At 40.3% G+C, this 52017-nt stretch overlaps 1 protein-coding gene across 1 annotated transcript; it reads right to left on the reverse strand.

Moving 5' to 3' along the window:
* Positions 1 to 1604: 1604 nt before the first annotated feature.
* On the reverse strand, positions 1605 to 43414 carry BLOC1S5 (biogenesis of lysosomal organelles complex 1 subunit 5). The gene is made up of 5 exons (XM_075213043.1): positions 43141 to 43414; positions 41662 to 41744; positions 24901 to 25030; positions 19212 to 19270; positions 1605 to 4039 (listed from the first exon to the last, which is right to left on the reverse strand). Exons 1-5 carry the CDS (start codon positions 43247 to 43249, stop codon positions 3866 to 3868), a joined length of 555 nt encoding a protein of 184 aa, XP_075069144.1. The 5' UTR covers positions 43250 to 43414; the 3' UTR covers positions 1605 to 3865.
* Between the last annotated feature and the right edge of the window lie 8603 nt (positions 43415 to 52017).

Genomic DNA, 52017 nt, shown 5'->3' on the forward strand with positions numbered 1-52017 from the left:
CACACATACACACACATATATATATATATATATATATATATATATATATATATATATATATACACACATATATATATATATATATATATATATATATATATATATATATATATATATATATATATATATATATACACACATATATATATATATATATATATATACACACACACACACACACACACACACACATATATATATATATATTTATATATATATATACACACACATTATATATATATATATATATATATATATATATATATACACACACACACACATACACATATATATATATATATATTATACTCTATACTGCGCATACACCAGCCCCCACAGTAGTTATACGCCTGTTTGCAAGGGTAGGTGCTTGAACCATACCAACTTAACACTACAACACGAACGTATTTTCATGCTTACACATACACGCTATTAAATGCATACAAACAGTTACACTTGTACACAGATGAACACAATAGCACACATACAAATACACAAAATATTAGACACTCAGAAATAGCTCTAGTATGGTACAGTAAACATGTGTAAGTAAAGAAGCACTGTTGGTGCAGTATGAATAAATAACTGTGCAAGGAGAGAACTTCCTCTGGGACTGCTCTCCCTTATGCAGAGAAAAAAATTGTTCTACATTACATCATTCCATGCTTAACCTTGATTCACGCAGTCTCTTTTCTTTGCATTCAGCAATATATTATTTGCACAGCTTACATTTTATGTATAGTGATGTAGATGTTGTTTATAGCAACATGCATTTTAGATTTAGTGGTCCTTCAACAGTAAACCAAGTACTTCTGGTCCTATATCAATCATAGATTGCTCCTGAGACTGTTAAAATATTGGAAGCTAAACCATATTCTAATAGACCTATTTACAATTATGTTAAATTTGTAGCTGAAGAAGCAAATCCATTGACGTAACTACCCATAAAATGGTCGATTTTGCTTAAGAACACAAAAATCTAAGTAGGCTGAAAGTTTGAATATCATACACATACGTTTCCACTCTTCTGCATGATTGCATTTGTCTTGTGAAAATAAAATAAGGTAGAAGTGCAGAAAGAAGCAGCACAAAACCCCTTTAATGTCCCTGATGTAGAAAACATGGAATTACGTCATCCTGTGAAAGGCCCATTGTACTGCTTCCAACAAGTAACACATCTTTGGGGAAGGTCTGTTATAGTCATAGCCACTTTCTTTTCCACCCATCAGGTACAAATATCTCAGATGCAGTGACCAGCATTCCAACACGTTTTAGCGATGGCGAACTCCTTTTTCAGGCCAGTAACGCAGCAATGATTGATGATACTTCAGACCGACAGTAGCGGATAGGGAAGCTTGGCTGCAGTTCAGTGTTATTGTAAGAAATCTCAAATATTTATTCCATCTCCTGCACTCACTGTAATCACATTTTCACCATGTTGCCAGGAAGGGAGCTTTGACATGAAGCCATAAATTGACACAGGCTTCCATTGTTGCACTTATGCTATTGACAACACTGAAATAATATGAAATAGTTATATATTTTCCTACCTGCACAAGGACGACTAAAATGTCATTATAAATGCAAGACTCTTAAAAACATCCTTTCATTATTGCATTTAATATGTTTATTTCAAACGGACTGCTCAAAATGGTTTCCACAGATTGATTTTACACAGATTAAAATACAGTGAAGACTGACATTGCATGTATAAAGCTGAAATATAGCCCTGGTGGAAGAAGCAGAGCATGGTGTCAAAAAGTAACAATTGCATACATAAAACACAAGTATAAATGGAGCATTAAAGGATGCTTGCTAAAAGAAAAGTTAAAAGTCTAACATTAAAGTGTACAGTATTCAAAGTGGATCGGTTCGATACTGCAATAGAAAATGATAGGACCATTTTAAACTAAATCTTATTAGTTCAATGGCCATCTACACTTGTGTACAGACTACAATATGTAGCTCCTCACTTGCCTCTGCTAACCTTTTCTTTTCATTTCACCTTAAATTGCCTATTACCCATTGTACAAAGGTTTCTGTATGCCTGCCAGCGTTTGAGCTGCTATAACTTTCATGCATGCATGGCTGTGTAAAGGCAGCGCTTGCTTTGTTATAGAACAGGTGAGTTAGAGGAAGATGTGAGATAAGAGACATCCAGCAATAACCAAGGTAAGAGAGCCCACTTGAAATAACTCTACATAACAAATCCTATTTATAGATTCGTCTTTGGAACATGGGATGTGTTACTTGGAAAATGAAAAGAAAATATTATTTATATTAAGCTACTATATGGAGGCGACATACACTTGTAAAGATTAGACAGACATGTTTTTGTCAGTACTGGTTGTATTAGGGCTGTTGAATACATAGCCAGTAGCACACAGGGCTGCCAAGTATAAAATGATTTTGTATTAACTAAACCATTATTACAGGGTCTGGCTTAACCATCAATGTTAAAAAGTACCCACTATTCTTTGGTTACTCATGTCCCTGAGCGATAAAACATTAAAGACACTTTGTCAGCTGAACCAACAATCATGAGAACAAACCTTATTAATTCACTAAGAATGTCTCATGAATATATGGCCATCAAGTACCTCAGTAATGTTACTGGAACATTGGTGCAATGTACTGTATGTATGCATCATACTTGAGTATTTATGTGAACAGAAGATCCTACTTGAGTATTTAACATTACTTAATTTCATACTACACACTTATATATTATTAATGGTAATATGTAAAACTCTCCCACGATTTCCTGACATGACAATATTCATTAATCTTGATATAATATTTTTAATGAACAATTTGTTAAAGTACAACTCTGGCTGTTCTACCTTTACAGTATAACCCTATGCAACACCTTAAACATGTCTGAAAAATACTAATCCAGACAAACCGCACTACATGATTCATTACCAGTTTTTACAGAACTGGACCAATCGTATGACTGGTATTCAATTTCATCAGTTCATTGAGGACCGTACATTAACAAGATGTGAGAACGTCTAGAATATCAAGAAATAGGGTTGATAAAAAACAGTATTGTGCATCATGGCTCATCAATTGTATTTAGCATTACATGAGGCAGAATATAAAGAAACATCAGGAAGGAAGATAGGATAGCACAAGCCAGCCCACAAGTGGCACAAAAAGTTAGCTCAGCTCCATCTATAAGTGAAATTTAAATCAACCTTAGTTCATCACATAAACCTGGAAGCCTTGCAGGGGATATACAGATCTTTGCACAGCAGTGTCCAGAAGTGCCTTAACTGATCTAAAAATGAAGCATTGCACTACACCTACACCAATAGCCCTACTTTATACTTGGTGGACCACCCCAATCTGAAAAAATATAAAAATGTTATATATAGCAGTGACAACCACTTGTTCATTAACAGTACAAGCCAAACTATAATATACAAAAATTACTGCAGACTGATCAAGACGATCGTTTTTCTTTTCTACTTGTTTTTTGCTGTACCTCGTTATGTTATTGCTGAACTATTTAAAAAGGTAAAATGGAAAATATTGCTGTTGAGTGCACAGTGATTGATTACAAAAAGGCCCTTGGATGTAATACCTACCCAGGGCAACATTAAACAAGTATGTGACCAATAGGTCAAAAATGGTGCAATTTCGAAGAAGAGTACTGTGTATCTGTGAACATGGTTCTGGCCCCAAAGCACAGAGGCCTGTGATGCACCTCTAATTCTATATCTTATCTTAAGATTATCCTCAGGCACCTGATAAATGAGATAATGGAAGCTACTACCATTCTCTTTTGTAACATTTAGATGAATGGCAAGCAGATAAATACAGATCCAAAAGGCAGATTTGATGATTTATAGGAAAGTTCTTAGAAAGAGACAGTTTTGGAGAGCACTCTGTTCATCAGTGCATGTTGTTCCTTTAGGCGCAGCACTGCTTTACTGTGCTCTTCATCGACTGCCAGACGTCTCTCTTCTTGCTCCTTCATGAATGCACCCCACTGGGAACGAAGCTTCTCATTCCTAGCATTTACTTCACCACCCTGTAAAAAATAATGATATAAAAACCATATGACAATTATTTATGCTTTTCTGTACTTGTTTTAGGAATTGTTTTTAGGAGAAATAGATAAACTTTTATGCTTTCTAGTTCTATGTGTCGGTCTGCGTCTATATATAATGGATACATTGTTCCCACTTACTTGGGTAACCAGTTCAGTAAAGGAAAGCAAGCAGGTAATAAGTGGCCACATGGAATGGGATGACAGAAATGACCTGTATGTATGGTTTACCATATGTAAATCAATAATTGCTGAAAACATTTTTACATATGTACCTTTTTTTGAAAATCAGCTTTTTAAGTTAATTATATGTTTGTGGAAGACGAACAAAACACTAAACAATGTAATAATTGTTTGAGCATAAATATTAAAATATTTTCACATGTTTAATAGGCATATAATTTAATCTCACTAAAATGTGATAGAAAATTGCAGATTCCATTCTACCTGTAGCTGTATGTTAATTTACAACTTGGAGATGGTGGAAATATATGCTTGATGTTTTACTGTAGCCTGTGTGGAATTTTTGCACCTATGAGGTTGACATAGTCTCCTTTCTGTCTACAAAAGCAGTTATTTGTGCCAAGAACCAGTTCCACATGGTCCCTGGTTACTGCAGAGATAGTAGGACAAATTATTTCAGTGCCCATTCTGAGAAGGCATATGTATAAAGAAAGGGGACACACCTCTAGTATACAATGGGTACATGCTGGTAAAACTGTGGTATATGAATGTGTGGGACACTGGTAGGTAGAATAATTTGGGTACATGGCTCATGTATATATTGAGTCAGCACGGGCTGGTTCAGTATAATTTGTTTGGCACAAACGGATCTAACAGTGTAGGCCCAAGTTAGGTTGTGGTACAATATCTATGGGCACATGGGTAGTATGTCATGTGGCAGGCACAGGATAGTAAGCAATACGAAGGAGCGCATGTCTGACATTATGTGTGGTAAAGCTGGCATAAAATGCTGCTCATTTTACTTAGCTACACCTACTTATATGTATAGACCCCAAGCGTTTTTTTTTTGTAATGCATATACTATTTCATGTTATAAAATTTCTAGGCCTTGCTTCAAACTTTGGAGTTATTTTCCACGTTTACTAAAGTCAGTCTGGGCATACTTTTATTAGTTAGGCCGGCGGTTCCCAAAGTGTGCGCTGCGGCTCCCAGGGGTACCGCGGCGCTGTCACTGGGGTGCCGCGAGCCAGCCATAGGAAAAAAGAAAGAGCACATAAACTTACCAATCCGTCAGGCGCCGGGACCCAGCAGCCTCCTCTGGGAGAGGAGGCTGCTGGGTCCCGGCACCCGACGGATTGGTAAGTTTATGTGCTCTTTCTTTTTTCCTATGGCTGGCTCGCGGCAAAGGAGTGAGAGGGAGCGTGACAGCGGGGCAGACAGCGGGACAGACAGCGGGACAGAGGAGTGTGACAGACAGCGGGACAGACAGAGGGACAGAGGAGTGTGACAGCGGGCAGACACAGGGACAGGAGTGTGACAGCGGGCAGACAGAGGAGTGTGACAGCGGGGCAGAGAAAGGGGCAGACAGCGGGACAGAGGAGTGTGACAGCGGGCAGACAGCGGGGCAGTCAGAGGGACAGAGGAGTGTGACAGCGGGGCAGAGGAGGGGGGACATCGTGAGAGGGGCAGTGGAGGTTGACACAGCTTGAGAGGGGCAGAGGAGGGGGACAGCGTGAGAGGGGCAGAGGAGGGGGACAGCGTGAGAGAGGGCAGAGGAGGGGGGGACATCGTGAGAGAGGGCAGAGGAGGGGGGGACATCGTGAGAGAGGGCAGAGAAGGGGGGGACATCGTGAGAGAGGGCAGAGAAGGGGGGGACATCGTGAGAGAGGGCAGAGAAGGGGGGGACATCGTGAGAGAGGGCAGAGAAGGGGGGGACATCGTGAGAGAGGGCAGAGAAGGGGGGGACATCGTGAGAGAGGGCAGAGAAGGGGGGGACATCGTGAGAGAGGGCAGAGAAGGGGAGGGACATCGTGAGAGAGGGCAGAGAAGGGGAGGGACATCGTGAGAGAGGGCAGAGAAGGGGGGGGACATCGTGAGAGAGGGCAGAGAAGGGGGGGACATCGTGAGAGAGGGCAGAGAAGGGGGGGGGACATCGTGAGAGAGGGCAGAGGAGGGGGGACATCGTGAGAGAGGGCAGAGGAGGGGGGACATCGTGAGAGAGGGCAGAGGAGGAGGGACATCGTGAGAGAGGGCAGAGGAGGAGGGACATCGTGAGAGAGGGCAGAGGAGGAGGGACATCGTGAGAGAGGGCAGAGGAGGGGGGACATCATGAGAAAGGGCAGAGGAGGGGGACATCATGAGAGAGGGCAGAGGAGGGGGACAGCGTGACAGAGAGCAGAGGAGGGGTGACAGAGGGGGCAGTGTGTCTGGATGCAGAGGCGGCAGTGTGTCTGGATGCAGAGGGGGCAGAGTGTCTGGATGCAGAGGGGGCATTTTTGCATACAACTAAATAAGTATTTCTGTCCTGACCTAAATACTTATTATATTTTTTTGACCCAACTACTTCTAAAACAGGACTGCTCAATAATTATTTTGGAGGGGTGCCTTGAAAAAATTTGGAGACTCTAAGGGTGCCGCGAACTGCAAAAGTTTGGGAACCACTGAGTTAGGCATTAAGCTTACTAGTGGGGAGAGCTGGGGACACAATGCAAGCCATTGCCCCTTTCAAGCCCCCCTATTTCACTGATCCCATTACCAACTAGAGTGTTGGTACTTGTATGCTGCAGGGTGGTTTAGAGTGAATTAGCCCTCTGTACTAATAGAACTAGTTTGTCAGTCTTCAGCACACAATTCTTATTAATGCAGAAGTGGATAAAGAGCTACCTTTACTCATCTAAAATAATACCCTATTGGATAAAAATATTAATTTTAAACTAAATCATATGGAAAATGCATAAGAATCTTTAATAATTAATTGCACAAGGATGGACACTTTAGGAGAATATAGAGCAGTGATGGGCAATAGGCAGTCCTAAAGCTGCTAGCATTCATCTGCAGCACCCAGCTAGTTCACGCTTAATTGTCAGATTTGTTTGCTATACCTTGTAACGCTTGTTTAAAATGCCTGCTAATAGCTTATTAAAAATAGGAGTGAATTATTTAATTAAATGTATTGTTTTAACTTATTACTGACAATAAAATGTAATGTGCGGCCCCTGAAGTCTATCAGGTTATCTAACGCTGATATAGAGTATGATCATCTCCAAAATATGCCCAAGGACAAAAATATTTACAAGTGTCATAGGAACATTATCAATTAAGTATTTTGGGAAATGAGATATTTGACTTGGGACATTAGTACAGATATTTATACTCTATCCACAGTCTATTTATCTTGTTTAAGGTTTAGAATGAATTACAAAAGCATCCCTTGATAGACAGACCTCAGAAAATGGTAATAGCTAGTGTGATATTTAAAGTGTTGTGCTTATTTGTGTTCCCTGGAAGTTCTGTGTAGTCCGAGTGGTAGGTCTGTGGTTAGCCACATGTATATGCACACACCACCTGTTTTACAGATATATATGTGTAGGTGAATTATGAAGGTGTGCAATGCACAACATACAGCAGTACTCATTGTGTGGATATTAATCAAAAACAATATTAAACTTTTCTGAAATCTTTTTGTCAAGTTTGGGATTCTTCAGAATGACACACATCTGGTTCATCTAAACCCTAACCAGTTCAGCTATTTTAAATGGGTGATCTGGGAGCCCTTACTTCTCTAGGCTAAATATCTTGTTTTCTAATTTCCAACCGATAGACAGAAAATTTAAATATGCTCAAATAATACAGATGGCAGTAATACAGATGTTTAAAATATATCACGTTTAACATGTACAAATTATAGTCTGCAAATTCCACTGAGAGTATAGCTAGAAACACTATTAGCATCGTATGACCCCAGACTAGTCATTTTAACTTGGTATGTTTAAGAGATGAGCATTTAAATTGCTATGCATGCTTAATTTAAAATAAACATCCACTCAACAAATTTTAAATTCTTAATCCAACTGACAAGCATTTGTTGACATTGTTTTCTCCTTTTCTCCTACCTTACAGAAAGAAAACATTTGAATATATGACTCACTATATAGCACTAAATCTATGTTAATGGGATGTAACACGACAGGAGTCCTGGTTGCAATTCAGGATCTATTATTGAAAGTAAGTGTGAGGGCTCAGTTTCCAAACTGTATTTAATGTCAGTTGAAATATCCAGCTTACAAGTAAATAAGTTAGAAACAGGTTCGAATGTGCCTATTGTCCCCCAAGAAGGTTACCAGAAATGTTAATCACAATATTTTTCAAATGTTACTATCAATTGTAGCATATGTTTGTTTTTTTTACTGTTGTAGAGTTCTGCTTTTAGGACATGTATTAACTGTGATTTACCCAAGTGGGTAAATGTGGTAAAGGATAAACAGAAAACTATTATTTTGTTATTATTTATTTTAAAAAGCACATTAACATTTCAATTAGAATAAAGACGAAAATGTGGACTATGTACACCAAACAGTTTTTTCATTTAGGGGCATATTTATTAACGGGGTTTTGCCCCGTTAATTATTATCTGTCATCGCAATAATGACAGATGATTTTTCAAATTAATTTATTAAAAAAATCATCCCAGGACAATGCATGCAAAAGGAGGCTGTCCCGGTGATAACTTTGCTTACCTTTCAACTCTGGTAACCATTGCAAAGTGTGATCGCACAAAGCCACTTTGCGATAGTAACCAGAGGGGAGACCAGATAAGCTGCGGCGAGGGAGCCCTCTACCACAAATCTCTTCCCATAGGATTCAATGACTAAAACCATCATTAGAAATAGGGGACAAGTTCCAAGCTGAGCTTTTTGGAACTCGATAAAACTGACCAGACCGCAGTCCCCATTGACTATTATGGGAACTGCAGTTAATGCGGTAATTTGCCTAATGCAGGAGGTCATAAACTAAAAGTTTACTTAAAAATGCCTAAACCAATGCAGGGAAAAAAAGCAGATTCCGCATGATTTAGGGCTTCAAAAATGGGCCCCTTATACTCACAACTTATTTTACCATGTAAGAAATATCATGAGTTAAGTCATGTCCAAAAGCTTCATGTAGAAGCATATTATAAATAAATGTTTGCCAGCAAAACACTTAAAAATAAAGATGAAACACAAAAATTGGGTTGTCTTTTTTAAAATAATTTTTACTAATTTAGATTTTTGTGTTGCATTGACTACCATTTTTTCTGAGCTTTGGCAAAGGTAATATATTCAAAATGAATGTCTGATCTTGTTTCTAAAACAGCAGAGGCTATGGATGATCCAGTCTTTCCCAGTTATTTTGTGCACTGACCTTTCTAAGCATTTTCCCTATTTTCCTGTAAACAGAAGGGCACTGTATGAACAGGTCCTTTGGGCTTTCACCACTCCAGTCTTGGCCACAGAATGGAGACCACTGTTGACTTTTAGTGGGAGTGTATAGGTCATAGTGGTTTCCCGCTCTTGATGTTAATACAAACAAGTAAAGGTTTAATCTTCTTAGTCTAAAGAATTAAAATATACCCATCATTTAAGGAAAGCAGTTTTGGCAGCTTCATAACGCCCCTAAAAGGTTACAAAAGTAAATTTACTGAGCTGAAAAAAGTAAAAGAGCTTTAAAGTAAATGTTGTGTGTCAAGACTTTTCCAGGGAGTCAAGTATCTGAAATATATGAAGTAGGTAGAATATATTATTTTTGTATTCAAGACTAGATCAGAGTATATCACTGCCACGCTACTTGCTCCTTTCACACAACATCTGTAAAGTTTTACTGTGTTTAATTAAGTAGTTTCCTAACCAGGCACTGTTCAATTCATAATTAACCAAACAGGAGGAGCCTATCGAAAAATAAACAAGCTGTTTTTAAATTACACGGCAATAGGTTTTGAAATTAGTCATTTGCAATAAAATTCTAAAACGATAGTAACAAGGCACTTCACCGCATGAGAACTGCTGTGGGTGCCAGTTTTATGAATGGAGTACCTATATGAGCTCCTAAAGTCCTAATTGGTATTTCAGCTTGTGTAGTTTTACAGAAATCCAAACATCAAGACTGAAATAGGCCTTGGAAGTTTAATCTATGACTTGAGACTCCCAAAATGAATCACCATAATATTGGATATTGGTCACCATGATCCTCTTTCATAAACAGATTTTCTTCCCCTACATGTTTGTGTTTTTCAACATGGCTAATACAGTAAAGTTCGTCGCCCTGAGAACATATATATATAGGTGTTAACATTAGTAATATTTTTAAGTAATTACACCCAGTTCCTGCTCAAGTCTTCCCTAGAGGTCATCTAGCTATGGTGTCATTGTGGATAGACAACCCATAAAACAGAATTTAAACTGAACTATGGATCCCAAAGTTGACACAAAGTTTAAAACGAACCTTGGCTGCAGAAGGTTAAGAACCCCCTAGAAAAGGTCATGCTGCAAGGCTCATTAAACTTTATAATGTTGCACTGCCAATATGTAGTAAGTGTATATGAATTATTGTACTAAAACGCTGAAAATTCAGGATGAGTTTTCGTCAGCTTTTATCATGCATTGCTGTTTTTATGTAAAGCAAGAATAGCATGTAATTATAATATATGCTGTATGTAAGAAGACAGATCCAAACTACCATTTGTTGCAGTATTTTACATTATTTATGTAGCCAACATTTGTCTTTTTTGCATATTCTAACTAGTGATTATCAAACTGTGCAGAGTAGTACTGTAAATTGGTAAGTAACACCATGTACCATACAACAAGACTGCTAGCCAGACAGACACAGAAATGCACAATAAATGATTACCTACAATTAAGGAAAGGTTAGGTAGTGTAATTCATTTGGTCACATATTACAGTAACTATAGGCAAAAAGTAAAAAAAAAATATAACAATATGTAAGAGCACACTTGGAAGCATTTACTGATGTTATCCTGGGCATCAGAATCTTTCTTAACAGCTTCATATTGCTTTTATCACCAAGCACATTGACATTATTAATATGTAACAGTCACATTTCCCTCTGCATCATAAAATGCAGTTCCTCCCAGTAAAGAAACAAGCTTTATATTTGCCAATATTTCTATTTGGCATACTAGGAAATTGGTTTACTTGTTCCTTACTTCAAATTTAGAATTAGGATACTTCTAATGTATTTGGTGCATTGGCACTGTCTAAATGTCTATTTAACTTTCTGGCGGTTCAAAATGCAAAAGTGAGATGGCACCTGAATATGCACAAAAGCAGGTATGCTCAATATGCAAGTCAAACAAGCAAAGCAAATGGGACACTTAAGTGATTCACAAGCTCCCCTTACATACTTCTGCATGAAAAGCCACTCCACATTCAGACTTAATAAAACCACACTTGTAAAGGTTTAAAAGAGCAACAGTTATAAAATTTACCTTTCCATTATGGGATTTTATTTTTAATTCTATAATAAAAGAGACCTTTACATTTTACCAACATGTGAAAAATGCAGCTTACAAAGTAAACAAGAATTAGTAATGCGTGGAGAAATTAAGCCACAGATAGAGCAGTATGGGTTAAAGTGGAATACAAGGACTTGGAAGCATATGTACAGTGTTCCAGTGATGCCCTCTGCTGGCTCTTGTACCAATCAACATTTTGTTCAGGCAGACCTAGGGGGGAGATTTACTAAAGCATTGTTTAGGTTTTTTGTTGATTTCCTGGCGGACTTCACACCGCAAGATTTACTAAAGTCAAAACTGCTGAAAAGTTACGATTTTAAAAAGCACCACATTACAAATCACCATCTCACATTTTTTTGCATGATAATACAATATGTGAGATTTATAAACAGTATTTTACCAAACCACTGAAAAAAATCACTAGAAAAAAGTATGGTTGTTAAGAGGCGAGTTAGCTCAAACTGCTTGAGGTCTGAGCTATCCTGCTTGTAAGAACATAAAAAAAAACCAAAAAACCCCTCCATCCTTAAAAAGCCTAGTGCTACACAACATTGGGCCAATACTCTGAGGCCGTAGCTCTTGGCAAGATAAAAGGCCGTTCCTCACCAGCTGCCTGGCTATTGACTAGATGGGCAACCAGACCTTAATTCAGTTTACATCAGGTGCTCCATTCCATCTGTTTTTTTCTTCTTTGCCCTTTGGATTACATTAGATTATCTCATGATAAATATGTCCAATAAGGAACGTTATTACTGAACTCCTTATGGGAGCAGAACTTATTTTAATTTTAGAAAAGGGGGCACTACTTATTTGATTATTACTACTCTGGCACTCACTGGCCAGGGATGCTGGGAGACTCAGATCTATATGGTTTCAAAAACAAAACAGATTATTGATTACTACATTTCTCTCTGGTCTTTTTTGATATTGCTATGATACAGCATATAGTACAAGTAGCTAATAAGATGCTAAATAACTGATTGAATGCAGTATGTCAATGATTGTTAGTGCACTTTTATTTTAATACATTACAATTACCCAGCTGCAGATTACTTATTTGCTTATATATGTACCCCTGCAACTGTTACTAAATACTCTGCTTATGTTTCTTCCTTCTGTGCTATTTAGCCTTGTATTTATTTTATTACGAAGCGGTTTATTTTTATTGCACAGCCAGGGTTGTCTGCATCACTGGTTTTCTTGGAAAAATATGGACACCTCCAGTAAGTACAGACTATAATGTTAGAGACATGCTTTTCTGGGATAAATTATGATTTTATAATTTGGCAAAAAAGGGCTTAAAATGTCCAAAAGACATTTGTCTGACCTAACCAGCAGACAGTGATTGACAGATTGGTAGACTGGCTCTGTGTTGGTTGATTCATATACAGAGGAAGACCCAGAGGTGTCATAGCAACTCAGTCTCAGCTTTTAGTATTTGATTACATAATTGCATTGTTGGAGCGACTTCAGCTGTATGTAATGGAGAACAGAGATAAAAAAAAAAATCAGATTAACTCTGGAACAGGTAGTGAAAGGGATGGTAGAAATCAGCGAGAAGAAGGCCAAGGCTTAAGAAAACAGGGAAAATAGGGCTAGCAAAGCAGGCCAAGAGGTACAGAGGGTGAAGGAACAGTATAAGGAGCACACAAGAAAGAGGGCCCTGCTCATGAGAGCTTACATCCTAAAGGGAAGGGGGGAAGACACAAAAAGGGTGGTACTAATTAGGGAAGAGAGCCAGGACAAGGAAGTTAGGAGGAGGACTGATAGACTTGAATAAAGAAATGAGTCTTAAGGGCACACTTGAAGCCTTTGAGAGTAGATGCTAACCTGATGGAACATGGAAGATCGTTCCACAGCAGGGTAGCGGCCCGGGCAAAGTCCTGAAGACGAGAGTGAGAGGAGGTGATCAGTGAAGTAGTGAGGTGGCGGTCACGGGCAGAGCGGAGGGGCGGGTAGGAGTGTAGGTAGAAATGAGATTGGAAATGTAGGGAGGGGAAGATTGACTAAGAGCTTTAAAGGTGAGGGTGAGGAGTTTAAATTTAATTCTGTAGGTTATGGGAAGCCAATGTAGTGACTGTTGGAGGGAGACAGCAGATACAGAGTTGCGGGAGAGAAAAATGAAGCGGGCAGCAGCATTAAGGATAGACTTAAGAGGGTCAAGGCGAGAATCAGGTAGGCCAGAGAGAAGGTGGTTACAGTAGTCAAGGCGAGAAATAACAAGCGAGTGAACAAGGGTTTTCGTGGCTTCCGTGGTGAGTAAGGGACGTATCTTAGATATATTCCGAAGGTGGAAGTAGCAGGATTATGAGAGGGACAGAATGTGAGGCTTGAATGAGAGGGAGGAATCAAGGATGACCCCAAGGCATCAAACTTGGGGGACAGAAACGAGGGTAGTGTTATTAACAGAAATAGAGAGGGGTGGAGGTGGGAGAGTCCTGGCAGGGGGAAAGACTATGAGCTCGGTCTTGGAAATATTGAGTTTAAGGAAGCGTTGGGACATCCAAGATGAGATGGCCGAGAGACAGGAGGAGACACGAGACAGAAGGGAAGGAGAGAGGTCAGGGGATGAAAGATAAATTTGGGTATCATCAGCATAGAGGTGGTACTGGAGGCCAAAGGAGCGGATGAGGACACCAAGGGAAGAGGTGTAGAGGGAGAAAAGCAGGGGGCCAAGAACGGAGCCTTGAGGAACGCCAACAGGTAGGGGAAGAGGGGGTGATGTAGAATCATGAGTAGAGACTGAGAAGGAGCGGTTGGTGAGGTAAGAGGAAAACCAGGAGAGGACAGTGTAGATTTGAGAGTTTGCAAAAGGAGTGCGTGGTCAACGGTATCGAGGGCAGCAGAGAGGTCAAGAAGAATAAGAAGGGAGTAGTGTCTATAGGATTTAGCGAGAAGAAGGTCATTAGTGACCTTAGTGAGGGCAGTTTCAGTGGAGTGGGCGAAAACCAGATTGGAGCGGGTCAAGGAGTGAGTGAGAGGAGAGAAAGGAGGTGAGACGGTTGTAGACAACCCGTTCAAGGAGTTTGGAGGCAAAAGGAAGAAGCGAAATAGATCGATAATTAGAGAGAGAGGTGGGATCAAGGAACGGTTTCTTGAGTATGGGGGAGACAAGAGCATGGAGAGGGAGAGGTTGAGGAGGTGTGCAAGGTGGGAGCAGGCTTCAAGAGAGAGGGAGCGGAGGAGGTGGGAGGGGATTGGGTTCTGTGTGCAAGTGGAGGGGGGAGAGGAAGAGAGAAGGGCATAGACTTCATCTGTAGATACCGGCGTGAAGGAAGAGAAGGAGGGTGAGCTAGCAGGAGGGGAGGGGAGAAAGCAGCATCAGATGATGGTGACAAGGGGGACAGAATGGGCATGGAGGGGGGAGAGGGTGGGGTAAGAAGGGACTGCTGGGAGATGTCATGACGTATACACTCAAGTCAGCATGAGTGCGTGACTTTCTCCAAAGCCGTTCTGCACTGCGGGAGCATTTTTGAAGAGAGCGGGTAAGTTTAGTGTGCCATGGTTGCGGCGGGGACCGACGAAGCTTGACGGTGACAGCCGCGGGTGACAGAGTCAAGAGCAGCGGTAAGAGTGCAATTGTAAAAGGAGACAGCCTTATCGGGGCAAGAAAGAGTGGTGATGGGGAGAGGACCGAGCCCAGGGAGGAGGAGAAACTGGTAGGATCAACTGTGTCAAGATTACGCCTGGTGAGAGTAACCTTGGGGGATGGGGACGATGAGAGGGGTGGAGAGATGTTAAAAGAGAGGAGATGGTGGTCCGAGAGAGGAAAAGGAGAATTAATGAGGTCAGAGACAGTACCGAGGTGTAAAAAAAGCAGATCTAGAGAGTGCCAGCTGTGGTGCGAGGGAGAGGAGGTCCATTGAGAGAGACCAAGGGAGGAAGAGAGGGAGAGAAGTTTGGAGGCAGCAGGGTCTGAGGGATTGTCTATAGGGATATTAAAGTCGCCCAAGATGAGGAAGGGAAGGTCAGTGGAGAGAAAGTGAGGGAGCCAGGTGGCAAAGTGATCAAGAAATTGGGAGACAGGACCTGGAGGACAGTATAAAACTGCAACACGGAGGTGAACTGGGTGGAATAGGCGGATAGAGTGTACCTCAAAGGAGGAAAAAGAGAGGGAGGGAAAAGAACAGCAGGAGGAGAGAAGTATGCCGACGCCACCACCTTGCCGTTCCCCAACTGGTCTGGGTGTGTGGGAGAAGGACAAGCCCCCAAAAGAGAGAGCAGCTGGAGAGGTAGTGTCCTCAGGGGATAGCCAGGTTTCAGTGATGGCAAGCAGGTTGAAGGATCTAGAGATAAAGAGATCATGGATAGAGGTCAATTTGTTACAGACTGATCTGGCATTCCAGAGACCACAGGATAGTGGAAGAGAGGGAAGAGGAGAAATGTGGATGAGATTGTTGGGGTTGCTCGTCTGCAAGGGTGAGTATGATATGGAGCGAGGGGAATGACAGGAAGAGAGGGTGGGAATCCATGATAGATGGTCTTTTTTTCTACAATATTGGGGTAGTAACAAAGGTCTTTAAGAGAAATATACCAGACAAGGCCTCGACCACTTAAAATTCTTTCAACTGTGTCCACCACTAGAGCTCCTGTGACAAATAGGGCTAAAACAAGTAAAAATAAAAACAAAACTGTGGATGCCAAATATGCCAAAGCCCAAGATACTTGGGCACTTACAGAAGTGAACTAGAGAAGTCAACTTGGAGAGACACGGAAATATTGATCAGTTATTAGCCCATGAGTTGTGGGTGTTAGAAACATCTTTAAAATCTTCACACTTTACAAACTGTTAAACATATGTATCTGCATCAGGGGACTCCTATGTTTAATCCCTTAAACTCTTGCATTCAGTGGTATCAAAATATTTAAGTGAGGTCACTTAACCCTTATTTTATTATTATTATCATTTGTTAGGCGCCACAAGGTATCCGCAGCGCCGCACACAGTACTAACAGTAGACTATACAGAGTGAAACCATACAGAACAATGAACAAAAAGTACCAATACTTCAGAAACTCCGGCTAGTCATATGCAGTAAAGATGGAGGGGAAGAACAGGTATGGAGACAGGAGGGGAGGGGGCCCTGCTCATACGAGCTTACATCCTAAGGGAGGGTAAACCGACCAGGCACAAGAGGAGCCAGTTGAGGCAAGAGGAGAGAAGGGAGGACGAGCAAAGGGAGGAGATGGGGGTTAAGTAGATGGTTGGTAGGCTTTGAGGAAGAGGTGAGTTTTGAGTGCACGTTTGAAGGAACACAGAGTAGAAGAGAGACGGATGGAACGAGGGAGGTCGTTCCAGAGAAGGGGGGCTGCATGGGAAAAGTTTTGGATTCTGGAGTGGGAAGAGGTGATAAGGGTGGAGGAGAGGCGGCGGTCGTTGGCCGAGCGCAGGGAGCGGGCAGGAGTGTGAATGGAAAGGAGGTTAGAGATATAAGGGGCAGTAGAGTTGGAGAGAGCCTTGTAAGTGGTGGTGAGGAGTTTGACAAGGATTCTGTAGGGTAAGGGGAGCCAGTGTAAGGCAAGGCAGAGAGGGGAGGCAGAGGAGGAGCGGCGTGAGAGGAAGATGAGCCTTGCGGCCGCATTGAAAATAGAGCGGAAGTGGGAGAGATGGGAGTGGGGGAGGCTAGTGAGGAGGAGGTTACAATAATCAAGGTGGGAGATGATGAGTGCGTGGATGATAGTTTTGGTGGCATCCTGAGAGAGAAAAGGACGGATGCGGGCGATGTTGCATAGTTGGAAGCGACAGGCTTGGGCAAGGGAACGAATGTGGGGGGCAAAAGAGAGAGAGGAGTCGAGGGTGACACCCAGGCAGCGAAGTTGGGTGACAGAGGAGATGGTGGTGTTGTTGACGACAATAGAAAGGTCATCGTGGGATGGAAGTCTGGGCGGAGGAAAGACAATGATTTCAGTTTTAGAGATATTGATTTTGAGAAAGCGCTCAACATCCAGGAGGAGATGGCGGAGAGGCAGTCGGATACCCGAGCGAGGAGGGTGGAGGAAAGATCAGGAGAGGAGATATAGAGTTGAATGTCGTCAGCATAAAGGTGATACTGAAGACCGAAGGAGGAGACGAGAGCACCAAGGGAGGAAGTGTAGAGCGAAAAGAGTAGAGGGCCGTGTATTGAGAGGCCAATAATATTTCCAATCTAGCTGAGAGTGTTGTGAACTACGACTTCTGTTATTCCATCTCCATCCCTTTCTATACACCGGGCGGTTTAATTGTAGCATAGTGGTACTACTTTCCTAAGTAAAATGATGCTTTATTGAAATCTTATCATGGGAGATTTTCTGTGAGATTCAATTTCCTACCAGTCTTGGACAGATTCTCATTAGCTGCTGGTTTGTCAGTATGAAGGGTTTTCTGATTTTCTCCCCTTTATTGTATATTGTTTGCTTGTTTATTACTTTGTTTAAGCAATGTGATCTTTATATCAGATTTAACATCTAATCAATTCTGTATTTCAATTAAAGAAAAACTTTTTGCCGCTGGATAGACTAATCACAACGTACTATTAAAGGGTAGCGGAGGTCTGAAGATTTGTTTAATATCTTGATCATATTTACTAAGTTTTAAGGTGATGACATTTGGATAAAATATGCCGAGTTACATGGTGCCCTGTAAGAAAAATGACTGGCAGACTATGGGTCATCTGGATTACCATTCGCAGAAAGCGGAAAATTTATCAAATAATACAGATGATGAACTAATCAGCACACCAAAAGGTATTCTTACATTTTCCTAGGTCATACATTATTATTAATAAAAAAAGATTGAACAATTATTCGCAATGCTGATTCAGAATGATCTGACTTCAGGCCACTCACGAATTAGTTAGCAACAAAAAACAACCTCCCCCTGCACACAAAAAATATAAGCTACAAAACATTTTACAAAACATATAAAGTGCATTATTCAATTATGTATCACTTTACACATCTGTTAGAATATATTAATGATCACTTCCCCAAAGGTGCTTGTGTGTGCATTTTTGTGTCACAAGAATCCTCACTATTGCATTCCTCAAAAAAACCACAAATATATTTATATTTAAGGTAAGACATGTGAGTGTTCATGAGGTGTGCAAATAAACAGTGCACTGCTACAACACAACACCCTCTCACCCTCCAATTTGTACTTCGGTAGACGTATCTCTGAGATCTGTTGTAGTCCCAAGATCAATATAATAGTTATACAATATCTGTTCTCTGTTATTAGTGAAATAACTCAAAAGATGTAGCAAGGATTTTACCATTTCTTATTATTAACCATGCAGATATTGGCAATATTCTAACGCACTTTTTTTCAATTCACCTTTGCCAATCAAACAAAGTGGCTTGTATTCTCATGCCATTAGGAGAGGTAATAACCAAATGCTACCGCTGCAGACTTTGATTGCATGTAGTTGTCACTGCAAAACTAAAATCCTTACAACAATTTTTATGGTAAAACTTGACCCACAGCTTTGTAAACTTTTAGTTAAAAGCCCGCTGTCAATAGCAAAAAAGTCCCTATGTGAAAGCACACAAATGTGATTCTAAGACAAGTTAACGTGTACTAATGTTGAAGATTGAAATTGCACAGAGGTTTCCAGCGTCTCTGCAGGTATCACATGCTTCCTGGTTCTTGGATGTTTTGTCAATCTCAGTGTTGTGATAGAAACGTGCTGTGAGCTATATTTACCTTTGCATTTTCCTGCTCTTGCTGGTGGAGCCTGTGGATGATCTGATTGGCAGTTTCCACTGAAAGAAACAGATTTGAATTGATTAATCAGCTGTTCTGTCCTCACAGGGAAATTGTATCCACATAAGAGCGTGGCAGACAGCGGACTCAGTGTAGTAAAACACGTTAGCAGTATGTTCAGGAAGTGCCCGTGGGTGATAACTATGAAGACCTGGTTCAGCACATTGCACCCTGTTGCTTTAAACAAGCCAAAGCAGGAAAGGATATTAAGGCAGCATCACTTTTTTACTGCTGACAAGCAATGGGAATTTGTAGTTTTCGTGCATACGGAAGGAACAGCTTGTCAAATCACAGATTGCTAACAGATGGACACAAGACTCAAATACTTCCTTTATTTACATATTCTGGAACAGCAGAATAAGCATTATAGGATCTTCAATTGTACTAGGAATATGCCACATTCACTGTGCTTATATGCTGTACAGGCAGACCCATGAGGTGATATTTTTCTGGATAAGCACGAACACACAGAAAATTGCAGACACTTACCCAGCTACTTCACTGGTGTGAAAACTTTGGTAGGTGCCAGATTTAAAACCACAACAGGAGCAAATTTGACATAGCTCAAGAATATTTTGCCAACGCGCGTCACTTTTCCCTTTTGTTGGCAAGAAACAAGCTCAGAGAGAAAGAACTAAACACATAGTTTGCCCTTTTTGACATGTGCAGTATAATTTTGGTTGATTCCAGGAATGCAAGACTATGCAGAAACACTACTTTACAGCACGCTGGGGTTAAACTATGCAATACACAGGAGAGATATGGCATATTGTGGCCTACAGTAGCCAGTGGCTCAGGACACTTGAACAACTTGCTACAACCAAGCAGATTCCCATTTGAATTCCTGATCACCCACATAGGCACAGGCGGTGACGGTCTTAAGCTGGAAAACATTCAACACTCCCCTCAGGAGTAAACAGCTTGCAAGTATTTGCTGACTAATTAAGAGCATGTAGAATATTCTAATAGTTCCACTAGTGAGCTACGGGATGTAACAGTAACATAATTTCATTGGTACCAGCAATATCCTGTGGGAGTAGTGTACAACACACAATAGTGTGCTTAAACCCTTATGGTAAAATGTGACGTTGGAATATGTCATTTGTGATTCCAAAATGTATGTTGAACAATTACATATAACAAGTCCAGAGCAATTAGCATCATCAAAACAAAAATGCATTTTACAACATGGTGTAAAAGAACAGAAATTTACAGTAACTTAAACTCATATTCTAGCACAAGTTAAAATACTAAAGAAAAACTGGTTGCCATTAAATTACATTCATGTAATTTTCACAATTAAATAATTCTGAAGCAATTTTTAACAGGAAAAAAATATATAAAAAAATTAATAAACAGACATCGGCTGATTACATTTCACTATGAACAGTGCATATAGTGCAATCATTATAAAAAATCTGTAGTTAACTAGCACCTTAATAAAAGTATTTCAGCTCAACCAACATCTGTGTGTCCATGTGTAGTGCCATTTCATCATCAATTTATTATATAGCGCCACTAATTCCGCAGCACTGCACAGAGTACTCATTCACATCAATCCCTGCCTCATTGGAGCTTACAATCTAAATCCCTAACGTACACACACACAGACCGAGAGAGACTAAGGGCAATTTAATAGCAGCCAATTAACCGTATGCTTTTGGAATGTGGGAGGAAACCGGAGCACCCAGAGGAAACCCACACAAATTTGTGGTGATGCCAACATGTAACCACCTCTAAACCTCTAATTGTTAAGACCGGCACAGAGTAATGATAAGTGGGGTCCTTTCAAATAGTGTAGGATGGTTGTGGAGCCAAAAGCATCTTTATATGGAACCAACCATGTTCAATATTCTTGTTTATTCATCTTGTAAACTTTTGTATCCATCTCACTAGGAGCACCTTCCCAGAGGTTGAGGTTTAGATCATTCTAGGACTCAAGTGCCAGGTTGATGAACATACTATGTTAAATAAACCTTTAATACAATTTCTAGTTGCCAGAATCATATAATATTTGCTTACTAAGGGAGGAAAAACAAACACATTCTTAATATATTAGCAAATGTAAGTCAAGATTGTATAAAAGCACCTACTTTACTAATGTAGAGCCAATTGCGCATTGACACTGGCAGGACAATTTAAATATAGCAAATGTCTATTTCTTGTTTTAAGCTCCTCAATTAACATAGAAACACAGACTGTAGTATATAGACACAGGGGTTTTATTTTACATTTGCATAAGTGTTTGTTTTAACAGGAGATCTTCCTACATGACCCACTGCTATAAAACTCATAATCCACTCTGGCTGCAGTACTCGGCGCAATCACATACATCAGCAGAAATGTAACATTTAATATGAAAAGGAGATTGAAACATCACAGATTTCTGTAGCAAACCAAAAGGCAACCTGCTTCCATCTGCCAACTAGAGTCGTGGCCAAAAGTTCTGAGAATGAGACAACTTCAGTGATTTTAGACCTTTTTGTCAGTTGTTGCTATCGTATACTGAAATACAATTACAAGCATTTCATAAGTGTCTAAGGCTTTTATTGACAATTACATTAAGTTTACGTAAAGAGTCAATATTTGCTGTGTTGACCCTTCTTTTTGAAGACCTCTGCAATTCCTCCTGGCATGCTGTCAATCAACTTCTGGCCATCATACTGACTGATGGCCGCCCATTCTTGTCTCTTGAGGATTGACCACAAGATCTCGAAGGGATTAAGGTCTGGGGCAGTGGTTCCCAAACTTTTGCAGTTCGAGGCACCCTTAGAGACGCCATACTTTTTCAAGGCACCCCTCCAAAATAATTACAGAGCAGTCCTGTTTTTATAAGTAGTTGGGTCAAAAAAACGTAGTAAGTATTTAGGTCAGGACAGAAATAGTTATTTAGTTGTATGCAAAAATAACACATAAATCCACGGGAATTATTTCTTTCAATTATATTTCTGTCAAAGCATAATTTACAGCTAACCCACACTGTGCCCCCTCTGCATCCACACGCTCTGCCCTGCCCCCTCTGCATCCACACGCTCTGCCCTGCCAACTCTGCATCCTTGCTCTGCCCTGCCTCCTCTGCATCCTCGCTCTGCCCTGCCCCATCTGCATCCTCGCTCTGTCCGCTCCTTCATTCTTTTGCCCCTCCATTGCTGTTTCACCATTTCCCTCCGTTTCTTTACTTACCATACTTGACCTTCTTTCTTCTATTTCTTCTGTCTTATCAATTCAGCGATGCCTGGGACCCAGCATCCTCCTTCCTGCCGCTTGTCACGGAATGTCAGGCGTCATGACGTCACGCCCGACATTCAGTGAAAGGCGAGGAGGGAGGAGGATGCTGGGTCCCGGATGCCGCTGATTTGGCAAGTTTTGTTTTCTCCTCCTGGCCGCGGCACCCCTGGGAGCTGCGGCGCACACATTGGGAACCTAGGGTCTGGGGAGTTTCCTGGCCATGGATCCAATATTTCGATGTTTTGATCCCCGAACCATTTAGTTATCACTTTTGCCTTATTCCATCATGCTGGAAAAGATATTGTTCATCACCAAACTGTTCTTGAATGGTTGGGAAAAGTTGCTTTTTGAGGATGTTTTGGTAATCTTCTTTATTCATGGCTGTGTTCTAAGGCAAAATTGTGAGTGAGCAAACTCCCTTGGCTGAGAAGCAACTCCACACATGAATGGTCTCAGGATGCTTTACTGTTGGCATGACACAGGACTGATGGTAGCGCTCACCTTTCCTTCTCCGGACTTGCGTTTTTCCAGATGCCCCAAACAATCTGAAAGGGGATTCATCAGAGAAAATGACTTTACCCCAGTCCTCAGAAGTCCAATCCCTGTACCTTTTGCAGAATCCGAATCCTGAATATCAGTCTGTCCCTGATGTTTTTCCTGAAGAGAAGTGGCTTCTTTGCTGGCCTTCTTGACACCAGGCCATTCTCCAAAAGTCTTTGCTTCACTGTACATGCAGATGCACTCACACCTGCCTGCTGTCATTCCTGAGCAAGCTCTGCACTGGTGGTGCCCCGATCCCGCAGCCGAATTAACGTTAGAAGACGGTCCTGGCGCTTCCTGGACGTTCTTGGGAGGGCCTGAAGCCTTCCTCACAACTACTGAACCTTTCTCCTTGAAGTTCTTAATGATCCGATAAATGGTTGATTTAGGTGTAATCTTACTAGCAGCAATATCCTTGCCTGTGAAGCCCTTTTTGTGCAAAGCAATGATGACTGCACATGTTTTGTTGCAGATAACCATGGCTAACAGAGGAAGAACAATGATTTCAAGCACCACCCTCCATTTAAAGCTTCCAGTCTGTTATTCTAACTCAATCAGCATGACAGAGTGATCTTCAGCCTTGTCCTCGTCAACACTCTCACCTGTTAACAAGAGAATCACTGACCTGATATCTGGTCCTTTTGTGGCAAAGCTGAAATGCAGTGGAAATTTTGTTTTTGGGATAAAGATCATTGTCATGGCAAAGAGGGACTTTGAAATTAATTGCAATTCATCTGATCACTCTTCATAACATTCTGGAGTATGTGCAAATTGCCATCATAAAAACTGAGGCAGCAGATTTTGTGAAAAATAATATTTGTGTCATTCTCAAAACTTTTGGCCATGACTGTAGATTCATTTTGGCTGTAGTTTTTCAGGCTAGATATGGCCATTCGTTAAGACCGGCTCTAAATCGGTGGTGGTCAATCACAGGGTACAGGTGAAATAGTATCTGGTAGACCGCAACCACAGCTCAGTGTGGATATACAGAAAATTCCATCACTTCACACTTGCCCTAACTTCCACTGTGAATTTACAACTCGCTGTCATTAGGACCTGTGTGGGTCAAGCTATCAACCTATATGAACCAGACTTTACCACATCCTCAGATCACCAAGTCATGAATTACCCCAAGAAAATTGAACATGTAGAGGGGACATTGTAAATTGTGGGTGTGGGGTATCTGTGCAACAAGTTGGCTGGCGGTAGTTGGGAGGGAGTCTCTGGAAGATGGGACGAGGTATCTGTAATAAGTGGTTTGCAAAGTAAGGGGATATTTATCTGCAAGATGCTATTTCTCTGCAGTCTGTGGTTTGCAATGGGAGATAATTCTCTACAAAAATGAATGGCAATCATTTACCCTGCGCAATATATGTCTGGTGATTATTGCATATGTAATTGATTAGAGAACATATGGAGAATGCAGGAGATTTTGGTTTGGTGCAGTGCAAGAGCCACAGGACCTATAGCCTCAATCAATTACACCAGGATTGTCTTCATTTGGGGCTTAGGTCAAATAAATGAATTGATAGAACTTACAAAGACTGTACTAAACATAATCACAAAACCCTGGGCACCAATGCTCTAAATATTTCACCTGGGAAACAAAAATGTTAACGTTAACAAAGTGCTACAGCTCAGAGGATACTAAAAACTGTTGTCAAGAAGCTTCTAAAAGTTGAAAACTCAAATTACCCTGCAGACTAAATGCGCAATGGAAACCTTGTTATTATTGTGCAATAGTGTGTCAATAAAGACCCAGAGAAGAAAAACAAGCACATTACACCAATATTGGTGGATGTTTTTTGCTAATGTAATCTTACATATATTCATGTGACCAGGTATTAAATAATTGACTTACAAGTTTCAAGCACCAAGCCCAGCTTGTTTTGCATTACATCTGCACACCTTGGAAGAATAGGATCGTTGGTTTCAGAAACGCTGTTTTTCACATTTTCAAGAACTCTTATTTCTCTATGTCCTCGTTTTTCCTAAAAACAAAACACCACATAATTTATTTAAATAGACTGAATAATGATACTTGCTGAACTTGTGCTGTCACATGCTCACATTTACATGTTGAAGACAAATTGGAAATACAGATAACTGCCAAAAAGCACAAACAAATACTCTTAACTTAAAGAACAGAATTTGTAAATATCCAGATACCAAAAGTGTCTAATCAACTTGCATGTTGACATCCTGAATTTCAGCAAATAAAAGAGGAACACTATAGAGTACAACATGCTTCAGACTTTACATAGTTGCTTAAATTTGCCTGCCCTTTTTCCCCATAGCATAAAATACATTTGTAGACTTGCTAAATTTAATACACTGCTACATTTGCATTATTTTACATTGAGCAGTTGTTAAAGAGTTGTATCATAAGAAAAAGAGTCAGTTATTATAATGATGTCAAATTACTGCATTTTCATGGACCTTTTCAACACTATGGCATATTGTGTATGTATCACTGTGCTTCTCCTCCCAAGAACCAAAGCTCAATTCCTTTTTTAGATTGTGATTGTCAAACTCATTAGCATGCTGCTACACTAAGGAACAGTGATGGGCAACAGACGGGTCACCGAGCCTTAATCAGAAGCCCCTAGTGCCGTCTTTTTGCCGCTGGCAGTCCTTTTCATTACTTAATGCCCCTTTGTCCCAGTTCTTATTTTCTGCTTTATACACTTAACATGTATCCCCAGTTCATACTCACTAAGGCTAGGTACATACTGAAGAATTTTCCAATCGACATCTTATCTACAATGATTTTACCTTCGACCGAACGACCGATCGCTTAGACTATTAATGTGTACAAACTAGTCACGTTTTAAATGATTAACTAAAGACACAGGTGCAAGATGCATTATCAATTACAAAAGGTGTACTAATATGCAACAAGACATATATAAAATATATAACTATATGAGCTGAAGTGGGAAGAAGACCTTGGCGTGGAACTTGAGGTAGAAGAGTGGGCTAAGATCAGGTCACAAGTCGCTAAGAGCTCCATCTGTGTCCGTACTAAAGAGAACTCGTATAAGCTCTTATATAGATGGTATTTAGTCCCAACCCGCTTGAAAGTCATATATCCTGACTCCTCTAGTCAATGCTGGAGACTCTGTGAGCAGGAAGGCTCATTCCAACATATTTGGTGGTCCTGTCCGAGACTTGTGGAATTCTGGCGGAAAATTCACAATTTAATTGATAGAGTCACCTCAGTAAAACTCCCCCCCTGCCCCTCATACTCACTATTGCATAGGCCTGTACCGGACGTTAACAAATATACAATGGCGCTTATAGGCCATATACTTAATGCAGCTAAATGCGCAATAGCAGCAAATTGGAAACACCCAGAATCCCCATCGCTGCTTGAAACTATCAACAGAATTTGGCAGACCTATAGTTGTGAACACATTAGAAGCATTCTCAATGACCGTCCCAATAAATTTCGTGCGATTTGGGATCCTTGGCTCGCCTCCTGTGGGACAGAACAGCCAAGACCGGATCAGAATGGAGACTAATGTCCACAACGTCAGAAGACGCTCAATATATGGTATGTACCTATAATACATTTAGATGACAAGTCAGGTGTCCCTTCTCCCTCCCCCTCTTACCATACTAACATTTTTTCTTTCCCCTTCCCTTTTCCCTCCCTGTCCCCTGCTCTTTCTTTTCTTTCCCTTTCTCGGTTTTTATTTTTATTGATAAAGTTCACATTGTTTTTCTACTTCGCAATGTACTTGTTGTTTGACCAATGTAACTTAACCTTTACACTGTTTTTGAAAAATTTAAAAATCTCCCTAATAAAATATGTTTTGCAGAAGGACATGTCCCATTGCAGTATGGTTTAAATTATGGAGTGATTTCAAACAGTAAAAGTTTGAAAGAAGTCTTTCATTAAAATAATTTTTTATAGTAAACAGTTGTATAAAATTATAGCGAGAACATTGTGTATAGTTTGTTGTACAGTATTAAAAATAAAATTCTGTTTTGTAACAAATTAATACTTTCCTCTGGTTAACACTTGTATCACATACAGTACTCATGAAACACAGAAAATATTTGTAACCTAAATGGTGCCTCACATCTGCATGCAAAATACAAGGCCCTTGCTTATCACTTAAAGGTTAGGTCCAATTTTCGAACAATGGTATTCTGCAAGTCCTTACTAGCACTTTCTAAATAAAACTTAACGCTACCTACCACATTTATTTTTCCAGTTATATATACTTGAAATAATCTAATCCAATATTAAATTTCTTGCTGGTCATCATAATAACGGCAACAATTATATACTGATGGCCACATGGTTCTTTATGTCGGGAAACTCAGAGTGACAACCCGTACATTTTTTTGAATGGTGCGGTCAGAGAGATGCCAACGCACACTAGTTGCACAAATAGCTATTTACACTAGCAGATTGAATCCCCTCACAGCATGGATGCTGTTAACGGGAAGAGGAATCGGGGTAGCACAAATATAAAGAGCTTTTGCTGGTTAACCTTGACCTGAAATGTAACATTAGTATTAGAAAAATTGATTGTTATGTTATGTGTATACTGCAGTAAGATTGAAGCTTTTGAAAAAATACCTTACTTTTTGGCCGTAAGCTGGGTACACAGTACAGAAAATTTCTCTTGATGCAATATTGTTAACGATTTTACCAACGAGTGAATGTCCCGATCAGCATGCGGTTTCATATGTACACACTATACACGTTTTACCTTCAGATCTGAGCTCTTCATCTGTCATAACCAATGACTGGAAAGATTGTGACTCTGTAAACTCTATGAAAATCTGCCTACACCGCTGGTCGTGAGTGCATACACACTGGAGAATTGGCACAACATCGATTCATTGTTTATAAAATCAAACGATACGATGTGCATTCAAAAAGATAAAACATGATCGTTGAAGTGTACACGCTAATACGATATCGGAACGAACGGTCGTTTATCGTGTGATTGGCACGATAATCGGGTTAAAAACCTGTAGTGTGTACGCAAAATGTGTAATCAGTATATTACCAATACATTATCTTTATTTTACTACAGTGTGATATTATGACCATGTTTTTTTGCATATCCACAAAAGAATAACTAAATCATCACTCTCTTGGAAAACTTTACTAATGCTTCATGTTGAAGGGGGTTATTTACTTGTGGACAACATCTTCTCATTCAATAGTACTCTAACCCTACATTATAGGTTCACCAAATCCAGACATCTACCATGACCTGTTTCCACATGCAGCTTCCATGGGGATTAGCAGTATATCCTGTGGAAACAAAGTTTTTGTGGGAAACTGAAATCGGATTAGGGAGTGTAACTAATGTAGTAGCTAAATGGAAACCATTTGTGTCCAATCCAATCAGATGCTGTATTATGATAGCTTTAATGCACTGTTCTGGAAGAGCTGGAAGCTCAACCTCCTTCATAAAGCAGAAGCAGCTGGAAACAAGTAATGCAAAGTACTAATGGGTAGTGGCACTACTGAATAAGATTGAGTTACAACAGACAATAGCTTTAAATTATGTTTTCTGTGTGAAGTGTCCCCAGAAACGGGCACCAATAAACTGTAATGTCCCCTCAGCCACAACTCCTTCTGCAGACTCCCTGTCTCTTATGTGACATTCAACTGAGATAGAACCAGCGATGCATACCATACTGTAAGGATGTCCAAGCCAAGAAAAAAACATGGGGAACCCTTCTAGATTTCCAGAGTGGTTTGGGACCTTTGACATTTTGTGTGCTAAAAAAAACATTTTCTTCCTGCTCTTGAGAAACTTGTTTTAAGGCAAAAAATTATTGCGTAATCAAGCACACAACCCAAATACACATAAAAAAAAAAATACTTTTGCCCACTAATCAAAATCACTCCCATTTTGCACCATTTTTGGATTCCAAGTTTGATATCATGAAAAATTGTGTAAAAAAATGACGTTTACTGAATATGTTGCCCGATAGATATAAATTTTACAGAGAATTGTATCCATTTATGTTCTACTTCTTTTTTTTGCGCATCCCCTCTATCCATTTTGATCAGAATTTCACTCATTTACCCTTTTTAAGAGTGAACAACATGCGCTTTTTCTCATTAGGTGGATGGCTAAAGGCCACTTTTTTGAAGCTCTCTATCAATCTATTTCAGTGATAGGGTCTACATGAGCGGCCTTGTAACCTAAAAAAGGGAAGTATGTGATCCTTAATCTTAAGCTGGGTACACACTACAGGGTTTTGTCCAATAATCGGCTCAACCAGCCCACATACCGCTCGTTCGAAAGTCGGGTCAGTGTCTGTAGTGACACGATGGTCGAAAGTCTGCCCAAATAGACGATTATCGCCTCATTTGGTTGGTCTTACCGTTTAATTTTTTACGATCAATCAGCTAACGATTATGTAGTGTGTATGCACTCATGCTCATAGAGTTTACAGAGTCAGGCTCTTTTCAGCCGATATTAGCACTGAATGTCAGAGTAAATAAATGTAGAGAGTGCTGTAGAAGGAATAATTCATTTGTTCGTTCCGAGACAGAATATTTTGTTTCAGAGTCACAGAAGCTAACGAAATTCGTTAGGACATGTGGATAGCTATAACAAGGCGATTTTAATCAGTGTGACAGTAGTGAATGAATTAATATTGTGCTGTCATTCTCCGGACTAGAGGACCAGACAAAGGACCAGATGAAGAGCACAGATCTGAAGGTAAATTGTGTCAGTGTGTATGCATGAATAGTCAGACTGATCAGACCTTAAGTCATAGGTATAATCATTTGAGATAGCACTTCGGTCTGAACAATTCTTCAGTGTGTACCGACTTTAGCAATAGATTAAAACAATACACTTCTGGAGGACAGCATGTGGCTTTAGGATCACGTGTTGCCCATCACTAATTGCTATTTACATATAAAACAATTTAAGGACTTTAGTTAATAATCTGCAAGTACTCCCAACTTTTCACTGTTTTCAGTGTCTCATGCCGCAATTTACTAGTTTTCAAAGGGTATGAAAACTACATGATTCCAAGATAAGAATTCCATGTACCTGAAACTGGAAGGCATAAAAGGTTGTAGACATTTTTTTAACTTTTCATTTTTTTTATACAAGGTTAATTTCCCCATAAAAACTGACCCTGTCATCCACACAACAAATGTCATATGGGGCATTTATAAACAAAAAAACAATGCACAGGAAAAAGTGGTCTTGCTTACAGCAACCAATCAAAATTTCCAAATGCAGTTTAGAAAATGACAACAAGCATCTGATTTATTGTTTTGGACAACACCATTTCTTTTTTGTTTTCCTTGGCACTAGTTTTCATAAATGTCCCCATAGAGTGTTATTGTGCTTTAAAAAACAGTAACAAACATTTTCACCTTTCTGACACTAAACTGTCAATAATGATTTGAAACTACACTAGAATGCCTAATAAATCTCTCTACACACATATACAGTACCAGTGGCAAATGACTTGGTGGAGATGGATAAAAAGCAATCAACTAAATAAATAAATAACACTGCACAATCCACAAATCTTAAAATATTGTGTAAAACAATAAAAATTAGGAAATAGTGATGTTACAAAAAAAACCAAAACGGTGTATGTGTAGCCAGACAGTGATTAAGCTTAAAATACTCACAAGAGAGATGGAAGCGCAATCAGATATATTTAAATCACTTATAGACAATGGGATTACATTTCACAAGGCACTTACTGCAAAGCATGTGTTTGAATAAACATCTGAAACCAGAGGAAGAAACCAGAAGTAATGTTTGAAACCACATGGAGATACACCTAGGGAGTTGCGGATCATATAAAACCTCCTGTTTTTCCTTGCACCTATTTGATCGCAAAGGTTGCTAGTGCAATATTGTATCCTACGCATTGTAAAGTCTGATTTTACAGTACTTTAGGGTTAATTTAATAAAATAGTGAGCTGATCAGCCAATCAGATATAAGGTAGATAGTTTTTAACATATTAACCTCTTTCCTGTCAGACATTTTTTCACCCCTGTGCTGAGACTATTTTGCCACTTCTGGGTTCATCATATTCAGACATCAACATCAGTAAGTTTTTGGTGCAGTACACACACAAATCTTATTTGTTTTTTTCAGAAAAGACCATTGGTTTCTTTACAACCCAATGCTAGAATGCACATGGTTTCTGAAAAAACACATTTTTCATTTATTTACTAAAAAGGGATGGGGAAACAATTACAAGGAAATGGATATCATATTTTTCTGAATAGCTGCATTAAGCTTCATTTATATAGTACATTGAAGTTGGACAAACAGTTGAAAAAGAGGGAATTTCACAATAACTGCTGGCCTCCCAATTACTGATCTCCTAACAAGAACTGACCCCATCTGTATGGGTTGACTTAGCATAAAAGGGTACGAACATGCATCTAACACTTACAATGTGATCACAAAATGACCAGACAAGAAATAAAAAGGGGCCTGCTAGTTTGAAAGAGGGGACTCCCCTCTTTCATACAAGGGCATCCTTTTTTCCCCCAGGCAATTCCAATGAGGGTGCCTCGTTTATATCTGAATCAGTGGGAGCGAGACGGGAGCTCTTTTGAAGTTTCCTACTTCTTCTGTCTACTTCAATGTTATATATCAACAGGCAATAACTAAATAGGAGCACACTTGTTTGAAAGAGGGGACTTACCCTTTCAAAGGAGGCTGCCACTAACGGTTTTGTTAGGATTCACTTAATATAAGATACGGACGACAGTAGGCAGTGCACGAAAACTATAACTGTAATGATCAAGACATTAGGACTATGAGACCTCATCTGTATTTAGCTTTTATAATGCCCTTACTTCTACCAAGCTTTGCATGAGCAAGGTGTGAAACTGTGTTTCTCTGCTGGTGCTCTTTTGTTTGTCAGTTCATTGACTTAGGCTTTATCCCTCACTATTTAACCTTTTCCAAACCCATAGACTTTGGCATTTTCCCTCATGACCAATTCTCTCAGTCCAAAAGTGCCTTGTTGTGTTGAGCCTGACTGCTACTGCAGCTAAGTGGTTCTCTCCTGAGAGCAACAAGCACTGTGACATTTTGCTTGTGCCCAAACATGGCCACACTGGGGTAGAGCTGCATGGTGTGATACTTTGCAACACTGAATCACTGCTATGATACTAAGACACACAAAGTGGAAATTAGCAACCTCATGCAAGCAGTCCTTAGCAGGTGATGCCTGCTATGAGTTGTTGGTAGTTAAATCAATCACCTAATGGCAGAAATTCAGAATGTTGTACTGGAGCAATAAACAGCAGTGCCAATTTTTGTCCAGGAGCCTGAAATTGCCACACCCTTGTGTACTGATGGCAACCCTGTAGGATGGGATTCCAGACTCAATATTTACCTTTAGATCGAGCTACAAGCAGCATCGGGCCTCACAGAGCGGATCACAGTGGGATATCTCCCTGCTAGCTGGTCAAACTTTGGCCTGGACCACACCATTCTATGAGACAGACAATCTGTGAAGGAAATCTTTTTGGCCACGTTGAAGCTGATCTTTGAATCTCCGCAACGGTCTCAGATCAAGCAATGTATTCGCTCATTCTCCTATTGTTCAATTGAATTCTGAACTCTTGCACCAGAGACCAGTTGCAATCGCCACTTGCATCCTTTCAGAGAGGATTGGCAGAATCAATAAAAGAAGAGCTTACTTGCCGGGACATTCCCACCTCCCTGGAGGGACTCTTTTCCATTTGCAATAGGCTCGAACACCTGAATTTGGCACCATCAGCAGAAAAAGACTGTTACCTGCCATCACCTGTTAACTCACCAGCCAAAGGTGATCTATTTATTCCATGCCAGCTGAGTGATTTGAGATGTTCATGCAGATAGGGAGGTTCTTTTTACCCAAGGACAAGCGAGCATGCTGCCGAGTGACAAGTGGATATCTTTATTATGGACAACGAGGCCACTGGAAGAAAAAGAGCCCAGAATTTGAAAGATTGGAGCAGTCAGGAAGTGGCTTTACTTATTTTCCTTTGAACAAAGTCTGATGAGCAACAGGTAATTCTTCCTTCAAGTTCCTTTCTGCCATCTAAGCTATCTATAGCCCTCTCTTGAGGGGGTTGCTTTGTAGACAATGAGGCCTTCTTGAACTCCAGAACATTGAAGGGTTTCACAGATTTGGACTTTGCCTACAAAATGGAATTTTCCAAGTTTCTGATGATCGCCAGAAGGCAGTAGAAATGAGGCTGGACGACCCATAACATCAGAGTCCTACATGATAATCCGGGTGGTGATGTGTGTCAATTACATTCCCTGGGAGACCAATTTATTCCGTGATGTCCTTACCCCGAAGAATCCAGATGGAGAAGTGTTAGTTTTCAGCACAGGGTGTATAAAACGTAATCGAAGAAATCTTTGCTACGTCTGTGTCCAAAGAGATAATGGAAATTTCTCAGGCATTGTTATTTCCCCTGTTTTCCATCACCAAACAGGGGACTCCCAAGGACACATGGGCTCCCCAGGCATAACAGTCTTTTGATATTCTGAAACATCTCTTCACTCCAGCACCTATCCTCCAATATCCCGACCCCAGTCACGTCAATACTCTTGGTGTCGACACATCCGAGTGTAGAGAAGGAGCTGTCCTTTCTCAACCTGACGAGAAGGATGTCCTGCACTCCTGCGCCTTCTTTTCAAAAAGGTTCACTTTCAATCCAGTCAACTACAATGTGAGTGGTCGGCCATCTTCATGGCGCTCACTGAGTGAAGGCAACTTTTAAAGAGGCCAATATCCTTTCCTGTTTTGCCTCGCCAACTACAAGAACCTGCAGTATATCCTGGAGGCGATCAGGTTGAATTTGCGGCAGGAATGGTGGGTGCTATTCCTAACAAAGTTTAACTTCATCATAACATGTCAAGGCAGATGCACTCTCCTGTCAGTTCCATAATGAACGATCCCTCCAGGTTTGATTCTTGGAGTGGCCATGTCTTTCAATTTGCTTGGCAGGATTGAGTTCGAAATGAAAGCACTCACCAGGGTGCCTGAGGCATCCAAATGAAGGAAGTTTGTTTCCCTTGGCTGTCAGCGACATGACTCATTGGCACAGCACTCTGGAGTCATGGAAATGATCAAATTTGTCCACCTTGAATTCTGATGACGAACTGAAAGGATGATGACTCCAATCCTGCACTACCTGTGCACGGACCAAGGTGCCATGGACCCTGTCCACCGGATGCCCTTTCGATTCCACAGCGGCCATTGACCTACATCTCCATGGATTTCATCACGAACCTCTCCAGCTCCCAAGACAATATCACCAACCTGGTAGCAGTGAATCGCTTCTCCAAGTCCACTACACATTTTTTCTCCCAGTTCTTTACCAAAGAGGTCTTCCAGCTGCATGGATTTCCCTTGTAGATGGCCTCCAACCGAGGAGATCAGTTTGTGGCTAAGTTTCAGAGGACCTTCTGCACAAGCTGGGAATTTCATTCCACTTGTACTGTTACCACACCCAGCTGAACAGACAGATGGAGGGTGATAACCAATTTTCTATGGTGCTTGAGTTTTCACGGAATAACCTTGTGCAGAAACCCACAATAGTACCCCATTCTGGTTTATCCACCCACCTCGTGGTCATCCAGTCCTCCTTCTGCAGGCAGGCATGTGCAGGATATCTAGGGTCTGTTGGCAATAAAGTGTGCCTCTACACATGTATCATCATCCTGAAAATGAAAACTGGGGCCTAAGTACACCGGTCAGTACTCAATGAGCGGGAAGAGAAGTCCGGCTACCATCTTCCTTCCAGATCTAAAGAGTGTTTCAGGTCTTCCTTCTAAAATACATCATCAAGTTGATTATTCATTCCTGCAGATCTGGGAGAAATGTGCAGTTTTTGGTGACTGGAATGGCTGCAGTCTTGAGGAATGTTTTTCGATTAAGTCAACTGCTTGCCAAATTCTTCAAGCTGCATCCCGCTATGCTTATAAGATCACATCCAGAGTCCGCTCCGAGAACAGGGGTGGGGGCCCTGTGAGTAGAAGATGCAATACCATCTACGGAGAACAGGTGGTATTGCATCATCAACGCTGACAACTGCAACACTTCAGACTCAGAACTTTTGTGAATGATCAAGATAATCATAACTAAGAGATATCAACTTTATACAGCCTTTATAAACCCCATATGCCTACAAAGCTTTGCATGATTGAAGTACCAGTAAAGAAACACAAATCCAAACTTTAAAGAGCCTTGTTTTGATTGTCTGTTCATCGACTTCAGCTTCGCCCTTCACGGCCCACCCTCTCACCACTACATGGCAGCCAGGTGTGGTGTGCCCGATAGCTACCCCAGCCAAGTTGTTCATTCCAGGGAACAACCAGTACCGTGACAGGTTCTCCGAGCCAGACAGAGAGATAGTGGCTCCTCCCCTAAACCCTTGCATTATTAGTGCTCGTTGACTAAGGGGACACGTGTGCATGCACTTTGTGATATCCCTACATGCGATCTTATAATGCACTGCAGCACTAGGAAAAAAAACACTGATCAATATGTGACTCTTCCAACACTGTAGTTTCTATAGTAGAAATGATAAAATGCACATTTTGAAAGGGACTATACTAGCTTTTGTACATTGAGATACAGAAACCCAAAATAAAACATTCAGTATGTGCACACTGAAATACATGTACAGTTTTGTTAGAGTTCTAAAGACTGTTACATATGTATACATTACCTTTTTGCATATTGCAGTTATTTGTATTTTATATAATTATTTATTCCTTTAGCTGGAGAAATACCTTAGTCATAGTTACCTTCATATATAAGCTGCAAGGAACATATGGGCACACGAGCAGCTATGAATAAAGGTAAATCATCAATTCAGATTTATAAAAGCGGCATTCATTATAACATTGTTCTCACACTCCAGAGTCCAGCACATTGCAGAAGATGAGTTCTGCAGGCCTGGAAAATGCTTCAAAAGAATCTCTACTACAAAGAATATGAGCATTTTAATAAACCCTTAGTGGAATGAAACACAGACACAGCTGAACACTGGAATATTAGATCACAACTGCACCTCACACAAGCGGCTCAAAGGACATCTGTTTTGAACATGTGTGTCTGCTTTGCATGACCCGCCTTTCTGAGGTGAAGAACGCTAAAAGCCACATATAGAAAAAGACATTCTAACAAGATAAAAACAGGATAGTAAATCTGTCAGTAGTATATTAAAAATAATTGTCTACTACCATCTAGTGGTGTAACTCAATTGCTACAGCCTTGGTTAGCTTTTAATAGGTTCATTTCAAAATACTGGCTTGTGAAGAATTAGCTCAAGCACAGCAGTAGGCAAAGTTTTTTCCTTTAGTTCAGGAGATGGGCAGGAACAGGACACGACTTGCATGTCCCTTAAATTATGCTTGTCTCTCTGGGACAAATGCTGGTCCAGATACAAGCTTACCACCTCTAATTTGCCCCTAACACTGCTTTGGAACAACCCCCACTTTCCCCCCAGGACTTCCTCCCCGCATTTTAAGCAATCCTCAGGGTGTCAGGGGAGAGCCGGGATATGGGTGGTTTTCTAACTGGTAATAGAAAAACAGCGTTAGGCTGAAGATATTGTATATTTTGGGGACTATATGCTTTTGGAACTTTACGTACAGTGGTCCACTATCTGTTGGTAACTAAACTGCATTTTTTGAATGAATAACACGTTGACTCCGGATCATTTTTGGATGTAAAATTTGAAACATTGAAAACATTTGAGGCTTTAGTTGTATGGAACATTTGATTAAATGGTGATAGAAGGATTAAATAACAACCATCTTTCCTGAAAAATTCACCTATATTTTTAAATAGGATAGGACTTAACATTCAAAAGGTGCATATTGTATATCTAGGATACATGTTAATAGGGCATGGTTTTCTGAGATTGCATTTTTTATATGTATTTTAATTTCTCAATAAATGAGCTGATTTGTGAATTATCCGCAGTACACATTTTTTGTTTATGTGGTTCAGAGTTCATTGCTGCAAACTTTATTTTTCCCCTACCTGACGAGAGCACTCCATCTAACCAGCTGATCTTCCATACTCTGGTAGCTAATCATTGGAAAAACCCCACTCCCCCCTCCATGCTTATGCAATGGCCAAGTCAATCACCTGACCTGAATCCGATTGAGCATGCATTTCACTTGATGAAGACAAAACTGAAGGGAAAATGCCCCAAGAACAAGCAGGAACTGAAGACATTTGCAGTAGAGCCCTGGCAGAGCATCACCAGGGATGAAACACAGCGTCTGGTGATGTCTATGCGTTTCAGACTTCAGGCTGTAATTGACTGCAAAGGATTTGCAACAAAGTATTAAAAAGTGAAAGTTTGATGTAGGATTGTTTCGTTTGTCCCATTACATTTGGTCCCTTAAAAAGTGGCAGGCACATATAGAAACCGTTGTAATTCCCACACCGTTCACCTGATTTGGATGTAAATACCCTCAAATTAAAGCTGAAAGTCTGCAGTTAAAGCACATCTTGTTAGTTTCATTTCAAATCCATTGTGGTGGTGTATAGAGCCCAAAATATGAGAATTGTGTCGATGTCCCAATATTTATGGACTTGTCTGTACACACTATTCTAGGTAATACCTGGGGTATGAAGAGGAGTATTTGTTCTAGAAAGGTGGGAATGCTAGAATAAGGGACATTTTTGCCACTTATTGTCATATTTTCAATATAAATAGGGGATACAGAAGAAAAGAAAAAAGGTTTTATCCTATCGCACCAATGAAGAGCGTCAACCCAAAATTGGTAATATTGGACAGGTAAAAACCTGTAACAATCTGTTTTACCATAAGGGGTGCAACCTTTCGTAAGGATGTATATATCAAAATGAAAAAGAAAACGAAAAGATTAAGGTGCACTGAAGCTCACTATAACATTATAAATGATGCAGTGGAATCCAAAATAAAATATAACTTTTATTATTACATTAAAACAGCGAGATGTGTGACATATTAAAATGCAATATACTAAAACTAGCTGGATGCTTGATTGCCTTAGTTATATATCTATAATATAAATGTCTAGTGGCGTGTGTTAGTCTATCTGTGTGTGTGGAAAAAATAAAACCAAGCTGCAGCGCCACCTGCTGGGCGGAGTTATATACTGACCTACTAAATTCTTAGTGTGTGTGTGTAAAAAAAAATTCAGAAAGGGCTGAAATTTGGTATACTAAGATGTTTTTAATTTGTTAATTTAATTTGTTAATTGTTAAAAGTGTTTATAAAGATTTTTAAAAAATATATATATATTTCTTGAAGGAGAAGTGACAGTTGGGAGTGGTTGGTGGTTGCCGGGGGTGACAGTGGGGAGTGGTTGGTGGTTGCCGGGGGTGACAGAGTGAGAGGAGTGTGATACTCAGGACCGCTGAGAGAGATCCCTGTGTCTGGATAGACATCTGGATAGATGTGGCGATGAAAATGAAGGATGAGGTGATGGAGATGAATGATGAGGTGGTGACATGAGGACAAAACCACGTTAAAAAAGGGCGCTTACGTCGGGAAGTAACGCTCTTACCCTGAGGAGGCCTGGCCTAGCCCCAAATGCATGACAAGAACCTTTTTAACACCTTAAGTAGCTTGATTTGACTAGAATGCATGAGTATCATGCACGGGTTAACACATATATATATATATATATATATATATATATATTTATTATGGGAGTAGCACAGAGTCAGGGAAATAGCTCAAAATTAGTACTTGTAGGGAGACAGCCTACCCTATGAATAGATCCGAGATTAAATATCATGGAGGTATTAATTAATATAAAATGAAAAGGGAAAAAAAAAATTCCCTACAATTGTCAGAAGTATACAGTTGGAGATCTGGTAAGCGAGGGATAATCGCAGCTCCTAGGTTAGAGCACCGCCACAAAATCCAGACACTCACTGTAAAGCTGAGTAGCCCACGGCCACAATCGCATATGGGAGGTTAACTGCTGTCTACCTATCCAATGCTCCACTAACTCTGGGCATAATGAGCAAACCCTATCAATCTGTGCATAGTTTCTCCTTCTAAGTAAGACGAGTAGGCAAAAGCATCCAGCGAGACTCCGACGTGCGTTTCGCTGAGTATGCTTAGTCCTGCCAAGACTAAGCATACTTAGCGAAAACATTTAAGATATGTTACTGGAAGGTAGGAATTCTTAGGGCTAACCATTTCTATCACAAGTTGGATGCACTGTTTCGGGATAATGTTTTTTTATAAATTCTTCAGAAAAATAATCTGTTATCCTTGCGGTGACCGATGATCATTAACAAAACTGTTAATTAATAAATAGGCCCCAAAGTGATTAAAATACAAATTAAAAAAAGGGAAAGGGATAAAAAAAAAAAGCAAAAAGCGAAAAGGATAAAATAACAAAATTTGTAAAAGGATGAAAAGTTGCTGTGGATCATCCTGTCTGAAGAAAAAGGAACCCATGACAAAATGTTACATGCAAAATAAAGACTTTTTAATAGACTACGGAATAAATTTGTTCTTTTCATGAAATTCACTTTTATGAATAGTTTTACATTCCTCCACTTTTATAGAATATTGCTCAATGTGTTTAATGCTGAAATCATGTTTTCATTGTATAGATTTTTTTCTACACAACCATAGAATACTGCTGTACACAGTTGGGACTGTGGGGGTAGGGGAGATGTATCACGTATCACTACAGTAACTACTTTGTAATATATGATGTCAAGTTTTGTTAATTCTAAAGATCAACACATTGACATAGCTGGACATTTCATAAAGTTAGTCAATACAATTAAAGGGGCAATAATATGTAACAAATTTCAGGTCATCCCATATAATTTGCTATTAAAATTAAAATGTTACGGTTGACTGCTAATGACAAAAACTTGTTCATTCCTCACAGGGTAGTCACTAGCAACACACACTTTCCAAATATCCTTTTGTGTTTTAAAATACTTTTGATAAAAGCCATTGTCCAATGTATACAAGCTCATACCAAATATGACTTTTCTATTTCTGTTGACAACATGACCATAAACCCCACTCAGCAACCTCACTGCCTAGGTGTAATCCTTGACTCGCAATTATCCTTTGTTGCCCACATCAACTCTATATATACACATCATGCTGCATACATCTAGAAAACATTTCCAGAATGCATACATATCTCACACAAGACGCTGCCAAAACTTAAATTGCACTCATCATCTCCCACATCGACTACTGGTCTTCTCAAAATCAGACTCGACCCCCTACAACCTATTTTGCATGCAGCGGCTAGATTGATTTTCCTTGCAAATCGTTTTTCGTCTACTGAGTCACTCTGTCAGTCTCTACGTTGGTTGCCTGTTTTTCAGCGAACTCAATATTAAATTATTTTACTAACATACAAGGCCATCAACAAAATTGCACCAAAATACATCTCTTCACTTGTCTCAAAATATCTCCCATCTCGACACCTCCGTTCTGCACAAGATCTGCATCTCTCTTCCACTCCCATTACTTTTTTCGGGCTGTACCCAATTTATGGAATTCACTCCCTTGCACAATAAGAATTTCCTCTAGTCTTCAAACCTTCAAGCGTTCTCTGAAAACCAACTCTCAGGCGCCGTCTCCGCACCTCCTATGGGTGCGGGAGACGGACGCCATCTGCCCGCAGCTCTCGTCCCGTTGCTAGGCAACAGGATGCGGTCACATGATCATGGCGCATGCGCGGTGCGCCGCTTTGTTGCTAGGCAATGAAGATGCTACCCGGCGATCAGTTGAGACTGATTGCCGGAAATCCTCTCAACACTAATTTCCTGCTGTCTACTATTTAAACCTCACTCTGGCACCTTTAGGGTGCCAGAGTATTGGTTCATTCCCTGCTCCAGCGTTATCCTTGTTCCTAGATTGTCTGCTGTGTTCTGATTTCTTGGCTTGTCTGACTACTCTTCCGGATCTTTCTTTTGTACTTTGCTGCCCGCACTGATATTGACCCTTGGACCGTTCCCGATTACTCTTCGTCTTCTCTCCGTGGTACCGCACTCCTCTGGTTTCCACTCGGCCTGTCTGACTTCTCTCCATTCATTACACTGGTGCCCATACCTCCTTGCGGAGGTTCCTGATGAACACCGGTGGTGCGTTAGACTCTGCGCCTCCCAGCTTAGTAGCGCCAATACCAGTCAGTGATATTTCTAGTGAAAGACGTGACACCAACCACTTCAGGCAAGCTTATAATATTCCTCTACCACCCTCTTAATCTTCCTAGATTACCCTATTACCACCATCTACACAAGACAACAACTCTCTGACCAACATAGTTGTGTGACTGAGCATACAGCCACTAAACACTTTGTAGCCTTTGCATTCTAGCTGGACAAATATTCAATGCACTTACCCATATGTGTCAAACCATTGTCCTATAGATTGTTAGCTTGCGAGCAGGGCCCTCTTACCTCTCTGTATGTATGTATTACCCAGTATTGTATTTATTAGTGTTTGTTCCCAATTGTAAAGCGCTACGAAATCTGCTGGCGCTATATAAATAAATGACGACGATGATCATAAGGGAACTACAGTGCTGCAGCTAGGTAGTTTCAGGTTCTGGAATAATAAGAAATAACAGTGGTATGACTGACCTCAAACTCCTTAATGAAGTACCGTGTTTCACCCTGAATGATTGGCCTGTGATCCAGCAGTCTAGAATGAATTTCTCCAACATCTGTAAAATTATATTACCATTTAATGCAAGTGACAAACAACATTTTAAAAATGATCTTTTGTTTAGTAACTTGTCCAATTAACTAAAGTGCTGAAGATTAATAGCGCAAATGGGTGTCCCAAGGCCCCCCACTAATTATTGGAAAGGGAAGGGATTTAGCACACGGCTTATATAAACTGGAGAACACCTTTAATATTGGCACAAGTGTCACAGACCAGAGCCAATCATAATTACAAAGATGCGAAGGCTTTCTTCATGAAACGCTCACTGAGTCTCTATAGCAGAAAAGACCTGTGCACATTGACAGCATTAGAGCTACTGTGTTGGCTCTCTCTGTAACAAGGGAGACACAGCAGCTCTACTGTTCTCAATTACATGTTGTATGTCACATCTCTCCTGCTTTGAAGAGAGCCAAAGGTGATTATCGTAGGTCTCCGGTATATGTAATTGCTGGAACCATGCTGAAGACTGTGAATGGTGGTAGCCCCAGGGGAGGGAATTGTTATTGTGAGGGGAGGGGATATCAAGAGGGGTAATTGTTATCAAGCCAATTAGATAAGTCTTTCACACTCCTATTAATTCAACTATTTTGCTGCTGAATGTCACATTTATCTGACAAACATTACACATATGTTCATTAGAATAACTAATTCACTCAATAATAAAATCTGGTTCTAGGTTAAGTTCAGTATGCAATCATTTAAGCTTGAGTATTACTTAACTCTGATGCAACATTCGCTCAATCTGCCGTCTCCTCCAAAGGTCCTGAACTGCTCTTCTGTATAGAGGGCCCACTGGTCTGATTCAAACAGTCAGCAGGTTTGTTGAGGACTTTTCTGTGTGTACTTCCCATTCACACACACTGGAAAGGCATCAGCAAAACCACTGCCTATTGAATACTACTTTACAAGAGAGCAGTGCAGAACCTTTTACTCAAATAGCACGTTTATAATTTCCTTCACATCATCATGCATTTACTTTGTCTGATAAAACAAGATGCTTTGCACTGCATAATTAACAGATCGATTAAACGAAATTGCCCTAATAAACACTGCCAATATGCCATAGGAAACACAGAAGCTATAGAAAATGTATCTAAATTAGAAATAATGTAATGTTAATTCAAAATGTTTTCAATCCTCGGAAAACTTTACATGAAAACACAAACGTCTTCTGTTTTTATGTAAACAGATATTTCAGAACAGAACATTAATGTTTACAAATATTTACTTTACTTGCAAATAATCATCACTATTTGCATGCCCCTGTAATATGACCAGACAACAGCACACACACACACACACACTAATATATATATATATATATATATATATATATATATATATATATATATATATATATATATACTGCAAGTTCTCTGATGTGCATATCGTACCCTTTATGATAAGTTGGGTTGCAGGCCCCATGGAATTCACATTATCCCGGTGTTTTGGACTCAGCACTGGAGGAGTACCAGCAGGTTTTGCAGGAGAGTAGCTGTTCATCTTGGTGGCACAGACGGCTCAGTGCCAGCCGCTAGCAACGTGAGTAAGCGTCACTATGGGATATGTCACATGACGCAGTGAATGGTCCTCTGTGACTCTGTGATCAAGTAGCGTCTCCGTATACACCATGCACGGTATCACTGCCAGCCACACACGGCCGTCTGTAACGAGGCTCGTGATTTGGCACAAGCTAGAGTTACAACTGTTACATCTGAGTCGCTTCCTCGGATTGGCCCAACTTAATTCCAATACCTTCATTGACTGTTTCAGGAAGTGCTGATATCAGTTGTCAGTTGCATTGGTAGATATAGCTGTACATACACACAATTATGCTGTGGATTTTGTGTATCTAATTTTCCACAAGTAAATACATGTTTTAAAAGGCGGATACCAAAGAGACCCCGTCTTATATTAAAAGGTAGTCTTGAAATTTAGCGTTTTTATATATATATATATATATATATATATATATATATATGTAGCATTTTTATGATGCAATTTACCTTTTTTAAATAAACTTTTTTATTGATTTTAAGACAGGTACAAAAACGAAAACCATCCGTAGATTAACAGGTGTTATGGTGCAGTGGTTTTAAACAAAACATGTCACTATGCTAAAGCCCGGTTGAACAGGATCTGTAACAAGGTCAAATTCAGTAACTGCCTGATTCAGCTTATATGTTTTTGTCTTGTATATTACTGTATATTTTATGTACAGTGCTGCGGACCTTTTGTGGCGCCTGATAAATAAAAGATTGTGATAATAATCCATGAACCATAATATGTATAAGGGACCATTCAGTACCTCTGGCAGCCAGTGCTAAGGCCATCAAAGAGGCCAGTTCCATAGAAAGTAGGTTTATAGATAAGGGGCCTGATATATTAAGGATCTTAAATGAAGAGGTATCTTATTTCAGTCTCTTGGACAAAACCATGTTACATTGCAAGGGGTGCAAACTAGTTTTCTGTTTTGCACATAAGTTAAATACTGACTGTTTTTTCATGTAGTACACAAATATCAGCTTTTAAATTTCAGCGTACAAATAAGATATCAAGTATTTGTGTGCTACATGAAAAAAAAGTCAGTATTTAACTTATGTGCAAAACAGAAAACTAGTTTGCACCCCTTGCAATGTAACATGGTTTTGTCCAGGAGCCTGAAATAAGATACTTCTTCATTTAAGATCCTTAATGAATCAGGCCCATGGTTTTGTCCAGGAGACTGAAATAAGAAGTTTCTTAAGTTCCTTAATGAATCAGGCCCCAAGAGAGGTAAGCTAGTGTACAGTTTATCCACCATGCAGAGTAGAAATAGACTACATGATAATGGTTCCCTCAGTTAATAATGGAATACTGTAACAAAACAATGGTAAAAATGGTTGCCTAGCAACACAATAAACACTCCATGTAGAAATGCTCTGATATTACTGTTAAGATTAAAAACCTCACAAAATACTGACATTAACTGGCATCATTGCCTAAATTAAATATAATAAATACATAAAAAATAAATAAATATAATAAAAAGGAAACTTAGTAACTGCTCCCAATGTAGTAACAGATAAAAACATTTATAATGAGGAGAATAAAATACAGATAAAGTATACATTTTAGATCACAGATATCAAGACAATAAACAAATGAAAAAAACTCACAATTCAGACTTATGTAAAAAAAAAGGATATCATGTGGTGCACTTAATGCATCTACAGTAACCCTTATGATTGAGCTTATCAATCATATATGAAAATGTACCATCTGGAGCATCAGAAAGAGGAGGGACGAACATGTCCCTGAGGTTTCTCCCTCTCTTATGGCACAACATAGGTTTGGTTTTAATAACAGACTTCAAACTCTATATCTAAGGTTAACAGAGGCCATTCTTTTCTGATATTCCCGGCTACTAACTTAGATCTATCAGAATAAGAGGTAATGATGGGAAAGGACCTTCTCGTTACTTTTACCCTTTTTCAGACTCGGCATGGTGACTCTAGAGATGTCAGAAATTTCTTTGGTACACTTAGGGATTAACCTTGGGATATAACCTCTCACGGTAAAATTCAAACTCATGTGAAACAGGGTTTCTGCCTACACAGACTATTCATTAGCCATTCTGTGTGCTCATAAACTGATTTAGGCAGACCGTTGTTAAGGGGTTCAGGGTGAAAAGTGGAAACATGTGAAAAGTCATTCATATCAGTTGGTTTAGAACATACTCTAGTGGATAGGTTACCTTCATGTATCACCAAAAGGACATCTAAGAAATGCATCTCCTTTACTGGAGAAGTTGAATGATTGATCTTAAATATCAATTCTTGTAACTTTTTCTAATCCCAGTCAAAAATTATTAAATGTCAAGGATATACTACTGCCTATAGAAAAAAAAAAGTTTTTGATCTCTTCGCCAATATTTGTCTTCAAATTCGAACATATAACAACATCGCCCGCATCCGTCCCTTTCTCTCTCAGGAGGCCACCAAAACTATCATACACGCACTCATCATCTCCCGCCTGGATTACTGCAACCTCCTCCTCACCGGCCTCCCCCACTCTCGTCTCTCCCCCCTCCGTTCTATACTCAACGTGGCCGCAAGACTCATCTACCTCTGACGCCGCTCCTCCTCTGCCTCCCCTCTCTGCCTTGCCCTTCACTGGCTCCCCTTCCCCTACAGAATTCTTTTCAAACTCCTCACCACCACTTACAAGGCTCTCTCCCACTTTACTGCCCCTTATATCTCCAACCTCCTCTCTATTCACACTCCCGCCCGCTCCCTGCGCTCGGCCAATGACCGTCGCCTCTCCTCCACTCTGATCACCTCTTCCCATTCCAGAATCCAGGACTTTTCCCGTGCAGCCCCCCTTCACTGGAATGACCTCCTTCGCTCCATCCGCCTCTCTCCCACTCTGTGCTCCTTCAAACGTGCACTCAAAACTCACCTCTTTCTCAAAGCCTACCACCCGTCCACTTAACCCCTATCTCCTCCGCTCATTCTCCCCTCTCTCCCATTGCCTCAACCGGCTCCTCTTGTGCCTGGTCTGTCAACCCTCCCTTAGGATGTAAGCTCGAATGAGCAGGGCCCTCTTCCCTCCTGTCTCCTTACCCGTTCTTCTGCTCCGTGTCTATTGCATCTGCCTGCCTGGAGTTTCTGAAGTATTGGTACTTTTTGTTTATTGTTCTGTACTGTTATACCCTGTATAGTCTACTGTTTGTGCGGCGCTGCGGAAACCTTGTGGCGCCTAACAAATAAATGATAATAATAATAATAATAATAATAACAGTTTGCATACAATGGAGCTACTGCTGAACCCATTGCTGTCCCTGTGTATTGTAAGAAGAAAGATCCTTCAAAATTAAAGTAGTTTCACGTCAACTCAAAATACAGTAACTTCAATTAAAACCTTCATGAAGGTTACATCAAGCAGCATTAATTCTCTTCAGAACACTCGTATATAAGATGGTCGCATCCAAAGTGAGCCATAAGACCCCCAGTGGTATCCGTGAAAAATCCGGTAAACAATTAAGCAAATCCATTGTGTCTTGAAAGTAAATAGATGACTTTAAACACAGAGTTGCAAAAAGGATTCTAGGTATGTAGAGATCATTTGTAAAATAGATCCTCTGACCGATACCTGGTAGCTTTGATAAGTAAGTTACTGAGTTGTGAGTGGGCTATTTTTTATATCTCATGCTTATTTATTTAATATGTTGTGGTGAACCAGGGCTGTTTATTGTGTTATTACTTGGGAAGTTGTTAATGGGAAATAATTATCTCTCAGGGTTCTGTCATATGTGTTTTAAAAGACCACAGAGAGCGTCTATATTTGGAAAAAAAGGTTTTGAAACAGTGGTCTGGCTTCAGTAAATTGGTGTAAGGGTCCCTGGTGTGAATGGAAAAAGAAGGGTGGGCTCAATTCATTAGGCCCATTCTGGGTCTTTCAAATTGCAAGCCAGTTGCTGGCTAATTAGGAGTTGTACCTGTAAGGTGTAGATAAAAGGCTGTGAGGCTGTTCTTTCAGTCTCTCTCTGTTTGGGAAAAAGGTCAGAGACTTGCTGAGAGACACTACCAGTTTACCTGCAAGTTCTGTTATTTTGTGTGAATGGGACATTAGGTCCTTCCACTATAGAGAAGGAATTCTGAATTATGTTAGCTAGAACCGGACAGACTAGGATTTATGTTATGTTTTGTTTATTTTGAGCTGCTATATAAAACTAGCCAGTAAACAAGGCCATGTGCTATCAATTGGACACTGCATGAAGTGCTGCCATTTACCCCAAAAAACAGCACCCCTAACCTGATCTTGTGACATATATTGGAGAATGTGAGCAGTGCACTACAATTGGAGCCATAAAAAAGCAGTGTAAAATTTTAAAGTGACAGACACCTTTTTTTTTGGAGCAGACTGTTATATTGTAATATCCTATGGATCCTATTATGGGTCATCTTCAGCTGCTTAAAGAAGATAGATTCTGCCCTCTCCCTGCACCAGAGGTAAGGTGGAGGACGCAATTAAGAAATTGCTACAAGCTTCTACTGCTCAGCAGGAAGCTACCACGGTTCAGCAGGAACCTACCAGGGTGCTGCAGGTAGCCATTGAGGAGGCCCGGAGGCAAAATCAATTGGATGTTGAGGAGATCCAGAGACAATAGCCCAATTTTTTCCTTGGAACAGTTAAAAGACCCTACTCTGACACTCCCTCATACTCAAAATCACTGACGCCAGCATGCTATCTTCTGCTACAATTTATTGCCCAGACCTAGTCCGGACACCCCTCGCCACATACAAAAATTGATCCAACACATCATAAACGCGGCCACTAGCCTCTTAGCCTCACATTGGAAAAACACTTCCCCACCTTCTCTTTCTACTACAATTCAGAACGTGTGTGCCACTTACAGCCAAATTACATGACACCCCCGATACATTTCGGAAGATTTGGTCACCTTGGACAAGTCACCACAGAGGTTCCCCTCCCTTAACCACAACTTACACCCACTTACTACAATCTCCCCAACTACCCTCATAACACTAGAGTTCATCTTCACCTCTCTTATTTCGCAATTACTTCTTTTCCCATCTTCCAATCCCCCCCCCCCCCCCCACACACACACACACGCACACACAAAATCCATAAACACTGGTAATAAAATACCTCTTGGTGTAATTAGTTTCTTCACACCTACTTAGATTTTAACTTTTGCATTTTGATACTGCATTTTTGACAACTGGTGTACCGCTGCACCTGATTTTACATTGTTAATGCTCTTCCTTGTATCATGTTTAAAAGTAATAAAAAACAGTTTATTTAAAATACATGGAAAAAAAAAGACCCTAGTTTGGTAAAGGCTAGAGAGAATGTAATGGTTGACAGGAGCCCCGTAGAGCCTGAAAATATGTTGTCATACTTTCACATGGCAATGAGTCAAGGTTTGTTGTATCATAAGTCCAAAAAAGGAGAAGATGTTGTGGAACAATTGTTAGTTCCTAAGGCATAAAGAAGAGAGACCTAACTCTAGGGGTAGAAAAAACCTCAGAGAGAATTTTGCAGCTGTTTTCTGTTCAGGGGTCTCTAAAGATGTGCCTGACTACTGTGCATCCTGCCCTGAATGTCAGTAACATGCTCCCAGGCCACATTATAAAAGTCAGTGTCATGCGCAAGCTAATTTTTAGGCATAAATCTGCAAATATATGTTTGTGAATTACTTCCTAGAAATAGTGTGACATGGTTCTCTTAGAAGCTGTTAGATCAATGGGTTTTGTGTATGTTAAACTACCCAGAGGGGGCTGGTAGATAAGGGTAGCACCTTATACCATTTATGGCAGGACGCAAATGTGAAAGCCTTTGAGGATATCTCTTGCAAGACAATGAAATCTAACACATGTTTGGGAGGCCCCAGACATGCCGACTGCAGAGACTGGGTTGTATGTTAATGACAGATTCAAGCTGAATAGGATCACAGGAAAATATCATCTCATTTTCTCCAATATAATACATACCAAAGGCATGTGTGGTATGCAGATGAAGGGAAACTTATGACCTGTTGTGTGGAGGTAAAATCATGTTTGTAAACCATAATGTTCAAAAGTTAGGACGGTGTAAAGAAAACTTGACTTAAAGGTATTCCAACAGCAGAGTCATAAAACCCTAATTTGCATTCTACCATCCTGTTGGTTCTGACCTCACATGAAAGGGGGCTGGGGGGTCCTGTAGCTGGGTTTTAAAACTATAGTGAAAATGTAAGTTTTGGTTCACTCTGAGGGAGTCATTTGATTGAAGAGGTCCCATTTTTTCTGCTTCTCCCAGCACCAGAAACGTGATTCTAAGTGAGGTATCAATTCTGTGTTTCATCCTTTTTATTTTATAAGAAACAATTGCACTATATTTGTATGTCTTTTATTAACTGTTTTATCTTAAGCATTGTGGATGTATTTTCCATATTAAATTACACTTAATAAGTTCTAGTCTCTGTGTTCTTACGAATTCACGCGGCAGTTTGGTCCAGACGCTACATAATTGAAACTGTGCAAACCTTGTGGTTTATGTGAACTCTGATTAAAGTAAATTGTGTTAGATTAATGCTAGGGAGAACCGAAGGCTTCCTAAATAAGAGTGTCAGCTCTTGTCCGAAAAAAACATGGTGGTGGCATAATTAGTATCACAAAGCTAGTGGGTGGCATAGATAGGGAAGGATTTAATCATTTAGATTAACCCTGTGTCACATATGCATCACGCAGACTCAGGTGAGTGCTGTTCGTGACAGTCAGCTTGTCCCATTACCCATTATTGAGGTCCCATTTTAGAGCGTAGTGGGTGGGGACAGCCTCCCAAAGAACACGCTGATATGAAAATATGATGTGAAACAAATTTTTTTTATGTGTCACACAGTTCAAAGCACAGGGTCATGTGCTCAGCCGAATCAACTGCCAGATTTTCTGTTAGCCTGGAAGATGGCAGATGCTGTGTCATACCTCATACATACCAACTTTTAAGATTTAGGATCCGGGGGAGAAGTCATGTGACACGGGATAGGAGGAGCCCCGCCCCCACTATAAAAGGCTGAAATTCACGACATTGTATGGAGGGGGCGGAGCTTAATGAATTCTGGGAGAGTAGGCAAGTATGTATTACCTCAGCCCTGTTCAGCGTAAAAAAAAAAACCAGGGGATATTAATGAGGCACCCACAGCAGTGGAATAAGTAAACGTGTGGCAAAACAAAATTGCTTAGCATGCCCTGTAGAAAGCGTACCAAATTTGCCCTCATGGGGGTTTGATACATATTTCCTGTTGTGACAGCCAGAACAGAGCCAGTTTCCTTCTGTGTCATTGTTTGTCACCAGCAAGGAGGGAAATGCTACTCCTTTCAGGAGGATGCCGTTATACATTCCCCAATCGGTTGGTGGACTAGGAATCAAAATGGTCCCCAGATCCACGGCATCCACTGACATGGGTGAAATCAGAAACCTACAGATGGCCAGGGTAGCTCTAATGGGTAAGATTCCCCCTACCAAATTATTCCACACAAATTGGGCTATAAGACACAATTCCGAGGCAATGGATTTTGCTACAACCCTTACATGGGAGGAGAACCTAGAGCTCACAAATCACACCAGTCTTCCAGATATTTCAGCCTTAGTAGCCTCAGGCATTGACCCTGCTTGAATCTCAATTATAGGGCCAATGTCCACAGATTCTAAGTGATAAGTCACTTAGAAACTCGCAATTCCAGATCGCTGATGCGGCCATTCCCATATTCCTAATGCTCAACAAGGGGCAGGCTATTGTCTCCGAAGAAAGCCTAATGGTTTTTAAAGTGGCACTGCTGAAGTCCTTAAGTAGGGTAGTGGTTATAATTGGCCAATCTTTTAACTAGATATCTGATGTTCAGAAAGCTCACTGGCTATCTAAATTGGGGTTGAGCAATCTAGCCCCCAAATCCAATGAGTTTCCCAATGTACAAAGGCCTGACCCTTTTAGTCCAGCTTTGGTAGATGAAGTAAAATTAAGACATAATTCTATAAAATAATTTAGATATAAAGAGATGCACTTTTCTCTTAAAACAAGCCCTTTCAGAAAGAGGGTTGTTCCTTCAGAACTAGTGGTCCAACCTGAGACTACAGAGGTACTTTCCATTTCAAACATGGTGGAGGTGTCTACACATAAGTATCATATGTTCTCAGAAGAGAGGTCAATATCACAGTAAGTATCATACCACTCTTTAATCAGTACACATCAAAGGAGACTTGTTTAGCAGTTTGGAAAACAATAACTTCAAACAAGTGGGTACTAAGGACAGTTCAGTCTGGACTACACTTGCCTTTAAGGAGCTATCCATTCTAAAACTGCCCAAATCTCAAATGTTGCAATCCCTTGAAAGATGCATTCAACACAATTTACGTTTATCCAAAACAAAGACAGTTTCTAAAATTATGACTGGGCTAGACATACCAATGTACTTGTCAATTGACCCTTACATGTTCACAAGAGCAATGAAGGTTATCCTCTCCTACCACTGCCAGAAAGGTGTACTCTGACTTATATACTTAGATTAGACCCTATTAGTCCATCCAGACCATCAGTGCCTTAGTACTCACAGGGACTTACTATCTCCCCACAACAACACTTAGGGCTAGATTTACTAAGCTGCGGGTTTGAAAAAGTGGGGATGTTGCCTATAGCAACCAATCAGATTCTAGCTTTCATTTATTTAGTACTTTCTACAAAATGACAGCTAGAATCTGATTGGTTGCTATAGGCAACATCCCCACTT

Source organism: Mixophyes fleayi, chromosome 5, assembly GCF_038048845.1.
Source record: "Mixophyes fleayi isolate aMixFle1 chromosome 5, aMixFle1.hap1, whole genome shotgun sequence".
Taxonomy (NCBI): Eukaryota; Metazoa; Chordata; class Amphibia; order Anura; family Limnodynastidae; genus Mixophyes; species Mixophyes fleayi.

What these genes read in the sequence shown, in the direction of transcription:
- BLOC1S5 (XM_075213043.1), bottom strand. Translation starts at nt 43,249, where the DNA reads ATGAACAGCTACTCTCCTGCAAAACCTGCTGGTACTCCTCCAGTGCTG. An exon ending in AACCCAACTTATCATAAAGG is followed by an intron (nt 41,745 to 43,140) that starts GTACGATATGCA and finishes ATAATTTTACAG; the next exon opens with ATGTTGGAGAAATTCATTCT. An exon ending in GGGCTTGGTGCTTGAAACTT is followed by an intron (nt 19,271 to 24,900) that starts GTAAGTCAATTA and finishes TGTTTCTTTCAG; the next exon opens with TGGAAACTGCCAATCAGATC.